The 60,948-nt window shown below is 45.2% G+C and overlaps 1 protein-coding gene and 3 non-coding genes across 4 annotated transcripts; all 4 read left to right on the top strand.

Annotated features, from left to right (window-relative positions):
• Positions 1-11,470: 11,470 nt before the first annotated feature.
• Positions 11,471-11,542, top strand: trnae-uuc (transfer RNA glutamic acid (anticodon UUC)). The gene has a single exon. It is a non-coding gene; the product is annotated as a tRNA-Glu (tRNA).
• Positions 11,543-17,311: 5,769 nt separating this feature from the next.
• trnaf-aaa (transfer RNA phenylalanine (anticodon AAA)) lies at positions 17,312-17,394 on the top strand. The gene has a single exon. It is a non-coding gene; the product is annotated as a tRNA-Phe (tRNA).
• A 6,097-nt stretch (positions 17,395-23,491) lies between these two features.
• trnav-uac (transfer RNA valine (anticodon UAC)) lies at positions 23,492-23,564 on the top strand. Its single transcript has one exon. It is a non-coding gene; the product is annotated as a tRNA-Val (tRNA).
• An 8,815-nt stretch (positions 23,565-32,379) lies between these two features.
• LOC144698014 (uncharacterized) lies at positions 32,380-60,595 on the top strand. Its single transcript, XM_078569958.1, is given in 4 exon segments — positions 32,380-32,537; positions 32,955-33,329; positions 59,131-60,153; positions 60,238-60,595. Coding segments are annotated over 4 exon segments (1,914 nt in total).
• Positions 60,596-60,948: the final 353 nt, after the last annotated feature.

Raw genomic sequence — 60,948 nt, forward strand, 5'->3', positions numbered from 1 at the left:
AAGACAAAGGCTGCCCGCCAATACAGATATTCTGTTCTACGGATATGGTTAATCAATTGAACCAAGTCATAGATCGTTTAGTTTTAAGATGAGGTGTCATGTTAATCTAAAGCTGCTGAATTCACCTTTTTTGTTTATCTGACAAAAAATGAAACTGACAAAGAATCCCTCAATTGCACAATTCAAATAAAACAAATATAATTCATCGAACCTAGGCTTCTCGGTACCTTAAAGTAATTAAGGCAATAACACCGGTTCCTGCTCCCAGCCTAAAATCTATATAGCCTCAGTAGCAGAAACTCAAACTGAGCTGTAATGATAACATAAATATTATTTCATTTCAACATAAAACCCTATAATATTCCATTCGTTCTTACTGGTCTTGTACTGTAAAGGATTAATTCATCTCCTGCTACCCTCTGTCTGCTCCCCGTAGGCAAGATGTTTCCCTCCTTTTCATATCATTATCCAATTCCATTTTGAATGACTGGATTATCAGGGCCCCCACCACATCCTCTGGCAGTACATTCAAGGTCCTATCCACTCGCTGCATGAGCAAAAGTGTTTCCTCGTGACGCTAATGCTTATTTTCCCAATTACCTTAAATCTGTGCCCCTTGGTTCTCGATCCTTCCACCAATTGGACCGTTTTCTACTTTCTACTCTGCCCAGACACATCAAGATTTTGAATACATCTATAAATTCTGCCTCAACCTTTTCTTCTCTATGGAAAACACTCCCAATTCCTCTAATCTACCAGTTTAACTGAAGGTCCCCATCCCTGGAACCATTCTCGTGAATCTTTCCTGCTCTCTCACTGATACGTTCACACTTTTCCTAAAGTGTGGTGCCCAGAACTGGACGCAAATGTTCATGTTGAGACTTTAACAGTGTTCGAAAATCTCTTTGCTTTTCAACACTGTGCCCCAATTTATAAAGCCTCAGATACCATACGCTTTATTAACCAGCCTGTCAGCACTAACAACAGAGACAGGGCATCGTGTTATATAAACAGAACATGGGCTTGTGCAGCATTAACTGTAACCTCCTCTAGCTTCAACTCAAGTAATAACTGAGGGAAAGCCTCGTGTAATGCAAACAGGCACATGTTCAAGTTTAGTACAAAGGGAGACATTGTACAAGGCATTAACAATTGGGACATGAAGTTTTGTCATATAAGCTGTGACATGGTTCCGTGCAGTAATAACTGACAGTGTCTCACAGAACAGAAAGAGGGCCTTGGTTGAGTATGCTATCAGCAGAGATTGGGCCGAAAACAGAAATAAGTGAGACATAGCCTCCTCTAATATAATCAATGACACCACCTACTGTTATTTAAACGGGGTCTAGTTTGATATGAGTGGAGACAGGGCCGATGCAGCAACCATTGAGAAATGCCTGCCTCACGCAATTTGAGCAATCACGGTTTCGGTTCCATCTGCTGGACAAACCTTGCTATTGCAGATGCTGTGAAAATGCTGATTTAATTTACTGTTTCTGATATCAATCTTAGAATTGAAGAATTCTTACAGAAAAAAAGGAGGCCATTTGTCTGGCCCGTGCTAACCCTCTAAAGGAGAAATTGACCTAGTTCCACTCTTTCCCCCCTGGTCCAGCATTTTTTCCCTTTTCCGAAAATGATGCAATTTATTTTTGAAAGCATCAATTGAATCTGCCTCCACCCCACACTCAGCCTGTCCACTCCAAATCCTAACCACTCACTGCGCGAAAAAAGTTTATTTTTAAATGTCGCCGTTGCTTCTTTTCCTGATTATCTTAAATCTGTGCCCTCTTGGTCTCGAACCTTCCACCATCGGGAACACTTTCTCCTTGCCTACTCTGTCCGGACCGTCATGATTCAGGATACCTTTAACAAATCTCCTTTCAAATAAGGAATGGCAAGAGAAGAGAACGCTAATATATTTGTGTTGTGGATACAAAATAATAACATATATGGTGTGTGAAAATGAGATCCAGTGAGGGCATCACAACTGATGCTAGGCGGTCTGTAATTGCGGTAAATATGTACTTTTGTTTCATCTTCTATGAAAGAGGGAACAGTTAATATGTACATTTGATCCGCAAATGAGACCATAGGACTTTCAGTGGTAAATTGCTACATTTATTACATTAGCACCAGCATGGTTGATGAAGAGCTGTGGAAATTCAGCTGGATCAATCCACGGCCCAGATATGATGCATCCGAGAATTTTTATGGAAATAAGCTAGAAACCAGCAGGTTCTCAGTCATAAAGCTATGAAAAATAATTGAATTCCGCAAAGATGCCTGGCGAGCAGATAAAATAAATGCATCGTTTATTGTACTCTGGTAAAATGTTCGCAAAAGTGAGTCAGGAAACTACAGACCATGAGTTACCCCTCGTAAACCCATATGAACGGAAAGCTTATGGGGCTTGTGGAGAGAAGGAGAACCTTTCATTGTAGCCAGTAAGTGTCCATGAAGGAAAGGACTTGCTTATCTAGCTGACTGGTCACTTTGAACGTGAGCAAACCGAGCTTCATAGGGGCAAGAGAGAAAGTGGATGCGATGCATTTGGATTCCTGTCGGCTTTCTAAACAGTTCCTCTGGAAAGGATGGGATTCTGGAAGAAATATCGCCACAATAAGAGGGGGAAATGCAAGGGAATAGGAATTAGTCGATTGATAGATTCCAGATTGTAATGATACATGGATTGTATTCGGACAGGAAGAATATTAACGGTGAAATCCCACGTTGTTCTGTTTCATTCCTCATTAGTTTAAGATGATAATAAATGAAGCCAGAAGATCAATGCTAACAACTGCAGTGGGGGGAAAGGCCTACAAAGATCATAGGTGCACATCTGATCAGGGTAAGCTATGGGCGGATTTAAATACTTGAAAAATAAGCAGAAAGGCAATGGATAGCATTGCTCGGAGAGGAATTCAAAATTTGTCACATGCAGATAAGGAATGAGGGCAGGAAATATCTCATATGGAAAAAAATAACCTGTATGGAAAAAGAAGAAAAAAAACTGTGGATTCTGACTGACAAGAAAAGCAAATGAGGCCCTGGGACGGACACAGATTCCCTCTCTCCACGTTTCCTGACGCCTTCCCCGGCATAGTGCCAGCATTGCCTGCTTCCAGCCTGCCTCTAATGGACCTGGAAAGCTCAGGTTAATATTCCACTGGGTGTTCGATCTATGGAGCAGACTCTCGAAAGCAGGGAAGCCGTTAACATTGATTCTTACAGGAACACAAGAATAGGAGCAGCAGTAGGCGGAATGGCCCGTCAGGCTGCTCTGTCATTCAGAACTTGGGCTTCAACTCCATGTTTCCGCCCTTTGCCCATATCCCTTAAGTACCCGAGACACTGTAACTCTGCCTATCCCGAACTAAAGTGGATGGAGAATCCAGAGCTCTCTGGGAGAGAGAATGCCAAACGTTCACAACCCTTTGAGTGAAGTAATTTCTCCTCATCTCAGACCAAAATGTTCGGCCCCTTATTCTGAGACCGTTCCCCGTGTTTTAGGTTCTCTGACCAGGCTGTAAAGATGTGAAAATAAATTCTCTCCCATATATTGTTTGTGTTTGGTATGTATAATTTCCCCCCTAGGACAAAGAATATGAGAAATGGAGAACATTGTCTTCGAGACATAAGTGGTAAAAAAGCATTAACGAGATCCAATGTGTCGGGTTGAACATTGACAATGTATTGCAGAGGAATTACAGAGCACAGCAAAGTTTAACTACTCCCATTCTGAAAGAGATTAGAGTCTGATAACGGTATCAAATGTGCACATTGTAGTCTGAAATAACTCCCAAAAACCAGCTCCAGCCAATAACTCCAATGGGGAATGATGAGAGAGTTCATGTACAGGGTCAGGTGTTAAAAGAGCGAACCCTACTGCAAACTTCAATCCGATACAGTATTGTTCCATATTCACAATTCATCAATATGTTTTGAAATGCAGCCATGCAGTAACTGAACTTCTCTGAGACTAGCAAACAGCACCGTCTGTAGTGGCGGTGAGGTGCCAGCAGAGGGTAGGGTTGTATCACTATAATCACAAAACAATGAAACGGGTTTGAGACGAGGCTTTCACCCTTTTAATTCATTCATGCAGTACTCTTTGCCACTGAATAAATTCAATAATCTAAAATTCTTCAGCTGGAATACTTGCATCATGTATCATAAATGCATCGTCAGCATCCTGGAGGTTACCATTGACCAGAAACTAAACTGGGCTAGCCATACAAATACTGTGGCCACAAGTGCAGGTCAGAGAGGCTGGGAATTGTGCGATGAGTAACTCACCTCCTAACTCCCCAAAGTCTAAACCATCTAAAGGCACAAGTCAGGATTGTGATGGTACTCTCCTCTTGCCTGGATTTGTGCAGCTCCTAAACACAAACTCAAGAAGATTGACACCAAAGCATCCCACTTGATTGGCACCCCATCCACAAACATTCACTCCCTCCACCACCGACGCACAGTAGCAGCAGTGTGTACCATCTACAAGGTGCACTGCAGGAATTCATCAAGTCTCCTTCGACAGCACCTTCCAAACCCATTACCACTACCATCTAGAAGGACAAGGGCAGCAGACACATGGGAGCACCACCACCTGGAAGTACCCCTCCAAGTCACTCACCATCCTGACTTGGAAATATATTGCCGTTCCTTCACATGCTTCCTCCACTTTCTCGCTTTATTAGAAATGAATATTCATAAATCCATTTGTGTGGGAAGTTACTGAATATCAGCAGAAATAGCAAAGTTTGGGCAAGATTTCCTTGTAGCCAAAGGGCACAAAGCAGAACCATGTCAGTGATATAAGTAGACGCAGGAGGAGAGGGAGTCTAAGTTGTCTTAAACCATCAAACCTTCAGTTGGAAGCTAATTTCGTTCAAAACGTATGCTATAGAAACACCCTAGTCGTTCAGATTCGGTGCTTGCACCGCCTGGGTTCCATTCCCTGTCTCGATGTTGTGCAAAATGCCATAACCAGCACCCAAATCATGGTTTGGAAAAGAGTCATATTAAGCTTGAAACCGTCACTCTGTTTCTCCCTTCACATTTGCTGTCAGGCCTGCTGAGAACTTCCAGCGCTTTCTGTTTTTATTATAACATGAATTATTGTCTTTATCATACACATGATCACAAGAAATAGGAGCAGGAGAAGGCCACACGGCTCAGCGATCTTGTTCCATCATTCAATTCAATCATGGCTGATCTTGGGCTTCAACTCCATTATCCGGCCCGTTACCCATATCCCTTAATTCCCCGAGAGAGCAGAAACCTGTCCATCCCAGCCTTAAATGTATTCAATGATGGAGCATCCACAACCCTCTGGGTGGAGAATTCAAAGATCCACAACCCTTTGGGTGAAGTAATTTCTCCTCATTTCAGCCCTAAATTATTGGCCCTTTATCCTGAGACTGTACCCACAGTGTTTTAGACTCCCTGACCAGCGGAAACAGTCCCTGTGTCCACCCTATCAAGCCCCCTCAGAATTTTGTCGGTTTCAAAGAGGTTGCCTTTCATTCTTCTAAACTCCAGAGAATAGAAGCCCAATTTATTCAGCCTCTCATCATAGGACAACCACTGCATCCCAGAGACCAATTTAGTGAACATTCTCTGTATCGTCTCCACTGCCAGTATATGGAGACGATAACAGCACACGGAATTCTCGATACCGTCTCACCGAAACAGACTTATTTATCCTTGCTTTATGACAATCCCCTTGCCATCGGTCTTCCTAATTGTTTGTTGTACCTGCATGCTCACTTTCTCCGTTGCTTGCACAAGTCTCTCTGAACATCAGCACTTACACATTTCAAAAGTATTCTGCTGTTCTAATTTTTACGACCAAGTGAACCTGTCTACATTGCAATCTATCTGAAATCGTGTTGGCCACTCACATAACCTTCTGATACCCTTTTACAGTGCTCTCCTCAAAGGTGACCTTCCCACCAAATTTCATACATTTTATTCCCAGGCCCCAGTGAGAGTTGAACTCACGACTCCTGGTTTACTAGACCAGTGCTCTAACCACACAGCTACGGAGCCACTTGCTATAACTTAATCATAGTAATTCTCCTAGTGGAACGGGGAACAGGGCAACGTTCCGCATCGATGATATTAGATAGACCTGGAAATGTCTGAGATGGGGAACAGATAATTAAAAGATGCGACATGAAAACGGCAGAATTTGATGTGCTTTCAGTGATGAATGTCTGCCGTGGTTATGTGAGAGATTTTACTGCTGCCTGTTTACACTGACACAAATATCACTCCTGACCAATCAATCTCTTTGAAAGCAGCGCGCCAGGCCGAATGGCCTCTTTCTTTGCTGGAACTGTCTATAATGTTATTTTTCCCAGCATCATTTCCCAGTCATTCCGACATTTTATTAAACGCTTGGGGGAATATACTTTCTTACGTTCTCGCTTTTGAAGTCAAGACACTGAGCAATTTCAAAATTTTTCATTAATTCCAGCACAGGGTTTGGAACCAGACCAGTTGAACGACACTTTATTGGTGCCAACCCTTCACTGCAGCTCACCCCTTAAAAACAGTGGCTGTCATTGCCCGAAGATGTCATTTATGATAAATTCTGTAGGAGAAACTTATCTCTGGTGAAAGTATCCGAAAAAGGGCAAATGCGGCGGAGATAAAGCACGTTTCAAGGGTTGGAAACAGCTTTCCTCGTGATGTCGAGGTGAGGATTCGGCCCTTTCACCGCTGTGGCCCGGACTCGATTCCCGGCCAGGCAATGAAGGTTTATTGATCTGGTACAAACAGTTAAAACAGGCCTGATTTACTTATTGATTGTAAACCGAAACGCACAACAGCTCCACCCGAATCAGTGGAGTGAGAGTTGAAGTTTCACATCAGAGCTACAAATAACACACGTGGAATAGTTTCGAGAAGAAATACAGTTCCTAATGTCCGAGGGGTATCAGTTTGGAGTATTTGTATTCACACATTCATTCTCTCGATGTGTTAATTGCCTTAACCACTCGACCACAAGGACTCGGTGTCTGTCTATTTAAATCAAAAACAGAATTACCTGGAAAAACTCAGCAGGTCTGGCAGCATCGGCGGAGAAGAAATCAGTTAACGTTTCGAGCCTTCATGGCCCTTCGGCAGAACTGAGTATAGTTAGAAGAAGGGAGAAATATAAATTGGTTTAAGGTGGGTGTGGGGTGGGGGGTGGTGGTGGTGGGAGAGAGAGACATTGAGGGTGTGGTGATTGTGGAGATGAGCAGATAATCAAAAGATGTCACAGACAAAAGGGTCAAAGAGGTGTTATGTCTGAGAAAAGTGCTAAATAAGAATGGAAGACAGGATATTCAAAGTACAGCTCTAGTGGGGGTGGGGTGGAAAGGTTAACAAGGTTTTAGTTTTAGATTTAAAAATAATGGAAATAGGTGGGGAAAGAAGAATCTATATAAATATTGAAAAAAAAAAGCGGGGGGGGGGGGGGGTGGGAGGAAGAAACGGGGTGGGGATGGGGGGAGGGGGAGTTTAATATCTAAAGTTGTTGAATTCAATATTCAGTCCGGAAGGCTGTAAAGTGCCTAGTCGGAAGATGAGGTGCTGTTCCTCCAGTTTGCGTTGGGCTTCACTGGAACAATGCAGCAAGCCAAGGACAGACATGTGGGCAAGAGAACAGGGTGGAGTGTTAAAATGGCAAGCGACGGGGAGGTTTGGGTCTTTCTTGCGGACAGACCGCAGGTGTTCCGCAAAACGGTCGCCCAGTTTGCGTTTGGTCTCTCCAATGTAGAGGAGACCGCATTGGGAGCAACGAATGCAGTAGACTAAGTTAGGGGAAATGCAAGTGAAATGCAGCTTCACTTGAAAGGAGTGTTTGGGCCCTTGGACGGTGAGGAGAGAGGAAGTGAAGGGGCAGGTGTTGCATCTTCTGCGTGGGCATGGGGAGGTGCCATAAGTGGGGGTTGAGGAGTAGGGGGTGATGGAGGAGTGGACCAGGGTATCCCGGAGGGAACGATCCCTACGGAATGCCATCAGGGGTGGTGAAGGGAAGATGTGTTTGGTGGTGGTGGTGGCATCATGCTGGAGTTGGCGGAAATGGCGGAGGATGATCCTTTGAATGAGGAGGCTGGTGGGGTGATAAGTGAGGACAAGGGGGACCCTATCATGTTTCTGGGAAGGAGGAGAAGGCGTGAGGGAGGATGCACGGGATATGGGCCGGACACCGTTGAGGGCCCTGTCAACGACCGTGGACGGAAAACCTCGGTTAAGGAAGAAGGAGGACATGTCAGAGGAGCTGTTTTTGAAGGTAGCGTCATCAGAACAGATGCGACGGAGGCGAAGGAACTGAGAGAATGGGATGGAGTCCTTACAGGAAGCGGGGTGTGAGGAGCTGTAGTCGAGGTAGCTGTGGGAGTCGGTAGGCTTGTAATGGATATTGGTGGACAGTCTATCATCAGAAATTGAGACAGAGAGGTCAAGGAAGGGAAGAGAAGTGTCAGAGATGGACCATGTGAAAATGATGGAGGGGTGGAGATTGGAAGCAAAATTAATAAATCTTTCCAGGTCCCGACAAGAGCATGAAGCAGCACCGAAGTAATCATCGATGTACTGGAGAAAGAGTTGTGGGAGGGGGCCGGAGTAGGACTGGAACAAGGAATGTTCCACATACCCCATAAAGAGACAGGCATAGCTGGGGCCCATGCGGGTACCCATAGCCACACCTTTTATTTTTAAATGTTGCTCAGTGAAAATTTCAATCGCCCTCCGCTTTCTAACATACGGACACTTAGTAACTGAACAGTCTCCACTCAGAAATACATAAAGAAAATTCCTCCTGAACCTTTTAAACCTGTTTTTCTTTTCTCTCTACGATTTTAATATGAAGCCACACAACTAAGGTGAATAAAGTGTGGATCGGTAAAAATGAGGAGCTGAAGCTGATTGACACACACAGCGGGACACTCACAGACAAATACACGGAGAGTGACAGAGGGCTAAGGAGAGACAAACACCCAGAAAGAAAGCATGTCACCAAACCGGCTCAGTTTTGTTCCATTTACATATGCAGATTTTGCAAATCATTGCAGAAGAAAGCGCGGGAGCTTTTGTTTGATTCCATTTATCCGATAACTAATCCTGTTGGCACCTGGTTAAAATCGGGAATAACGAGAACCGCAGTCAGCAAACCAATATTGGGGAAACCCCGATGGATGTCAGAAACCATCGCCCTCAACATTCGTCCGCGACTAACAGCACTTCCTGAGGGAAAACATGTTCATATCAAATCAGAGATGACTATGAAGTAAGTCGTACGGCCCGTCGTGTCTGTGCTGGCTCTCAGGAAGAGCAACTAAACCAATTCCACTCACACGCCTTTCTCCCACAGCAATTTCTATTGACATTGTCTCTCCTCGTTCACCCTGTCAAGATAAAGGACCCCTACCCCCACCTCCCGTATTAAACTGGAATTGTCTTTTGCTCACCCAAAGGGAATTCCTAACGTGCCCGAAAGTGGGAAGCAACTGAAAATTTGGGAGCGGTGGGATTCGGACCCACTCTTCCAGAGACTGGAACCTGAATCCAGCTCTCCCGTTTGTAGAGCAAATGGAATTAGATTGTAGATATCAGCTCAGAAATAATAATGACCTGCTTGATCAGGGTAAAGTTCTTTTGCAATTCGATATGAAATCAATTGCATAAATAAATAATGATTGTATCAAAAACTGTATAAGGAATCCTAGTCCAACTCTTCATGTCATTGGGTCAGGGAAACTTTGTTAACTAAGGCAAACTGTGCATGGATTCTGCAGAAATTCCTTCTTCAAGCGAGAAATGGACAATGATTGAAAGGGGGAAAACTCAGGTTTAAGTAAAGAGAGAAGGAATTTGGGACTAATTGGTTAGCTCTTTAAAAATAGCTGGCACAGATACGATGGGGTGAAGGGCTTTACGTTGTAGTAAAAACAGGAAATGCTGGAAAAACTCAACAGGTCTGACAACACCTGTGGAGAGAGAAGCAGAGTTAATGCTTCGAGTTGGCCTGAATCTGAAGAAGAGACATACGGACTCGGAACGTTAACTCAGCTTCTCTCTCCACAGATGTTGCCAGACCTGCTGAGATTTTCCCAGCACTTTCTGTTTTTATTTCATATTTCGAGCATCTACAGTATTTTGCTTCCATCTTAGGTCCTCTTACTGCGCTGTGCCATTTGATGATAACATTGTTGATCAGTCTGTCTCCAGCATTCCTAATGACAACAGCCGAATTCCATTTCTTCAAAACAAAGACCCAAAGTGCTGCTGCATGACGTCACCGCTTAACATTCCAGACAGCTCCGTTGGGATCTTTACAGCGCAGGGTTTGTGCAGGGCAGTGGGGGTCATGATCATTTCACATGTGGCAGAGCAACGGTATGAAACTGGGGAAAAACATTATCCAAGCTTATTCAGTTAAGTGTGAGTGAATGTTCAATAATTTACATTTGTTGTTAATAATGAACACAAGTGTTCCAATCCTGCCGTCTAAGGACATATCATTTAAAAAGGAGAAAACACGTACAAACATATCCGTATTTTCTTATTCAGTGGTCAGCATTGGCGCAGTGGTATTGTCGCTGGGCTAGGAATCCAGGGATAAAAGCAAAATAATATAGATGCTGGAAATCTGAACAAAAAAAACACAAAACGCCGGAAAAAATTTCAGCATATCTGGCCACATCTCTGGAGAAAGGAACAGAGTTAATATTTCGATTCCATATAACTCTTCAGAGTTCTTTAAAAGCAGCACACAGGGCCGAATGGCCTCTTTCTTTGCTTCTCTATAATTTGATATTTCCCAACACCACTTCTTTCACACTCATTCTGCCATTTTATAATCCACTCTTGCGAGTGGGTTCAAATCTCAACTACTTGCACAAGACTGGAAGGAGCCTGCGACTGTGGATAATCGGCACTGTGCACATTCCTGTAATCCGTATCTGGGAGAATCAGGAAGATGAGATCCCAGATTATCTTTACCATGTAATCTGCAAACGCATTCTTTCTAAAAATCCTTGGGTCCCACATTCTCTGTCCCTGCTTTCCAGGGAATGCTTGGGTTCATGAACTGACTGTGTCTGCATCAAGCAGCTAAATGACCTGGGAGCTGGACGGGCAGAGGGAGCTGGAGGCGAGGCAGGGACAGAAGCAGAAACAGATGCGACATGAAAGTGTTTTGAATTGGATGTGTCTCCGTTACTTTCAGTCATGAATGTCTGCTGTGTGTTCCCTTGTCAGTTTCACAGGAGCCGCAGTGATGAGGTTGGAGGGTTTTGGAAATTGACAGTTATACATGAGCAGCTTGTGGGGCTATTTCACTTCACTGTCAATTTCATGTCCCAGTTCACAGAAACCGTTGTTATCATTGACTGAAGAATTCATTCCATTTAAAATAGAAACATGGATAAAAGCAGCGTCAATAATCCAAACTGAAAGGAGCTTATCAGCTTCCCTGGTGGTATAGTGGTCAGGATTCGGCGCTTTCACCGCCATGGCCCGGGTTCGATTCCCGGTCAGGGAATGCGAATTTATTGATCTTGTGAAATTGTCAAAATGAGTACTAATTACTTATTGATTGAAAACATTTAGCAGCTCTACCAGAATCAGTTGAAGTTTCGCCTCAGAGCTGGAAATTTCCACACTTGGAACATATCGGGAGCAAAGACAGAAGCGGAGTGAAAGAAGGACAAGAGAAGGGCTGTTTGAAAAGCTCTGACCATCGGGTTGGTGGTGCCAAGAAAAATATGGGTGGGAGAAGGGCAAATTTTGGTCCCTGCTGTTTGCATTGACAAAAATATCACTCCTGATGGATCAACCAATCACAACTACTCTTTAAAAGCAGCACATCAGCTCATCGAGGCTGAATGGCCTCTTTCTATGCTGTAACTTTGTATAATTTTATGTTTCCCAACAGCACGGGTGCTTCTTTCACAGTCATTCTGCCATTTCATAACCCACTCTAGCGAGATGTACTTTCTTACCTTGTATTCGGCTCTTTTGAAACCAAAACACGGAGCAAATTCAGCGAGTTGTCATTTATAGCACGAGATTTGTCACGAGACTAAATGAACGACACATTAATGGTGCCAATCCTTCACTGGAGCTCACCGCGACCAAACAGCACTGTTATCATCAGCCTGTTATGTAACTTCTTGCAGTACATCTGCTGAACAATATAAGCTTATCACAGCTCTGCTTTCTTCACAATGAAATCCAGTGCGAAAATACGAGAAATTTCAAAGCTGAACAACGTAGACAAGACTGGAAGGAGCGTGTGACTGTGGATAATCGGCACTGGGCACATTCCTGTAGTCAGTACCTGGGGGAATCAGGAAGATCCTGGTGTCTCTTTAGCCTGTTATCTGTAAACCGATCACGTTGTGTATTACGTTCGCACTAACTGACTGTGTGTGTCAAACAGCTCCTGGAAGGGCGGAGAGAGCTGGAGGTGAGACAGAAAGAGATGTGACATGGAAGTGCTTTGAATGAGTGGTGAATATCCGTCGTGTGCCAGTTTCAAAGGAAAATAGGTTGGTGGTTATTTGTTTGAAAGATGCTGCACTCAATATGCGCCGAGCCCACGACCCTGAGATTAAGAGCCTTTGATCTACCAGTTGAACTAGCCGGGCACACATGACAAATGTATCCCATATCCCAACATTCATGGAGACAACTGTTGCTTTCCACCTGGAGCCTCAGCTTGTCCCGAATTTCAAAGTGTAGAAGGTATCGAACTACACAAGCCCCAAAGTTGCAACACATTGCTCTCAATCATCAATAACATCATTCACATCTTCCACTTCTTAGCTGCACCTCCTTCCAAACATTTCAAACTCCTCTTGCATCTTTCATCCTGATATTTTTCTCTGTAACATTTTCATCTGAAGCTGCACAACTAATGTGAATAAAGTTTGTGATGGTAAAAATGTGTTCACCTCCTCGGGAAACTGAATCACTTTGACACACACAGAGGAACCCACACAGGGATATACACCGAGAGTTACAGAGGGCAAGGGTTTGTCTCTAAGGAGAGACAAACTCCCAGAAAGCAAGCATGACACCAAGTTTTGCTTCATTTCCACGGTAGGTTTCGTTAACGAACAGAAAGAGGAAAACGCCCACTTGTTTTGTAGGATTTTATTCAATGTAACCGTTAATTAACTCTGTAGACACAGAGTTAAAAACAGGAATAATGAGAAGCAGGAAACCCAAATGGATTTGGACTCCATCGCCTAAACCAATCGGCTACGATGGCTGCCCCTATCCACAGGGTAATTTTGTTGGTATAAAATTATAGGCGGCCACAGCAGAGAAGGAGTACATTCGGCTCATTGTGTCCGTGCCAGCTCATGGAAGAGGAATTCAGCTCATTCAACAATCCCGCCTTTTCTCTGCAGCCATTTATATTTTTATTGTCTCTCCTCAGTGTTACTGTTAAAGTGAAAGACCGCACACACCTGCTTTAACTGTGAGCTGGTACTTTTTCGACTGATAGGGCAATTTTAACAGCAGTGGGATTTGAAACCACGCCTCAATAAAGAATGAGATATTAAACCATTGACAATCACTACAGCTGCGATACCAAGCTCACGATACTCTTCCACTTCACTTTGACTGGATCTGGACTCCATTGCCTGAACCACTCGGCCACGATGACTGGTCCTATGGATAGGTTAGTGTTGTTCGTATAAAATTATAGATGTCTACAGCAGAGGAGGAGGAAATTCGGCCCAGTCTGTCCATGCCAGCATATGGAAGAGGAATTTAGCTAATTCGACAACCCCACATTTTCTCCACAGCCATTTATATTTTTATTGTGTCTCCTCGTTTTTCCTGTTAAAGTGATACACCGCAAACACCTGCTCTAACTGTGAGCTGGCACCTTTTCGACCAGTAGGACAATTTAGCAGCAGTGGGATTAGGAACCACGCCTCAATAAATAGTGAAACCTTAAACCAACACCTACAACAACTCAGCTGAATTACCGAGCTCAGGATGCTACTGCCCATTGCTTTGTCTGATATTGCTCCTGAAACAGAACAGAATCAAAGCAGCAACAATACGTCATAAGGCCCCACAAGCCTCCTCCGTCACTTAATAAGATCATGGCAGATCCCCAACCTCAACACCAATTTCCCACCCGATCCCGAAAGCCCTTCATTCCCTTAGAGTCCAAAAATAAGGAGAATTTTTGGTTGTTGTTACTTCCATTGATCCGGCAGTTATGTGGACACCTGGTTGAAATCAGCAATAATAAGAAGAACATTCGGTAAGGTTTGAATTTACCTGCGGAGACTCCATTGGATTTTAGAACCATCGATTTAACCACTCAGCTACGATGATTGACCAAGGATCCAATGCTTTTCACTCATTCATCAATAACACCATTCACAGCTTCCGCTTCTCAGCTGCACCTCCTTCCAAACATTGGGATCCATTTTCCTCAGGATTTGTTTCTGGATTTAATGTTTAGCTGCTTTGTGACCTCATTTTGAAATCAGATTCGCTTCAATATCCAAAACAATTTGAATTGCAAACCCGGCGGATAAACAATGGAAAAATGTCACTCAGTAACACAAATCCCATGGTCTTCATTTTCAGATTCACAACAGTTAACTTTTCAATAAAATGAAGGAATTTTCCAATGAAACGATTTAGAAAGTTGATGTGACTTTTATTTGTGACTCACTAACTCGGGTATTGTGTAAATGCTGCTCGGAGGTTTAGTGACCGGGATATAATCTACCTGTGTTTTCCTGAGCCTGTGCTCGGTGTATTGGGAGGTTTGGCCCGGGTTGGAGTATCTTGTGTCCCAGGGATGGGCAGTAACCCGCTGATTGAAGCTGCAGTCGCCGCTTTCTGCTGGCAGCGGGTGATTGGAGAGTGCAGGGCCGGAATATTGCTGCTTTTCTGCTTTTCCCTGTCTCACTCATGGTGGAACTGAGGAAGAGAGAATAATTGATGGGTTTGTTTCAATCCAATAACTTGATAAATTTCCAATGGGTTAGATATCGGTACATGGTAGGTCTAATTGCTTTCTCATTATATTTGAAATTAATATTCGACAATAGCCACTTACCTGGGAGCTCACTGGATAACAGTGGAACTGACAACATTTTGGGGGTCTTCTGTTTCAGCGCTAGTACCCAATGACAGCCCGGAACTGTGTGATAATCAATGCTGATGGGGAGAAAACAGTGAAAGCTTCGACCCACCAACCTTTCGGTTAACAGCCGAACGCGCTGACCAGTTGCGCCACAGAGACTGTGGCAGCCTCTAACCAGGGTATCAGTGAGTTAAAGCTTCAGATTGCTGCTACCGGAATGACAATTGTCTCTATCAGTTCTACCCTTCCAAAATAAAGGGTGGGTCATTCATTGTGGATACATGGAAACAGTCTGATCCCATCCACTGCTGACACATCCATGTCACCGGGAACCAGCTCTCCTACAACCGGTGCCGTCTCCCTTCGAGCCTTTGCGTGTCTTGTCTGTTACCAAGTATTCTGATTGTCCCGAAGCCGATATTAGGTTTGAATTCCTGATGTGCAGTAACGAGAATCCTTTCAATGTCTCAGATCAGTTAATTTCATTGATAACATCAGAGACAATGTTCCAGCGTCGTAAAGAAGGGAAGGGTGCCTTGACTGTCTCTGGTCAATCATTTCACCTTTCATTCTCCTCTGATTCCGGTTCCCAAAGAGTTTTTAAAGATTCACAAAGCTGGAGTCTGGGTTTTCTGTTTTGGTTCCTTCTCCATTTTCCCTCCTGCCAACTGACAATATTTTCCAAAATCTCATCTCAATCCCCCATCTTGCATCATGTCCAGGGATGAGGAAATTCAGTTTTGTGGAGAGATTATAGAGACCGGGTTTGTTCTGTTTAGAGCAAAGAAGTTTAAGTGGAGATTTCATGGAGCTGTTCGAAATAATGCGGGTGGGGGCAGTGGGGACGGGCGGCTTGATGGTGCAGATAGGGAGAAACTGTTTCCACTGACGGGGGTCAGTAACCACAGGATTGGGATTTAAAGAAAGTTAAGGAAAGACAGACTTGCATTTATCCAGCGCTTTTCCTGACCAGCGGATGTCTGAAACCACTTTCAAGCCAATTAAGCACTTTTTGAAATTAAAACAGGAAATACTGGAGAAACTCAGCAGGTTTTGCTTTCCACAGACACTCTCAGACCTGCTGAATTCTACCTGCATTTAATGTTTTTATTCCAGATTTCCAGTATTTTGCTTTTATTGAAGTACTTTCTGAAGGAGAGTCATTGTTTTCATGCAGGGAGCAAGGCAGCCAATCACTGCTCAACAAACACACAAAGCCAGGGACTTGACAATGCGCAGATCTTGTCATCTTGGTTGAAGGATAAACAGTGACCAGGACACATGACCACATTCTGCTGTCTTCTACAAACTTCAATCTGCAAGTTTTGATGATGGTTCTGGCCAGTTTCGAACGAAGTAACTCCTCATATATGAGGTAAACATGATAACCACTGCCCTGCAGAAACAGGGGACAGGAAAGAAGCTCAATGGGCCTCATTAAAATGTTATGCAGTGACGTCATGCAGCAGCACTGAGTCTTTATTTTGAACAAATTGAATTCAGCTGCTCTGTTTGGGGATGCTGGAGACAGACTGATCCAATAATGTCATCATCAAAAGGCACAGCTCTACAAAAGGCCCATAGTATCGATGTCAGATTTCCACAAAGAGCTTTCGACTTAATCTCAATTTCTTCGTGTCTTTCCATAACTCTGATTTTTTTCTCCCTTTCAAGTCATTGTCCATTTCCCTTTTGAAAACTCTGAGTTAAAAGAAGCAATATTGAAAGAGGCGCAGGAGCTTCTGCCTTGTCCATGCTCAGTGTGTGACAATTAACAAGGATTCCCTGACTCATTGAGATGAAGGGTTGGACTCTGAATTCTTTTACAATTATTCAAATTTTAAAAATAGTTGATTTCAAATCGAATTTTCAGAAAACAAATGTCTATTCTGACCAATCATCTCCTCATTTTCCTCAGTCGATACCTTTTACATCATTTCCTTGAGCAAACACGCACAGTCACCACAGGAAAAAAACAAATCATTTGAAACATTGAAATAGTGAAACATTGAAATAATGAAGCTAATAGTGGAGATGATTTCTGTATGTTACAAAGTGCAGGATGATCTGATTAACTGGCGGAGCTGGTTCGAGTTTCCCAGCGACCTATTCCTGCTCCTTTGCTTCTGTTCTATTTCGATGATAATACCAGTGAAGGGAATTAGGAGCAGCCAATGGTAAGGTGGTAGTGTGGCTGAGCGGCCTAAGCCGCTGGATTAAAGCTCCAGTCTCTATAGAGGCGTGGGTTCGAATCCCACTCACTGCCAATCGTTCCAGTGATGTCCCTTTTGGGATCTGCAGCAGCCCCTTTCAAACCAACAGATCGACAGATACCAGCACACACTAGCGGAGTGTGCGGTATTTTATTTTGATAGGAAGAACGAGGAGAGAAAATATAAATATCAGTTGCTGTGGGGAAAAGGCGGGGTGTGGAATTACAGTAGTTGAGTTGCTCTTCCAGAGAGTCGGCATGTAAATGACATGCTGAATGACCGTCTGATGTAGCCGTCTATGATTTTATACAAACATCATTAATGCAAATCTGGGGCTTGGATTTGTGACTGAGTGGTTAAACTGACGGGTTTTGAATGCATTGGGATCTCCACAGGTAGGCTGGAATCCTACTAATTACGCTTCTTATCATTCCTGAATTTTACAGTGTACCTGCACAATTAATTGTCCGAATAAGTTGCATAAAAACCATCTAAAACCTCCAGCGTTCTCTAATTTCTATTCGTCTGTAAGCATTCACAAAAGTTGCAGCGAGAAATGAAACAAAAACGGAACCAGGTTGGTGTCAGGCTTGATTTCTGGGTGTTTGTCTCTCCTTCAAGACAATCCCATGCCCTCTGTCACTCTTGGTGTATATGTCTGTGTGTGTTCCTCTGTGCGTGTCAATGTGGTTCAGTTCCCCAAGGGCATGAACATATTTTTACCATCACAAACTTTATTCACATTCGTTTCAAATTTCACAGAGAAAAATATCAGGATGGAAGATGCGGGAGGAGTTTGCAATGTTTGGAAGGAGGTGCAGCTAAAAAGTGGAGGATTCAGGGAGAATCTTCCTTCTCACTTAACACGAGATATGGAACCAGATCTGGGAGGTATTTGTGTCAGTGTAAACAGTAAAGCCTCCTTTATTTCCGCTATATTTTGCCTTGCACAAACATCTCTCTGGTTAAGGCTTTGCCACCTATCACAGCCCTTCTCTCATTCCCTATCTTCACCTCGATATTTGTTCTCGACCTGTTGCACGGGTGACATTTCCAGCTCTGAGGTAGAACTACAGCTCTCACTCCACTGATTCTGGCAATGATGAGCGTCTTCTGTTTTTCATCAAGAAACAACTCAGACACATTTTAACAGTTTGCACGAGTAAATCTCCATTCCCTGACCAGGAATCAAACCCGAACCACAGCAGTGAACGCGCTGAATCCTGACCACTAGACCACCAAGAAAGCTGCTCATAAGCCTCACCACTTGGCTTATCTATGCTACTTGTGCCTTTATTTTTGCTTCAGACTTCTTTCAGCAGAGACACGTTTCATAAGAACATAAGAACATTAGAAATAGGAGCAGGAGTCGGTCATTCGGCCCCTCAAGCCTGCCCCGCTATTCAATAAGATCATGGCTAATCTGCCCTTGGACTCAACTCCTCTTTCGTGCCAGCTCCTCATAGCCCTCAATCCCCGATATTTCAAAAATCTATTTACCTCCTCTTTAAATACTCTCAGTGAGCTACCCTCCACAACTCTCTTGGGTAGAGAATTCCAAACATTCACTACCCTCTGGGAGAAGAAATTCCTTCGCATCTCAGTTTTAAATGAGTGCCCCCTGATTCTGTGACTATGTCCCCTAGTTGTAGGTTCCCCCATTAGTGGAAACATCGTCTCAACATCTACCCTGTCAACCTCCTCAGAATCTTGCACGTTTCAATAAGATCACCCCTCAGTGTTCTAAACTCTAATGAATAAAGTCTTCACCTGCTTCACAGTTCTTGATAAGTCAACCCCTTCATCCCAGGAATCAGCCTAGTGAATCTCTTTTGAACTGCCTGCAATGCCAATATATGCTTCCTTAAACCTGGGGACCAAAACTGTACACAGGACTCCAGGTGCGGCCTCACCAACACCCTGTACAGCTGTAACAAGACTTCCCGATTTTTAAACTCCAACCACGAGCAAAACAGGCTAAAATTCCATTCGCCTTCTTAATTACTTGCTGCATCTGCTTGCCATTTTTGTGTTTCATGCATAGGAAGAACCAAATCCCTCTGTGGTGCACTTTTTTGGAGTCTCCCTCCATTAAAATAATATTCTGCCTTTTGATTCTTCCTATCAATGTGTATGATCTCAAACTTCCCTACATTAAACTCCATCTGCCAACTTTCGCCCACTCACTGAACCTATCTATAACCCTTTGAAGATTCCTCAAGTCCTCATCACAACTTGACCCCCACCTATTTTGTATCGTCAGAAAATTTGGATACATTACACTCTGTCCCCTCCTCCGTGTCATTAATATAGATAGTAAATAATTGAGTCCCTGGGACTGATCCTTGTGGCACTCCACTAGTTACGGCTTTCTAATCTGAAAATTCCCGGCTCTCTGCCTTCTATGTGTTAAATTGGGCTCTTTACATTGCGGGGTTTGTGTAGGGTAATAGGGATCACGGTCTCTCACACACGGAAAGTTTCCCCGCTACATTGCAGGGTTTGTGTAGGGTAATAGGGATCACGGTCTCTCACACACGGAAAGTTTCCCCGCTACATTGCAGGGTTTGTGTAGGGTAATAGGGATCACGGTCTCTCACACACGGAAAGTTTCCCCGCTACATTGCAGGGTTTGTGTAGGGTAATAGGGATCACGGTCTCTCACACACGGAAAGTTTCCCCGCTACATTGCAGGGTTTGTGTAGGGTAATAGGGATCACAGTCTCTCACACACGGAAAGTTTCCCCGCTACATTGCAGGGTTTGTGTAGGGTAATAGGGATCACGGTCTCTCACACACGGAAAGTTTCCCCGCTCGAAAAGGGGTAGAAGCATTAACAGAATTAAGTGTGAGGAAAGGTTGCATCATTCCCGTTTGTTGTTAAATAGTAACTGGATGCATCATCTCAAAACCATGTGACATTTATACTTCTCCAGGTTTCAAATGATATTCTGAAAAATGCATGGCTTGGAAGAAAGAGAGAAAGATTGGGACGGATTTGTTGTCAGGCCGTTCGCACCTGTGTGAGATGTTGAATGAGCTGCTGATGTGCTGTGTCATCTCATGATTCTAATGTTACATCAATTTCTCTGCCGCATGGCTAAGGTTTTCAGCCAAATTGTACTTCCACAAAACAAGGTTCTGAAGTGCTATAAGACAGCACAGTTTGACATTCTAGGTCGTTCTGCAAGTAGCTGCGTGTTGTTTTTGTAGTCGAGTGGTTATCACATTTGCTTTACACGCCGAAAGTTTCCTGAATCGAAACTCATTGAAGAACAGTGGAACTGGCAACATTTGTGGAAAATGTTCTTACCGCCATTGACAATCTGGATCTGTGAGACACTGTATGTTGATGGGGGAAAAATGTTAACGGCTTCGCCTCTGAACCACCAAACTTTACAGTTAACAGCCGAACGCGCTGACCAATTGTTCTGCAGAGACTGATGCAACTTTCTGTGTTCTTTGTACAGGCACAGCCAAGTCTCTTTGAACATCAGCACAACTTTCTCACCTCTTCAAACATGTTCTGCTTTGTTGTTTTTTTTAAACTATTTTTACGACCAAGTGAGTAACTTCAGACTTTGCTACATTTTTCTCCATCTGTCATCTTGTTAGCCAATCACCTCTTACATAGTATAAAAACAGAAAATGCTGGCAAAACTCAGCAGGTCTGACATCATCTGTGGAGAGGGAAACCGAGTTAACGTTTCGAGTCCGTATGACTCTCCTTCAGACCTGAAAAGAAATAGAAAGTGATGGAATTTATGCTATTCAAGCTGGGCGGGGAGGGGGGGGGGGGGTAGGGGGGCGGTGTAGGGAGGGTAGAGCAGGCGAGATTGGTCAGTGATAGGTGGGGGCGGAGGAGAGATTGACAAAGGTGTCATGGACACAAGACAAAGGGAGTGTTAATGGCAGTGGTCAGGGCTGAAGAAGGTGCGGATAGTGGCATAAAAGTAAGGAAGCAGAATGTGTTAATAGCAGAACAAGGGTCAGCACTTTGTGAAAGAGCAACATGGAACAAGTAACAGATGGCTCTATTTTGGGCTGGGGTGGGGGCAAGTGCGGTGGTTGGGGGAAAAAAGGATAGAAAAGGGGATATAAGGGGGGATGAAATAATGAATAAATTAATGAAAATAAGTAAACAAAAAAAATACATTTTTATAGCGAGATTTTAAAAAGGGTGAAATTAGAGGAGAGAATTCACGGTCTGAAGCTATTGAACTCAATATTCAGTCCGGAAGGCTGTAAAGTGCCTAATCGGAAGATGTAGTGTTGTTCCTCCAGTTTGTGTTGAGCTTCACTGGAACATTGCAGCAGCCCAAGGAAGGACATGTGAGCTTGAGAGCAGGGTGGGGTGTTGAAATGGTAAATGACAGGAAGGTCTGGGTCATACTTGCGGACAGACCGAAGGTGTTCCACAAAGTGGTCACCCAGTCTGCATTTGGTTTCTCCATTGGAGAGGAGACCACATTGGGAACAGCGAATGCAGTGGACCAAATTGAAGGGGGTGTAAGTGAAGCGCTGCTTCACCTGAAAGGAGTGTTTTGGCCCTTGGAAAGTGAGGAGGAATTCCCCTAAAGGGCCAACTGTCAGTTGTTCTTTCACAGAGTGCTGAACCTTGTTCTGCTATTCACACATTCTGCTTTCTTGCCTTTATGCCACAATCAGTATCTTTATTCGCCCTTACCACTATCATTAACACTGCCTTTGTCTTGTGTCCCTGACTCCTTTGTCAACCCTTCCTGAGCCCCCACCTATCGCTGACCTTCCCACCTGCTCCACCCAACCCCTCGTATAACAATATAAACTCCATCACATTTCTGCTTCTCTTTCGATCTGAAGAGTCACAAGGACTCGAGACATTGACTCTGTTTCTCTCTTCACAGATGCTGTCAGATGGTGAGTTTTTACAGCATTTTCTGTTTTTAATACAGATTTCCAACATCCGCAATGTTTTAACTTATTAAATTGCTTCTTCTATATTGTTCTGCAGTCTCTCAGCTTTCCACATAATTTTGCCATCTCTGCTGAAGGTTACGCATAGGTTCAGGAAAGGATGGAACTCGCACCCCCTGACATACGAGATGAGTGCTATAACCACTGAGCTATGGAGCCACCTAATAACCTAAGCTAACGGAAAATCGACCATGTTCAGTAAAACGAGGCAGATGCTGAAGTTCCAGGTGGATGACATTTGATAGACCTGGAAATGTCTGAGAGGGAGAACAGGAAGTTAAAAGATGCGACATGAAAGCGGCAGAATTTGATGTGTGTCAGTTACTTTCAGTGGTGAATTTCTGCCGTGTGCCGCCTTGTCAGTTTCACAGGAGCCGCAGGGATGAGGCTGGTGGCATCTGGTTAAAATTAGGAATAATGAGAACTGTAGTCAGCAGGATTCAAACCTACAGGGGGAGAGACCAATGGATTTGAAATCCATCACCTTAAACATTCAGCCACGACTAACAGCAGCTTCCGAGCTCAAATGTGTTCTTGTCAAATCAGAGATGGCTGCAAAATAAGTCACTCGGCCCGTCGTGTCTGTGCTGGCTCTCTGGAAGAACAACTCAACCAATACCACACACCCTCCTTTCCCCCACAACAATTTATATTTGTATTGCCTCTCCGTGTTTTTCCAAACAAAATAAAGGACCAAAACCAGCCCTATATTAAACTAGAATCTCCTCTTGTTCTCCGAAAGGGAATTCCTAAAGTTCCCCAAAGTGGGAATGTGACTTAAACTGTGGCAGTGCTGGGATTCGGATCCACTCCTCCAGGGACTTGAAGAAACCCAAGTCCAAATCTTCACGTTACTGGGTCGGGAAAACTTTGTTAATTAAGGGAAACAGTGCATGGATTCTGCAGAAACTCCTTCTTCAAAAGTGAATTAGACAGTTACTTGAAATAGAGAAAAATTAGGCTTATGGAGAGAGAGAAATATATTGAGACGAAATGGTTCCTCTTTAAAAAGGAAGCTGGCACAGAAGAGATGATCTAATGACCATCCAACCTGCTGTACCATTTGATGATGACATTGTTGATCAGTCTGTCTCCAGCATTCCTAATGAGAACAGCCGAATTCCATTTCTTCAAAACAAAGACTCAAAAATGCTGTTGCGGAACTGCATTGTAGTCAGATGCACTTACCAATGGAGTTTCTGTAGTGTAGTGGTTATCACGTTCGCTTTACACGCGAAAGGTCCCCGGTTCGAAACCGGGCAGAAACTTTACCGCAACTTACACATTTAAGTAACAGGAAAAGCTGCGTTGCTCCTTCTTGTTGTTAAATATTAGCTGAATGCAGTGTCTCACAGCCGTATTGCACTTGCTCTTCGCCTTATCTGTTGGAACTCGCCGGGTAACAGGAGAGTTGGCGATTTCTGTCTTTTTTTGTTGTCTAATGATCCAATGACAATCTGGGACTGTGAGACAATGAATACTGCTCCAGCTAACAGCAATCGCTGTTGTCATTGGCTGAAGAAGTCGGTTGTGTTCTAGAGAAACGTGTCATTTTGTCAGAGAAAAGTGTCTCTGTTGAAAGAAGTTTGAAATGAAAATAAAAGGCACAGAAAGCATGGATAAGCCGGGCTGTAAAGCTGCAAATCTGGGGGTCTAGTGGTTAGGGTTCGGCGCTTATAAATGTCATGAGAATGATTAATATAAATATGCATTACTTCTTGATTGAAAACTGAAAACGCATACCAGTTCCACCTGAATCAGTGGATTGAGAGCTGGAGTATTGCATCAGCGCCTGAAATGTCACCCGTTCAACAGGTCGCGAACAAATTCAGAGGTGAAGATAAGGAATGAGAGAAGGGCATGGCAGGCTGCAAATCACTGACTATAGAGACGGTGGTTCACGGCAAAATATAGCGGTAATAGGGGAGATTTCACTGTTTACACCGACACAAACCTCTCCCAGGTCTGGTTCCGAATCTTGTGCCAAATGACAAAAAAATTCTCACTGAATTTACTCAGTCCCATGACGTCAGAGGAGCTGAACACAAGGGAAGAAGGTGGATTTTGCTGGAATGGGTTGAAGATGATGGAATGACTGTGAAGGCAGCAGCAGTGGGGATGGAAATGAAACAATTATAGAAAGTTACTTTGAAACGGTAGTTGTGATTGGTTGATCAAGAGTGATATTTTTGCCAGTTTGAACAGCAGGAAGATAAATCTGTCCCATTCCCACCCACATTTTGCACCATCATCCCTTTCGTCAGTTTCTGTCTCATGCCTTGTAACCTATCACAGTCCTTCCGTTTTGTCCTTTCACTCCCCTTCGCCTCCGGACTTGTTTTCCATCTGTTACATCTGTGACTTTTCCAACTCTGATGAAAGATCATCCAGCTGGAAGATTAACTCTGTTTCTCACTCCACAGACGCTGCCAAACCTGGTTTCATTTAATCAGGAATTTCTGTTCATTGTGACAGTTCACACAGTGGTAAGGAAAAGGTTTTCCTTGACCGGGAATTGCCAGTGAAAGCACCATATCCTCAGCACTGAACAGTCACAACTTCCAGTGAAGTAGAGGGCAATTTTAATGCAGAAACAACCAAATCGATTTTTCACAAAGTGGGAAGGAGAAAGACTCAGTTTGAGCGGTGATACTGCTGGAGCAATGGAGAGCTGGGAAGCTGCAAAGTTTTCAGGAATAATGGCGCCTAGCGTGGGGCTCAAATACATGGCCCCGGAGTTTAGAGTTTCATGCTCTATCGATTGAGCTAACCGGACCAGCATTTAAAGCCGTTCATATTCCAAAATACATCATTAAAAATCCTGATTTCCAGTTGGTGTCTCAGCTTGTTCTGAGTTTAACTCATGTGAATAAAGCTTGTGATGATAAAAATGTGTTCATCCCCTTGGGGAACTGAAGCACATTGACACAAACAGAGGATGACAGATAGACGTTTACACCGAGGGTGACAGAGGCCGAAGAAGAGGCAAACACCAAGAAAGCAAGGGCGACACCAACTTGGCCAATTATTGTTCCTTTCCAGACTCCAAATTGAGTAAATGTTTGCAGATGAATGGAAATGAATAAACGCGGAAGGGAAGCAGGTAAAGTACACGGGAATGTTGGAAGGTTTTTATTCAATTTAACCAATAACTAACCCTGGAGGCATCTAAAGGAAGATGTGCAGTTAGCCAGACTCAAACCTGCTTCGGGAGACCCCAATGGATTTCAAGCCCATTACTTTAAACACTTGGCCCCAACTACAGGCCTTACGGTGATTTTAATGTTGTTCATATAACATCCCCGAACGGTTCTAGCAGCGATAGAGAGCATTCGGCTCCACATCTTCCCGGTCACCCTGCAATTTACACTGACTCTCCTTGTTCTTCCTACCAAAATGAACATCTTAAAAGGACACCGACTTCGAGCCCATTCTGAGATGATGTGACTGAAAGGGCAGCACACACAGGAGACTGGAGTCTAAACCCAACCCCCTGAGACCGCTCGGCCATGCTATCTCCACTCAATGCACACTAACCATTGCCTTGAGTGGTGTTTGCACTGAATTACAACATAACCAACATAACCAAGATAGTCCATTTTACCTCCCGAGCCCCTCATAGTATCAGGTTCAAAGTTACCCCACAGATAGAGGCCATTCAGCCCGTGTCATAGCAACATTGGGCTCAGGAACAGGAGCAGGAATAGGCCATTCAGCCCTTTGAGTCTGTTCTGCTGTTCAATAAGGTCATGGCTGATTTGGTTGTGGGCTCAACTCCAATTTCCTGTCAGCCCGCCATAACCCTTGACTCCCTTGTCTATCAAAAATCTGTCTAAGTCTTCCTTGAATAAATTCAATGACTCAGCCTCCAATGCTTTCTGGGAAAAATAATTCCACAGACTAACAACCCCCGAGAGAGAAAAAGAAACTTCTCATCTCCGTCTGAAAAGGGAGACCTCTTACTCTTCTAGAAACTAACTCGCCTGGTCCCACTCCCTCGCCTTTTCCCCGGAGACCTGGATTTTCTGTCCAATCCACTCTTGAAATCCACGATTGAACCTGCCTCCCCTACACTCTCAGGTAGTGCATTCCAGATCCTAACCACTCGCTGTGTAACAGAGAAACCCCTTTAGAATTATTGGCTTCGGGACAATCAGAATATTTGGTAACAGATAAAACTTAAAGTTTCAAAGGGAGATAGCAACTGTTGTAGGAGAGCTGGTTCCCGGTGACATGGATGTGTCTGCAGTGGGTGGGATCAGGCAGTTTCCATGTATCCACAATGAATGTCCCAAATTTAATTTTGGGAGAATGAAACTGATAGAGAACAATTGTCATTCTGGTAGCAGCAATCTGAAGCTTTAACTCACTGACCCCCTGCTTTAGGGGATCTCGAAGAGTCAACTTTCATCAGTTTCTGTTGCACAATTGATCAGTGCATTCAGCTGAGAACTGAAAAAAATCGGTGGTTTGAGGCCACCCAGGGGCGAATCCGTCGTCGTTTTCTCCCCATCAACATTCATTCCCACACAGGTCTGGCTGGCTCTGTGGCTCTGAAACCACAGGAAAATATCGCCCAACGTTGCAAGCTCGACTTTTACCCTCTGAGTTCCCACATCAATCTTCATTTCTGAACTTTCATTTCAAAGAATATTCTGAATATTCATTTTAAAGAAAATAAACGATCATGTACCTCCATCTAGCCCAATAGAAATCGATGAAGTTATTGGATCAAACAACCGCATCAATTTTTCTCTCTTCCTCAGCTCCACAGTAAGTGAAACAGGGAAATGCAGCAATTATCCAGCCCAACACTCTCCAATCAGCCGCTGCCAGAAGAAACATTTTTTTAAAACTATTATTATTTTGCTGAATTTTATTTTGAGAAAGAATGAAGACTCAGGGAGGTGGTGGCTTAGTGGTATTGTCACTGGGCTAGTAATCCAGAGACACAGGGTAATCCTTTGGGGGCCAGGGTTGGAATCCCACCTGGAATTGAAAGTCTAATGGTGACCATGGAACGATTGTCATAAGAACTCATCTGGTTCACTAATGTCCTTTAGGGAAGCAAGAATGACACCAACCTGTTTCTGTTTTTGTTCTATTTTCCAGTGCTAGTTTCATGACTGTTTTCGTGAATGAACGGAAATATGAAAACTCTCGAATGTTTGGTTGGAGTAGATTCAATTTAGCTGATAATTAACTCTGCAGACAGAGAGTTAAAACCAGGGAAGATGGGAAGCGGAAAACCCCAATGGATTTGGACTCCAACGCCTTAACCACTCGGCCTCGACGACTGGTCCTCTGCACAGTTTAATGTTGTTGGTATAAAATCATAAATGCCTACAGCAGAAAAGGAGTAAATTCGGCCCATTGTGTCCGTGTCGGCTCTCTGGAAGAGCAAGTTAACTAATTTCATAATCCCACCTTTTTCCCACAGCAATTTATATCGATCCTGTCCCTCCTGTAAAAATGAAACACCGCATACATACCCCTAAATAAAATTTGAGCTGGCACGTGTTCGACCTGCTGTTCGAACAGCTCATGTACAACTTGCAATTTCCAAAACCCACCAACCTCATCACTGTGGCTCCTGTGAAACTGACAATGGATCACACGGCTGACATTCATCACTGAAAGTAACTGACACACGTCAAATTCTAAACGCTTCCATGTTGCAGCTGTTTCTGCTTCTGTCCCTGCCTCGCCTCCAACTCCCTGTGCCCGTTAAGCTCCCAGATCAATTAGCTGCTTGATGCAGGCAATGTCAGTTCACGAACCCAATTTTTCCCTGGAAAGCAGGGAATGTAAGACACGAAGCTTTGAGTCGGGATGGGTTGACAGGAGCTCATTTTCCTGATTGTCCGAGATACTGATTACACGAATATGCACAGTGTCAATTATCCACAGCCAGACTCTCCTTCCAATCTTGTGCACCTTGTTAAGCTTTGAAACTGTTAATATTTTCACACTGGATTTCAATTGAAGAAAGCGGAGCTGGGATGAGTTTATGTTCAGTCGATGTACTGCAAGAAGGTACACAACAGGCTCATGATATAAGTGCCTATTTTGAAAGGGTTGCTCCATCTCCATATCATTATGTTTATGCAGAAGCCCTGTAAAAGGTGCAAGAAAGGTTTACTGGAGTGATGCCAGAACTGAAAAGTTATAATATTCAAGAACGATTGAACAGGTTAAACAGGTTTTCTCTGGAAAGCAGGGTGAGGGATGACTTGATCGAAGCTGTTAATATTAGAAAAGTGTTTGGAAGATGTTTCCTCTTGCGGATAGACAAGAATGAATATAACTTAGTCACCAATAAATCCAACGTCCATTTCAGAAGCAAAGTCTTTGACCAGAGATAAAGGCTGAAAATGATAGAAATATTCGGAATATCTGGGAATTTCTGTGGATTGAGAGTCAGAGTTATGTTTTAAATTCTGTGCACTGACTCAGTACAACCCTGCTGAAAAGTCACACACCTGAGAGGAAAAATATGTCTCTCTCCACTGACGTTACCAGTCCTGTTTCGAATTCCAAAATGTCCTGTTTTTATTTCAGATTTACAGCATCGCTTTTCTCTTTTCCTTGGATGAAAATGTAGAACACATTTCCAGAAGGATTTGAAATCCAAGTCGGAGTTGCACACTCCTGGGTAAAGTCACACGTTGAAAACATTATTCACCAGCTGAATGTGGAAATGATTCACTTGATCATCTGATGAGTTGACACAGCAGCAGTCACATCTGATGGAGAAAATTCTGGTAGTTCATGTGTGCAAAGTTTGGTCACCAGTCACCAGAGGCTTTAAAAGTTCAAAAGATTTAAGCCGCAATAGGCACATTCTTACTGGCAAGACGGAGTTTAAATGTTCAGTGTGTGGAAAGAAAAATAACTTCTTCACCTCACCTGCTAAGAATCCAGTGAATTGACATCTAGCTGTAAGGGTTTGTTCTGTTGTTAATTACACCCAGGACAGAAGTGTGGTAGAGGCATGTGCACTTTGTTACCTCAATTGATATAATAATTTTATATTTTGACCCTAAATCTCCAGTCATTATCGGATCATGAAACAGTATCGGCTTCTAATGGCGGACCTGTCACCCAGCATTCACAGCGGGAAAGAATATGCCTGATACAGAGTCCAGAGTTCGGCGCATGCGCATTGCGTAATGTGATTGTCACATGCGCATTGCTGTCTCCAACCTGCGAATGCGTGCTTCTGTCTTGTGACCAGAGCAGCAGAGAGCGGGAAAGCAAATGGCGAGGGCAGCAGAGTAACAGAGTTAGTGGGTGGAAGGGAGGAATGGAGCCAGCGGAGTGGTCAGGGAGGTTTCATAAACACTTGGTGCAGGCCGCAGAGCCTTAATCAGAAACTACCGGCCCCATGTTTGCAGTGAACATACCGGAAATGGCTGGGTCTCTCCCTCTGCTCGGCTCGGAGGAGCGGCTGTGCAGCAGGGCGCATGCGCGGTCATCCTGGTCCAGGTAGCAGGAGGAGCGAATGTTGTGCATTTCTATCCTGAACTCTCAGGGATGGATTTTGGAAAATCCTTTTACAGGGGGTTAGAAGGGGAGAATTTACACACCGCAAACTCAAACCAAGAGGAATTTTTGTCTCTTGTAATTTCTATCTTCCACTGACAGTGATGGATTTTTTTTTATAATCTCCTTTTTACAGGATGTAAAATGGGAAGGATTTACATTTGGGAAACTCAAACCAAACATCACATCAAGATCTAACAGAGTCACCCGATTCATCAGGATCTGAATATTATCAGCCTCTGACTGTGAGCATTGAGTTCCAGCTCACTCAATCACTCACTGTGTAATTTTTTTTTCCCTCACACCTCACCCCCACCCCCCCACCTCCCCCCCCCCCCCCCCGCCCACCCTGCAGATCTTGCCTCAAATCTTAAATCTGTGTCTGTAATCCTTTTATGATCCACTAATGTGAACATCTTTATCTACCTTATCTCAACCTATCATAAACTTATACACCTCCATAAGAACTCCCCTCAACCTACTTTGCTCCAAGGAGAACAACACCAGTTTCTCCAAACGAATCTTACAACTAAAATCCCTCATCCCTCGACCCATTCTGGTAAATCTCCTCCGTACCCACTCAAGGACCCTCCCATCCTTCGTAAAGTGAGGTGATCACTGGTTTGCACAGACCCAGATGTTCTGTGCCCATGTGTGTGACACCATCACACATTGACAATTACATGGTGACATCATCCCGCTCCCTGGGTATTTCCTAAGCTGGAAGATTTTTCTCTGATTCCAGTGCTTCTGATATCTTTCCAGCTGCAGGATCCAGCAGGAAATTTTAAATTTAAAAACTGTATTGTTTCAGAGTTGAGTATTTTTGACTATTTATCTGCAGTTTAGAGCTTTTAGTGCTGTGCTCTGTTATCTGTTTCATGGCTCTAGGGCTGGTGTGGTTCCTTAACTGTGGATCTGAATCCATGTCCATCTATTGCTCTTTTTCATCCTCTGCCCTCCCTGATCACCTCTCTGCCATTTTCTAACTTTCTCTGTCACTAATTACGAGTGTATTTTAACTATGTTTAGGATTTTACTGTTCCTTCTGCCAACTGTGTCTAAATGAGGTTTCCACTGCTGCCCATCCCCTGACCATGTGCTGCTGGCTCACGAGCTTTATCTTCCCGCAGTATCTTTCAGGAATTGTTTTTCCTGCACTACAGTCCATTTCTCTTCCACTTTAGCGCCTGTGTTGACCATCAAATTCTTCCCACCCTGAAATGGTAATTCATTCATTCTATTGTGTAATGGAACGTACCAAGGTGTTTCACAGGAGTGTTAGAAAGCAACATTTGACACTGAGCCACATGAAGAGATATCAGGGCAGATGGACAAAGGTTTACTGAAAGAGGAAGGTTTTATGGATTATCTTAAAGGAGGAAAGTGAGGTGGAGAGGTTTAGGGAGGAAGTCCTAGAGGTTGTGGCCTTGGCAGCTGTTGGGGGAGACATGAAAAGTGGAGCAGTTAAAATCAGGAATGCTGAGCAGGTCGGAATTAGAGAAGTGTAGATATCTCGGAGGGTTGTGAGGCTGGAGGAGATTACAGAGGTAGGGAGCGAGAGACCATGGAGGGATTTGAAAACGAGGATGAGAAATTTAAAATTGAGGTTCTCCTTAACCCAGAGGCTTTGTAAGTCAGTGGATACAGGGGTGATGGGTGAACAAGACTTGGTGCGAGTAAGCAGAGTTTTGTATTACAGGGAGGTTGAATGTGGGAGGCCGGCCGGGAGTCTCTTAGGATAGTTACGTCTAGAGGGAACAAAGGAATGGATGACAGGTTGAGCAATTACATACAGGGCTATGCGGCTAGTGTGGGAAAATGACTTTGATCGGATTGAATGGCAGAGCAGGCTCGACGGGCTGAAGGGCCTACTCCTGCTCCCATGTCCCTATGAATGTCTGGTTCAGCCTCACACTGTTGTTAGGGAGAGGGATGGAGCCGGTGGTCAGGGAGTGGAGTTTGTAGCGGGGACTGAAGACAATGGCTTCAGTCTTCCCAATATTGGAATGGAGGAAATTTCTGTTGATCCAGACAAGTCAGGATGACGTGTGACTAGGAAGGGATCTTGGAGATGATGGTGTTCACATACACCTGCTACCCTGTTCTTTTAGGTGGTGGAGGTTGAGGTTTCTGGAGACTTTGTCAAAGTTCTTGTAGTGTTGTAGGTATCCCTTGACACCCTGCCTCTCCCACTTCTGTCTCCCTCTCCTCCCTTGTAGGCCAGAGTCTTGTGTTGGTCCAGACCGGGTGGCAGGTTCCCTTCCCTGAAGGACATTAGTGAACCAGTTGGGTTTTTATGACAATCCAGCAGTTTTCATGGTCACTTTTTCCTCGTGCCAGCTCCACAAATTCCCAGATTCGTTCAGCTCAATTTCACAACCTGCCTTTGTGTTTTTGTGGGTTCTCTTTCACTCCCTTTTTTCTGTTTTAAATCAATTTCACAGGGTATTAGAAGGGGAGGATTTGCAGTCAGGAAACTGAAACCAAACATCACATCAGGATCTATCGAAACCTAAATATCTTCGGATTTTGAACATGGAAGGAAAAGGCACCGTTCACAATAGGGAGATACCGTGGAAATGTGGGGATTGTGGGAAGGGATTCAGATACCCGTCTAAGCTGGAAACTCATCGCCGCACTCACACTGGGGAGAGGCCATTCACCTGCTCCCAGTGTGGGAAGGGATTCAGACAGTCATCCAGCCTGAAGACCCACCAGCGAGTTCACATTGATCAGAGGCCTTTTAAATGTTCAGACTGTGGGAAGTGCTGGAAAGGGTCTGAGGAACTGATGCGTCATCAGCGTGTTCACACTGATGAGAGACCGTTCAGGTGCTCTCACTGTGGGACTGGATTCAGATGTTCACCTCATCTCACATGACACCAGCGAACTCACTCAGGGGAGAGGCCGTTCACCTGCTCTGAGTGTGGGAAGGGATTCATTACCTCATCCAGCCTGCTGAGACACCAGTGAGTTCACACTGATGAGAGGCCCTTTCAATGTCCAGACTGCGGGAAATGCTATAAAAGCTCTGGGGCGCTGATGTGTCATCAACGCATTCACACTGATGAGAGACTGTTCAGGTGCTCTCACTGTGGGACTGGGTTCAGGCGATCATCTCAACTCACTGTACACCAGAGAGTTCACACTAGGGAGAGACCGTTCACCTGCTCTGAGTGTGGGAAGGGATTCACTCAGTCATCCAGCCTGCTGACACACCAGCGGGTTCACACTGGGGAGAGGCCGTTCATCTGCTCCGAGTGTGGGAAGGGATTCACTCAGTCATCCCATCTGCTGACACACCAGCGAGTTCACACTGGGGAGTGGCCGTTCAACTGTTCCGGGTGTGGGAAGGGATTCACTTGCTTATCCCATCTGCTGAGACACCAGCGAGTTCACACTGGGGAGAGGCCATTCACCTCTTCCGGGTGTGGGAAGGGATTCACTCACTTATACCATTTACAGAGACACCAGCGAGTTCACAAGTAACTACACTGATTAGATGTTGTTGTGAAATCACATCCAGGACTGAACCATGTTCATGGGGGTCTCTTTCTGCTGATGTTAATAAACTCCAGGTCAGTTATAGGGTGTAATATCCTGGATAAAAGTCAAATAAATCAGCTTTGTGTTAAACTCACCATGTGTCAAGTGTTTTTAATCTCTCAGACACAAGTTAGTTACTTTTGAAGGGGTCTTCCTCACCCCCGTCTCCTTCCTCACCTCCAACAACAAGTGTGAGGAGCTCATGGGGCAGGAAATTACGCTCGGTGGGCGAGTGTCCCGACGTCATCGCGCAGTCCCGCAATATTTCACCAACAATTAAGAAGCCTGTAAGGCCACTAAGAAGTTAATTAAATTCAAATTTACGCTGCCCATCGTACCTAATGGTTGGCAGGCGGGCGAAAAGACCAAGCGGCCTTTACCTTTATCAGGAAACCTCATCCACGGGCGGGACGAGGTCACCTGAAGCAAATCAAATTTTACACTTGAATTAAAAACATGAAACAAAAAGAGAAAATGCTGGAAAAACTTAGCATGTCTGACAGCATCTCTGGAGAGACAGAGTTTTGTTTTTTTGCAAAAAGTATTTTGCAGTATTTCGCTTTTATCTTATTTAGTACACTTCTCTTCCAGGAATGCCTGTCTTGAAGAAGTACGGCCCTGCAGTATTTTGCTTTTATCTTATTAACTAAAAACATCTCCCTGATCATGTGACAGAGTGATATGAGGGGACATGTTTCATAACCTGTATAAAATTTATAATTTCTTTTTCAAATCAATCCATCTCTCGGAGACAGCTCTCTGCCTCAGGGAGATTATGTAGCTCGCTCTCGCGTGCATGCACAAAGGTCACACTCGCCCAGCTCGCACTCCTCCCCCCGCCCGCACAGGCAGCGCTGAGCACTGCTGCTCACGTTTCACGCAGCGCAGGCCTTAATTGGCCCCCAGCATGAAATTGCCTTCCGGGCCTGATTGCAGGCAGCGGGCGGCTTCCTGACTGCCCCACTCGCCCCCGCCAAGCCTGCACGCCAAGGGCAAAATTCTACCCATGGAGCTTCCTTGTCACTGAGATTGAGAAAATCCAATCAGCTGCCTCTGCTGCTTCCCTCCCTTCCACTAGCCCACCAGGACAAATTGAACCCTGAACTCACATTTTCTCCAGTTTCTCTCCCATCTCCCCTCATGTCCTCTCAGTGCTCATCTTGTCCACGAGACCCACTTTCTGCTGTACTGACCCCACTCTCACCGATCTACTGATCACCCAACTTCTCCATGTTAGCTGATATTATTCACAGTTTTGTCTCACTCTCTTCTGGTACTGTCCCTCTCACCTTTTAATCCACCATCCTGACCCATCCTAAAAACAGGATGTCTCTTTGCCCCCTCCTATTTCCCATCTCCATGCTACCACTAGGTGACGTCATCCAAAAGCACCGTGTTACTTTACACATGTACACTGACAACGCCCAGCTCTACCTCACCACCATCCCTCTCCATTCCTCCACTGTTACTAAATTATCAAACTGCTTATCCCACATCCAGTACTGGATGAGCAGAAATTTCCTCCAATTAAAAATTGAAGACAAAAGCCATTGTCTTCAATCACCACTACAAATTCCATCCCATAACTACTGTGACCATCCCGATGATTTATCATAAGGGTACGCTGTCCTATGTTTATCAACCCAGGAATCTTTCTTCCTATACAAGGAAGAGAGAGAGAGAGAGAACTATTTCTGTAATGTTCATTAAATTTCTGAAGATTTTATAAGGTTAATTAGACAGTTATTTCTCACAGATCTCTCCACCTTGAAAAGGGAATGTCCTTACTGACTTCTCACAACTGATTTCTGACTAACCTCACTATTTCTAAGCTACGAGGTTGTTTTCCTAATTTCTTGATGACAAACTGTAGATAACATACTAAACCTACTTGAATGATCAGAATCAGCAACACAAACACTTGAGCTGCCACCAAGAATAAATGTCAAAACTTTTCCGCTAAAATGTGATAACTATCGACTTAGATTCATCCTCCCCATCTGCTGGTCATCCCACACAATTCTAAATTATTGACATATTGTAATTACATCTGGTTCAAACAAAAGTTTATGCACAGACTTTAAAGATTCTTCAGCTCTCTGTTAACCTACATCCTCTTCGTGGATATTTTCTAAATCCAGATTCTATTTCCTTCTTCAAATTAATTTGACTCACTTTGATATGTTCAAGGTGTTTAATTCTTTCCTGAATGTTTGAGAGACAATTTTTATCTGGAATAGGTCTTACTGTATTGATAATTTAAAACATTGTTTCATTCTACTGGCCACAATAATCACTCATGCCCTGTTTATTCTTCTTCATTCATGGGATATGGGCTTCGCTGGCTGGGCCAGCATTTATTGCCCAACGCTAGTTCTGCTTGAGAAGGTGGTGATGAGCTGCCTTCTTGAACCACTGCAGTCCATGTGGTGTAGCTACACCCACAATGCTGTTAGGAAGGGACTTCTAGGATTTTCAACCAATGACAGTGAAGGAATGGCAATATATTTCCCTTTCAGGATGGTGAGTGACTTGGAGGGGAATTTCCAGGTGGTTGTGTTCCCATCTATCTGCTGCCCTGATCCTTCTAGATGTTATTGATCATGGGTTTGGATGGTGCTGTCGAAGGAACCTTGGTGAATTCCTGCAGTGGTCATCATCAAAGCCCATCTACTCTCATCCATTTTCCACCACTTGGCCCGTAGCCCTGTAAGCTGTGGTGTTTCAAGTGTTCATCTAAATACTTCTTAACACTTGTGCGGGTTCCTGCCTCTACCACTCCCTCAGGCACTGAGTCCCACATTTCACCTGGGCCTGGGGATTTATCCACTTTTAAGGCCGCCATTAGAGACTGAGTCTCAGTTAATCATTGTCTGAATCTGGGGATGGGAGGGGCAGATTCTGTTAGTAAATGGATTGAAAAATAAAAAAGACCAAGTTCCAGCTCATACCATTTGCACCTTATGATAACATAGTTATGGGTAATCTTGAGGATGGATAGAGTCGTATTAGAAGCATTTCAGGGAAGGTTCACTCAGTTGATTTCTGGGATGAAAGCGTTGTCTTTCTTTTAAAATTCATTCATGGGATGTAGGCTTCACCGGCAGGTTCCAGATAGACCCCACCGTCTGGGTGAAAAGAAAATCCTCAAATCCCCTCTAAACCTTCTGCCCCTTAACTTAAATCTATGCCCCCCTGAGTATTGACCCCTCCACTAAAGAGAAAAATGTCTTCCTATCCGCCCTATCTATGCCCCTCATAATTTTGTACACCTCTATCAGTTAATCCCTCAGCCTTCTCTGCTCCAAGGAAAACAACCCCAGCCTATCTAGTCTCTCTTCATAGCTGAAACTCTCCAGCCCAGGCAACATCCTGGTGAATCTCCTCTGCACCCTCTCCAGTGCAATCACATCCTTCCTATAGTGCGGCAAACAGAACTGCACAGAGTACATCAAATGTGGCCTAACTAATTCTTTATACAGCTCCATCATAACGTCCTTGCTCTTGCATTCAATGCCTCGACTAATATGTCGACAATGTTTGACACAAAGCTGATTGATTTAACCTTTATCCAGGATATTAAACTCCAGCCCAGTGACAGGGATTATTAACATCAGCAGAAACAAACCCCAACTGTCGGAATGAGCATGGTTCAGTCCTGGATGTGATTTGCAGCAACAATAACAGCAGAATCCAACCCCGGGATTCACTTGTGAATACATTGTTCTGTCTGCAGGGTGGATAAATGAATCCCTTCCCACACACGAAGCAGGTGAATGGCCTTTCTCCAGTGTGAACTCGCTGGTGTGTCAGCTGGAGAGATGGATGAATGAATCCCTTCCCACACATGGAGCAAGTGAAATGCCTCTCTCCAGTGTGAACTCGCTGACGTGTCAGCAAACCCATTTTGCTTTTATAGCTTTTCACACAGTCAGCACGTTTAAAAAGTTTCTTTTCAGAGTGAACACGTTGATGTGATGTGAACCGGGTTAGTTGAGTGAATTTCTTCCCACACTTGGAGCAGTTGAATGGTTTCTGCCCAGTGTGAACTTGCTGGTGTGTCAGCAGAATCTTTTTGCTTTTGAAGCACTTTTCACAGTCAGAACATTTAAAAGGCCTCTTGTCAGAGTGAACAAGTTGATGTGAAGTGAGGGTACTTATCTGAGTGAATCCCTTCCCACAGTTAGAGCAGGTGAATGGCCTTTTCCCAGTGTGAACTCGCTGGTGTATCAGCTGATTCCTTTTGCTTTTAAAGCTCTTCTCATAGTCGCAACATTCAAAAGGTCTCATGTCAGAGTGAACAAGTTGATGTGAAGTGAGGTGGGTTAGTAGAGTAAATCCCTTCCCACACTCGGAGCAGATGAAAGGCCTCTCCCCAGTGTGAGTGCGCTGATGAGTTTCCAGCACAGATGGGGATCTGAATCCTAACCCACAGTCCCCACATTTCCACGGTCTCTCCATGGTGTCAGTGTCCCCATGTCTCTCCATGTTGGATGATCAGTTGAATCCTTGTCCACACACAGAACACTTGCACAGTTTCTCCCCGCTGTGAATGGTGAGATGTTTTTTTCAGATAGTGTAACAGGTTAAAGCTCTTTCCACAGTCAGTTCACTGGAGCACTCTCACTCGGGCATGTCTGTCTCGGTGCTTTGCCAGTCACACTGACATTTGAAATCTTTTCCCACAGACAGAAAAGACAAATATTTCTCCTTCCACAGTCAAAGATCAATGATATTCAGGTCCAATGTCTAGAGTTATAGACCAGTCAGCCTGACGTCAGTTGTGCGGAAAATTCTAGAGTCCATTACAAAAGATGTAATAGCTGAGCACTTGGAAAAATAAAGTGGCAGAATGGGACAGAGTCAGCGTGGATTTATGAAAGGGAAATCATGCATGACAAATTTACTGGACTGTTTCGAGGATGAAAGTACTGGAGTTGATGAGGGGGAACCAGTGGATGTGGTTTACTTGGACTTTCAGAAGGCTTTCGAAAAAGTCCCACGTAAGAGATCAGCGTGTAAAATTAGAGCACATAGGATTGGAGGTAGTGTATTGAGAGGTATAGAAAACTGGTTGGCAGACAGGAAACAAAGAGTAGGAATAAATGGGTGTTTTTCCAAATGGCAGGCAGGCAGTGACTAGTTGGGTAGCGCAGGGATAGGTACTGGGACCCTAGTTTTTCACAATATATATCAATGATTTAGATGAGGGAATTAAATGTAATGTCTCCAAATTTGCAGATGACACAAAGCCGGGTGGGAGGGTGAGCAGTGAGGAGGATGCAGAGATACTTCAGTGTGATTTGTACAAGCTGAGTGAGTAGGCAAATGCATGGCAGATGCAGTATAATTTGGATAAATGTGAGGTTATCCACTTTGGTAGCAAAAACAAGAAGGAATATTATTATCTGATTGGCTATAAATTGAGAGAGGGAAACGTGCAACGAGACGTGGGTGACCTCGTACACCAGTTGCTGAAGGTAAGCATGCAGGTGCAGCAGGCAGTAAAGAAGGCAAATGGTATGTTGGCCTTCATAGCGAAAGCATTCAAGCACAGGAGCAGGGATGTCTTGCTGCAATTATACGGGGCCTTGGTGAGACCACACCTGGAATATTGTGTGCAGTTTTAGTCTCCTTATCTGAGGTAGGATGTTCTTGCTATAGAGAGAGTGCAGCGAATTTTTACCAGACTGATTCCTGGGATGGCAGGACTGACATATGAGGAGAGATGGAGTTAGTTAGGATTAAATTCGCCGGAGTGCAGGAGAATGAGGCGGGATCTCATAGAAATCTATAAAATTCTCACAGGACCAGGCAGGGGAGATGCAGGAAGGATGTTCCCGATGGTGGGGGAGTCCAGAACCAGGATATGGAGTAGACCATTTAGGACTGAGATGAGGAGAAGTTTCTTCACCCAGAGAGTGGTGAGCCTATGGAACTCGCTACCACAGGAAGTAGTTGAGGCCAAAACCTTGAATGTTTTCAAGACGGAGTTACAAATAGCTCTTGGAGCGAAAGGGATCAAAGGATATGGGGAGAAAGCGGGAGCAGGTTATTGAGTTGGATGATCAGCCATGATCATAATGAATGGTGGAGCAGGCTCGAAGGGCCGAATGGCCTGCTCCTGCTCCTATTTTCTATGTTTCCTGCTGAATCGAGTGACTCTGTCAGACCTTGATGTGATGTTTGGTTTGAGTTTCCTATCAGCAAATTATCTCCCTCTTGTACCCCGTAAAAGGAGTTTACAAAAATATTCAATCTAAGTACAGGATAGAAATTCAAAGCAGAAAATTCGAGTTTCTTTGGTACATTCTTCACCCAAACATGTGGTCCAATCAAACTGAATGAAATTCAGATCAGCAACAAAGTCCCAGCAAAAGCAAAGGGAGCCTTCCTAAATAAACCAGGATGTTGTTTCCAGTGTCTATGAGACACTCTGTACCCTGAGGTACCCACCGGTTGTGGGAGGTATCAAGCGTACCGGTGGATACTGCATGTTCCCTCACCAGGGACACCCAGACACGGACAAGACCATGGAAGAGAGGTCGGCAGCCAATGTGACCAGTCCCATCCTAGAAATCCCTGTGTTAAACAGGCCCATGAACAGTTACAGGAGAAGATTCTCTGATTTAATAACCGCCCCCCCCACCCCACCCCGCCCCCTGCCCGTTACACTGGGCAGCCAGAGATTTGGATTGTGGGGCTGAAGTATCGCCAGAGGTTGAGGATCAGCAACTCTCACCCTGAATATGTAAATGTCCCATGGACTCACTCACTGTTACATCCACAAGAAGGCCGCGCATGCGCCCTGCTCCCTGCTGAAACAGGATGGCGGCCGTTACCCTGGGTCTGGGTCTTGGGGAAAAAAATATATAAAAACTCAATAAAATTAGTGATCAAATTAGAGGGAAACATAAATGTAACAGAACATCCATTATCCACCGGAAAGATGGGGAGTGGGAATTGTCCATCTCAGTATCATCAATAGATACTTAATGAGGGGACATTATTCTCTGTGTCTTTCCCGGACCTGGAGATGGAAAAGGGGCAAATGAATGAACTTTAAACACCTCGTCCACTTGGCACAGAAACTGTCTGAAACTCAGAATAGAAACCACATGGATCAAAACACTGACAAATACTCAACTGTTAGCTAAAAATAAATAAAAATATATATTGGGGGAGATGGTACCACAGTGGGGATGTCACTGGACTAATAATCCAGAAAACCAGCTTGATGCTCTGGGGACAGTGGTTTAAATCCCACCACAGCAGCTGGTGGGATTAAAAATCAATTATTAAATCTGGAATTGAAAGCGAGTCTCAATAAGGGCGACAATTCAGCCATTGTCGATTGTCATAAAAACCCACCTGGTTCACTAATGTCCTTTCAGGAAGGAAATCTGCCGTCCTTACCTGGTCTTACATGTGACTCCAGATCCACACTGAAATGTGGTTACTCTTAATAGCCCTCTGAAATGGTGTGGCAAGCACTTGCTTCAAGAGCAACAAATGCTGTCCCTGCCCACATTCCATGAAAGAAAGTTTTTAACATCACCGCCACTGAATGGCTACAATTTCGGAAGGAAGTGAAGACAGAGGGTCCAGAAAAGATGCAAGAAAACGGTTCCCCTTCCAAGGATAACAAAGCCAACTTCACCGAACCTAATTGAAGTTCTGATCTCTTGTGGATCTTTCCTCCACACTCTCACATTCTTCCTAAAGCTCAGAATTGGACACAATGCTGCAGTTGGGTCCAAACCAGTGTTTTATTCAGGTTTATTCTAACTTGGTTGATTTGTACTTTATTCCCGTATTCATAAACCCAGGATTCCACATGCTTTATTCACTGCTTTCTCAGCCTGCCCTTCCATCTTCAAAAATTTGTGCACATAAAGCCCCAGATGACGCTGCTCCTGCACCTTTTTGCACTTGTATCCTTTATTTTATATTCCCTTTCCTTGTTCTTCCTACCAAAATGAATCACTTCACATCTCTCTGAATGAAATTTTATCTGCCACCTGTCTGCCCATTCCACCATCGTGTCTATGTCCTCTTGAGGTTTATCACAATCCTCCCCACTGTGAACACAACTTGAAAATTTGGTGTCGTTTGCAAATTTTGAAATGCAGCCCTGCACACACAAGTCTAAATCATTAATATATATCAAGAAATCAGTGTTCTGACGACCGACCCCTTGTGATCCCACTATATACTTTTCCTCAATTTGAAAAAGCAACCGTTCACCATGCATGTTGTTGCCTGTCACACAGCCAATGCTGCCTCTGCCCCATGGATTTTAACTCTGCTGACACGCCTGTTACTTGGCACTGTATCAAATGTCGTTTAGCAGTTCATGTGCACATCAATCGTGTTACCCTCATCAACATTCTCTGTTGCCTTATCAAAAACTCAAGAAATTTAGTTCAACACGATTGTCCTGAACAAATTGTACAAGTGACCTAATTTTGACTTGAATTGCCGCTTCTATATGCTTTCCCACACAGAGCTTAAACTGACTGGTCTGTCAATGCTGGGCTGACCCTTCCGTTTAAGATTACTAAGGATTTAATATTAACGCCAGGAAGTGTGGGGAAAACGTGAGGAGTTGTGAAATTGTAACATTTAAAGACACTGATAACTGATAAATAGCTCAATAAATAATCAGTTTTCAAGACATAAAGTACAGATAAATTAATTTATGAATAACTGAATTGAATTATTAATAATGTCAGGTAGAGTGCTTGGAATGGAGAAACGAAAATTACTGCAATGCTTAAAACATGAAATGAAAAGATTAAAAACTGGAAACACTCAGCAGGTCTGGAAGAATCTGTAGAGAGAGAAACAGAATTAACGTTTCAGGTCTGTGAGCCATTGGACGGTGGAAGAGGAACAGAAGGAAAGGTCTATGAAAGGCTGCAGGGCGAGAGAGATTAACTGACAAAAGGCTTCATAATGCAAGGTCAAAGGGAGTAGTAATGGGACTATTAAAAACACAAAAGCTGCTTCTAGATTAGGTGTGAATGGCACGATAACAACAATCTGAATGCAATGTGAAGAAAATGAGAGAAATAAAAAAGGAAAACTAGGACTCAAAGAAATAAGGAACAAATGGGGGCAGAGATAATTACTTGGTTAAACAGGGATCCAGGGACAAAAGCAGAAGGTAGGATTCACTTTGAATGGAGCAGCGGGATAGAGACAAGTCAGAGAATCATAGAATGGTTGCAGCAAAAGAAGGAGGCCATTCAGCCAGTCGTGTCTGTATTAGGCCCCTGAAGGGACAATTTACCTAATGCCACGTCCCTGCCTTTGCCCCATAGCCCTGCAATTAAACAAGATTGAACAATTCTTAAACAAAACTTGTATGAAACAAGATATTTACGCGAAGGGACAGCAGAAAAAAAAGAAAAGCAACTTGTTTACAGAGTGTACCAGGGGCAGGGAGCAGCATAATGTACCTGTGCAGGTCAGTGAGGATCCCCAAGGTCCATCAGCCGTCTGCATGCAGTGTTTAGTGGGCCCTGGAGGAGGGGAGGATGGAACCATTTGGGACACAGCACAGGGCAGGAGGTCACCCCTCCCCCACTGTCCTGGTAACACGAAGGACTCACCTTGGACTGTCCCACACCTGGGCCGGGCGGGGTCAAGGTGCAGGAAGCTGCAAGCTGGTAGGTTGAGCTGTGAACTGGGCGGAGTTTGTCCCCTTCACTGTCAGGGCTGATGGCCTGAAGGTGCTGGGGATATGGTTCGCAGGGACCAGAGCATGCGTTAGAAACTGGAAGGAGCGAGTGTCTATGGTGAAAAGGAAACTGGGCATGTGGGAGCGATGCTCCCTCTCCATTGCGGGTAAGAACCTGGTCATCAGGTGTGAGGCACTCTCGCTGTTGCTGTACGTGGCACAGGTCTGGCCCATTCCATACTCCTGCGTGGTGGCGATCACTCGAGCCATCTTCCGCTTTATCTGGAGGTCAAAAATGGATCGTGTCTGCAGGGACGCGATGTACAAGCCTCTAGATAAAGGGGGAAAAAACGTGCCCAACATCGCCCTCATACTGATGGCCACCTTTGTGTGTGGCTGCATCAAGCGGTGCGTAGACCCTCAGTACGCAAACACCAAGTGTCACCACGTGCTGAGGTTCTACCTGTCCCCGGTGTTGCGAAGGATGGGTCTGGCCACGCTGCCGCGGAACGGTCCAAGTAGTTGGACCGTGCCGTACCACCTGTCCCTGGTGGAAAAATTTATGCAGAAAAACCCCTTTGACCACAAGTCCATCTGGCAGTGGTCAGCACGTAACGTCTTAGAGGCCCTGAGGGAAAAGGAGAGGGTGGATCCTGTGGGATGGTTCCCCGAGCAGACTGTCAAAGTCATTTGGCAGAATGCCTCATCGCCAGAACTTTCCAACAAGCACCAAGACGTGGCTTGGCTGGTGGTGAGAAAGGCCCTCCCCGTCAGATCCTTCCTACACGCCAGGAGTCTCACCCCCTCAGCACGTTGCCCTCGAGGTGGCTGTGGTGGGGAAGAGACCGTTGTTCACCTCCTTGTAGATTGTGCCTTTGCAAAGAAGGTCTGGAGAGAGATGCAGTGGTTGCTGTCGAGGTTCATCCCGAGCAGTTCTGTGACACAGGACTCTGTGCTCTACGGGCTGTTCCGAGGGACACACACTGAAACAAACATCAACTGCAGCTGGAGGATCATCAACTCGGTGAAAGACGCTCTTTGGTCTGCCCGAAACTTGTTGGTCTTCCAGCGCAAAGAGTTGTCACCGACCGAGTGTTGCAGACTGGCACATTCCAAAGTCCAGGACTACGTGCTGAGGGACGCACTAAAGCTTGGGGCAGCCGCTGCAAAGGCGCAATGGGGAAGGGTCGCTGCCTAAGAACTTTCTGCCACAGTGCACCGAGGGACTGGGAACTGTTTAAATCCCCTCGGGCTGTACAGCTCAAAATGAATGTCTGCAAATGATTGTAATATTGTTTGTTCTGATGCACCTGGTGATACACGTTGTAAAAGTTGAACCTGATTGTACCTTTGTAATGGTGTTTTTGAAATGGTTTGGAATGTGGTTGAAGATATTTTATGAATAAAGTATATTTTTGCAAGAAAAAAAAAACCACGACTTTAATAAAGACTTCCTAGACACACCTCTGGGTTCTGAGTGTTCACTCCGTTTTTCCGCGACAGATGGAGACGAGGATGGGATCCGACTGAAGTCCAGTGGCCTCTTAAGTTGGAGAGGTATTTGAAAACCTGGACCATCGGATCTTTGAAAAAGAACCCTCGCGGAGAAAGGGAGAGACTCTCCTAAATTGGTGAGAATAGGAACTGCATCCTCGCTGAAAGGGGGAGTGCAGTTAAATAGCGTCCCAGCTACCTCTTAAGTTGGAGAGGTGGCCTCTTAAGTTGGAGAGGTGAAAGGGGGATGAACAAGCATCCTAGCTGAAAGGGGGAGTGCTTGAAAAAGGGTAGCTACCGACCGAAAAGATTTGAAAGACCCAAGGATTTGGAGGTATTGTTGAGGAATTCTTAAACACCGGTGAGTGCATAGGTAGGCAAAACGCACTGCGCTGTTTAATTGTGTTTCCTTTCCAGATAAAATGGGAAATCGTGGCAGCAGAGAGGCATCTGCCGCATCTCCGGCTCCACGGGAATTCAAAAACAGACCAAAGCCAGAACCCAAATCGGGAACTTTGAAGATGGGCAAGAGAACGGAAAAACGCATGAAAATGGTAACCAGGGCTCGGCAGAAGGTAGGAGATCCACTGGTCCCTCCGGGGTCGCCAGCCGACGTTGTTATAACAGAAACGGGAGATGACAGGTATGCGGTGCCTTTTAGTAGTGACTTGTATGGCTGGACACAAGGGGAATGGCCGTATGGCGGCAGTTTGAAAATACCCCTCATCCAGACCTGGTGGGATGGAGTTGCGAATGGGGCCGGAGATCCTACTTGGGATTTTAATTATATGCTGGGTTGTTTTGAAAAATGGATGGAGGTAGCAAAGCGGCATCAGCCCCCCAAACAAAAGAGTAAACAGGAGGGTTTGGCTTCTGATAATGAGACCCCGACCAACCGAGGGGGTACCCCTGATACCACCCTAAAGGAGAAAACTCCCGCTCCAGAGCCTGAAAACCCCTCTGCCCCTCCGCCTTATCCCACTAACTGCGGACTACTGCGGCCTTATCCCCAGTTCCCTAGACTCATGTCGCCCGTTTCTGACAGCCCTTGTCAGCCTCCTCTACCTGATACCCTGACAGGAGAACTAATAGAGATGGTAGCGGCTTGGAGACAGTGTAATAAAGTAGCGAGACCGGGTGCGGAAGCTGGAGCAGAGGCAGAAGCGGGACTGGGACCATCAAATCCAGTCCCAACTGACGACAAGTGTAAACACCCTTCCCGATTCAGGGGGTCGGAATCTGATAGTGAAAGTAAGAAAGTGACTCAGCTAAATGGAGCCATCACACGAAGCCTCTCTAGACAGATAGCAGCTGACTCTGCCTCTCATGCATTTCAGGCCCCTAAAATAATGATTGGAGACATGGCCGGACTTAAACCTTGGACCCCAGCTGAGGCCCGCGCCATGGTAGCCGAGGCACCCAACCCCATTAAGCGTCCCGCAGCCTTCCTCAATTGGTTGGAGCAAACGTGTGCAATTTATCAACCCCTTCCAGGCGACTTACAAGCCTTATTAAAATTTGCTTATGGCAGCTCCTGGGCCACATTCCGGTGCCACCTGAGGAAAATGGGGATTGGCGGTCCGATGATGATCAAGCTGACACGGGAAATGAAAGTTTAGAGCATTGGTTACGAGGGAGGGGACGTATTGCAATTATGGGGGCAGCACAGAGACATGGGGACCTGGGGGAAGTAACTCGGTGTTTGTAGAGGAAAGATGAGGGCGCCCCTGATTTTATTGCCAGATTCAGTAATACCTGGGAAGAGTGTGCAGGTGTTCCCTTGGAGGGCAACGGGCCCTTGGCTATTCAGACGCTGTTGAACTGTATGCTGCCCCAACAAGCCCAGGCCTTTAAGATGCGAAATCTAAATTGGCAAACTATGCGCTGGTCCGAAATTACCACTACCTTGGTCAACATGGACCGTGAGGGACTGTTTGCTAGCCCCCGGGAGGGCCCCAAACAACAAAAAACCCAATTCTATCGTCAAGAATAGGGCAGATGTAAGGGACAGGCTAGGGGTCTGAGACAGGACAAATCCCAAGACATTTGCTGTAAATGCGGGAAGAAAGGGCATTGGGCCAGGGACTGCCCATCTACTCCCCCCAAGGAGCCTGCTCTGCCACACAGGCAGCCGATAACCGCGGCTCCCTCCTTTACTTATAATAACCCTTTTCCACAAAATTAGCGGGGCCCAGGGGAGGTTATGGTACAGGGAGCGGTTATATCACTTTCCCAAGACTCGGAAACACAACCTATGGTAACCCTTAGAATAGGAGATACACATTTACGAGCCTTGGTGGACACTGGCGCTACCCTGTCCTCTGTACCCCCCTCCCTGGGATTGCCCCTTAGTCAGAACAGGGTAGTGACTGTGGGAGTGTCTGGGGTTCCTTTATCATAGACCCTATCGAAACGGGTTGTTTTATCATTAAAAGACAACCGTGTAGAGGAGACATTGATAGTATCAGCAACCACTCCCTTACCCCTGCTAGGACGCCAGACCCTGTGCAAATTAGGAGCCACTATCTACTGTACCCCTCAGGGCATGTATACGGAGGTACCCTCGCCCCAGACCCATCAGCTAATGTCCCTACTGCTTACCCCCGAAGCTGAGCCCGAACCGACCTTATACTGCTTGCAACTTGAGGGTAACCCTTATGCGGCGAAGATGTGCCGCTTGTGGCAGGAAATTGATAAGCTGCCGTTTTTAACTCCTGTTCGGACTCTGAAAAGCCTGTTACAGGTGGTGCAGTATTACTCTCGCTTACACTGTACTGTGTGGATTACAATGAAAGATCACCCTGAGTATCGCCAAAAGGCCAATGCTCTTGCAGGACAGTTAACCTCCGTCAGCCCCGACCGCTACATTTATTTCGGGGAAGCGGGCATAGGGGTCCCGGTGCACCTAACCACAGAGCAGCAGCCCCTGTTCCGTATGGACCTTAATTCAAGCCCCACTTGACACTCACTATTCGGCCCCCTTCCTGGCAAAGCACATAGATCCCATGATTAAACGGTTACAGTCGGCCTCTACCTCTGAATGCATTGGATCTTTTGAGTGGTTTGGACCTGCTGAGGGTAGAATATACCTCCCTGGTATTTCCTGTCAGTTAATCGACCCTCTTGCTGAATTTCAGCGGCAGCAGCCCCCTGAGCAGCCCAGCCTCATTGGCCCTCCAGCCTTGGACATAATCACTAGCGATTTGTGGGCCCTGCACAGGACTCATGTAGGCCGAGTGCTCACTGCCCCGGACCACCGTGTCATACTACGAAAGGATGTTGTGCTGCCCTGCGTTCGACAGTACCGACTGACCCCTGAAGCTGAGGCAGACATCGCATCAGTCATAGACTCCCTGCTCCAACAAGGGGTTCTCAAGCCTACTGTCAGCATCTGGAACACACCAACACTGCCTATACCTAAAGTTGGACGGCCAGATGAATGGCATTTTGTGCAGGACTTGCGAGCTGTAAATAACATGGTGATTCCCATAGCCCCGGTGGTGCCCGATGTAAATGTGATTCTATCCTCTATCCCATGTGAAGCTGCGCTTTACACTATAGTTGACTTGTGTTCTGCATTCTTTTCCATCCCTCTCCACCCTGATAGCCAGTATTTGTTTGCTTTTACATATAAAGGACGACAATATACCTGGACACGGCTTCCCCAAGCTTATACAGAGAGCCCCACTTTGTATGCAGCTGCTGTGAAATGTGATTTGGAAGAATGCTGTCTGAATGGAAACTCTACCCTGATACAATATGCAGATGACCTTTTAGTGGCCTCACCTACCCTGGTGGACTGTGTAGAGGACTCAGTGACTTTGCTCCAATTCTTAGCTACAAGAGGCCACAGGGTATCGAGGTCTAAACTACAGTTCTGCCAGTCACAAGTCCAGTACCTGGGATTCACCTTGAAGGCTGGAACTCGGCAAATAGGACCTGAGCGAGTGCAGGCTATCCTACGAAAACCCCCTCCGAAGACTAAAAAGGAAGTCCTTTCTTCTCTAGGCATGGTTGGCTATTGTCGACAATGGATACCCGATTATCGCCTGCATGATGCTGTCCTCTGTGCTGCTACTCTGAAAGAAGCACCCGCACTCGTTCAATGGACTCCAGAACGGGAGTCAGCATTCCGAGCCCTCAAGACAGCTGTAACAACAGCCCGGGCTTTGGGGCTACCTAACTATGTGCGCCCTTTTCAGTTGCACGTCTGTGAGAAGGAAGGAATCTCCACGGGAGTGCTTACAAAGTACCATGGACGAGGAAGGAGGTCAGTTGCTTACTACTCTACGGCTCTCCCTGCTGTAGTACTGGGAATGCCTGCCTGTCTCCGTGCCATAGCAGCCACCACTGTCATGGTCGAAAAGTCTTTACCGTTGGTTCTCGACCACCCTTGTCAGGTGCGAATACCCCATGCTGTCATGTTACTTTTAAACTCCGCCGCTACACAACATTTTATTGCCTCACGACGTACAGGATACGGAGTAATTTTGCTATCACACCCCAATTACACCTACTGCCGATCACCTGCAATTAATCCTGCCACCTTTGTGCCGGAGCCCTCAACCGATGCAGAGCATGGCTGCCTCACAGTGGTCGAACAGTCCACTTCCCCCAGGGTGGATCTGCGGATAGACCCCCTGCTCGATCCGGATGTTATCTTTTACACTGACAGCTCTTCTCATCGACCAAGAGACTATTTACTCCTCACCGGTTATGCCATCGTGGACCCGCACTGCACTGTGGAAGCCTATGCATTGCCCCCTGGCACTTCAGCGCAGGCAGCGGAACTTTTTGCCCTCACCCGAGCCTGCATCCTGGCCGGTGATCAGGCAGCCAATATTTACACCGATTCCCGCTATGCCTTTGGTGTTGTGCATGATTTCGGACAGATATGGAAAAATCGGGGTTTTATTACATCAGCGGGAAAGTCCATCAAGCATTCCCAACTTGTATTAAACCTCCTCGAAGCAATTCAATTGCCCAAGCACCTGGCAATTATTAAATGTGAAGCACACACTAATTTAACTGATGATGTCTCCAAAGGAAATGCCCGCGCTGACCAGGCAGCCAAAGGAGTAGCTGCCGCACAAGTACCTCTCCTGCAAGCTCTCCGCGTCTCCAGCCACCCTCCCATCCCTGTTTTAGAGTCTTCTGAACTACAGATAGCGCAACAAAACTCTACTCAACAGGAAAAGCGGACATGGGAACGGGCACAATGCAGTACTAAGGAAGGATTTTGGTTTCATCCGGATGGACGGGTGGTCCGTCCCCGAAGTCTGTTTTTGCCCCTGTATTGCCTAGTGCATGCACAGGCACACATGGGCAAAGGAGGGATGCAACATGCGATTAACCAACAATGGTTTGCGCCAGGCATAACCCCAACCATACAAAAAATCACTCGCTCTTGTTCAATTTGCCAGCAGAATAACAAAGGGCCAGCAGCCAAGTATGATCACCTCCCGATGCTCAAGATACCCTTCGAAAATTTACAGATTGATTTTGTACATATGCCCCCGGCCTTGGGATATAAGTATATGCTAGTGATAGTAGACATGTTCACCCGATGGGTAGAAGCTTATCCCACACGAAAAGATGATGCTCGAATGGTAGTGAAAATATTGTGGAAAGAAATAATACCTAGATACGGAATACCTATGGGAATAAATAGTGACCGAGGGACTCACTTTACCGGAGAGATAGTAAAAGACTTAGCGCAGGTTATGGGATTTCAGTGGGAATTGCATATTCCCTACCAGCCAAAGTCCTCAGGGATGGTAGAAAGGGTAAATGGGGAATTTAAAAACGCCCTGTCTAAAGTTTGTCAGGATAATAAACTTTCGTGGCCAGAAGCACTCCCAGTAGTGCTTTATGCTATGCGAAATAGAAACAATAGAGCCACTGGAATAACGCCCCATGAAGCTCTTATGGGACATCCTATGACTACTGGAGCCCAGCCCCCTGTATGTGCCGAAAAATTAGCCTTAGTTTGGAACGATGAACAGACTTTGGCTTACGCCCAAGCACTATGCAAAACTGCAGCTGAATTGCATGAGAGAGTAAGGTGGGCTCAGGTGACCGCAGAAGATACTCCTATACACAACTTCCAGCCAGGTGATCAAGTGTATGTAAAAAATCTAAATAAAGACTCTCTTTCTCCTAGGTGGAAAGGACCCGACCTCGTGTTGCTAACAGCTCGGTCAGCTTTGAAGGGAAGGAAGACTGGATCCATGTCACCCGCCGTAAAAAACATTGTCCCCTGTCAGTATAGCAACTGTTACTAAGTGATTTAACTTGCATTATGTATAGGATATTGTTATTTGTTATATTCCGCAGAGTATGCCCAAGGGACCCTCACCCAAACACCTTTTTGTTTCTATGCCGCACCTATGCTAGAGAAGTAGGTCAGGGTGCCTGTAGGATATGTGCCCAGACTCCCCAACATGGGAGAGAGATGGGTAATTGGTGTGCTGTTCCTCTAAATGACGCTGAGTATGCTGACGTTCGAACTTTGGATATTGTAACACCGCAGCACAATATGTTTCGGGGTTGGTTCCGTCGCTCTCCACCTGCCAATGGGTGGAACTACACAGAACATGGGATTAGAATTAGACCCCCGTTAGAGCCGGTAAACGCCACCTGCTGGTGTTCCAGCCTTACACTGAGCACTTATGATCTGGGATGAAGCTCCTGTCATACTACAGTATCATACATCTTTGACCTATCTGTCCGAAAGCCCGCCGGTGCTGAACATCCACCAGACCCTCTTAATGGTACATATTGGCTTTGTGGAGATAAAGCTTACCCCTGGTTGCCTGGGATGCCTCAGCTGTCCTTTTTCTCTAACATGTCTGTAGGAAATTCGGAAAAGAACAAAACCACTCCCACCTGGAGTGGCTGTTGCTACCTAGCATACTTAAATCCCTATCTTCGCCATATAGGTAAATCAGATATGCACCCACATTGGCGCCTACATCGCCGTGGCATCTCGGAATCTGAACGATTCTGGATGATTGCTTTGCCCCCTTATGGATCAGCTCGTAATTTACGTGAAATTATCAACCTGGCAGCTGCGCTTGAAAAAGTCGCTAATTCAACGGCTGATGCTCTGATTAAAACACAGAAGCAGATCTCAGCCAGCACCACTGAAATGATAGCATTACGCCTAACCATATTACAAAACAGGATGGCCCTTGACTTCCTTCTAGCTGAAAAAGGTGGCACTTGTGCTATGATAGGCTCAGAGTGCTGCACTTCAGTCCCCGATGTCTCTGAAAATATCACTGACTTGGGAAAGCATGTCATGGACAAGGTACAAGAAATAAAGAAGGCTGGGGAAAGTTCGAGCGATTTTTATAAAAAAGATTCTCAGTGGTCTACAATACTAGGTTGGTTTTCTGGTTGAGGAAGTTGGTTGCTATACTTTTTAATTGGGATAGTCGTAGCATGTATCATAGGGTGCTGTGCGTGTGTTACTTTACGGATTTGCTGCTCCCAGATTATCAATAGTGTCTCCACTGGATTAGGGGGTGCCCCAATCATTCCCCAAATGATGCGCACTGGCCCCAGCGAAGCCCACTGGTGGGGAGAGAAAGTTTACCCCGCCAGGGACCGGCCTTTTCCTCATGGTTATGAACCCCCGTATGATGATGAAGATATTATTCCTCACTGGTGTTAATCTAAAAGAAAAGATTAACAAGGAGGGACAGTGGAGGAATAAAATATGTGTGTAATTGGGGATGAAATAAAATACACATATAATTGTGAATGAAATAAAATACACGTATAATTGTGAATGAAATAAAATACACATACAATTGTGAATGAAACAAAATACACGTACAATTGTGAATGAAATAAAATACACGTATAATTGTGAATGAAATAAAATACACATAAAATTGTGCATGAAATAAAATACACCTATATTTGTGAGAGAAATAAACTTAAAATACATGTATAATGTAATTTACTGTAGACTGTCCCCAAACAGTCACGCAGCCAGCACATAAATTAGCAAATCAAAGGGCCAGTGCTACCTTCCCAGACTAAGGGGCTCCGGATGTCAGATACGGTGGCAAAATCTAAGAGAAAAAAACTATTGTGAGTGTGCATTGCCCAGGATATGTAACCAATTATCACTGTCTATTTGCTAAACCATTGACATTGTCCTGTCTATTTGCTAAACCATTGACATTGTCCTGTCTATTTGCTAAACCATTGACATTGTCCTGTCCATTTGCTAAACCATTGACATTGTCCTGTCCATTTGCTAAACTATTGACATTGTCCTGTCTATTTGCTAAACCATTGACATTGTCCTGTCTAATCGTGAAACCATTAACACTGATTGCTATTTTTTGAAACCATTTGAAACTATTGTAATTGCCCAAGTTTCTGTCACGAATCTTTTGCTTTATCTATGTGTGTAAAGAGGTGCTAGGCCTGCTGAGTTTTTCCAGGTAATTCTGTTTTTGTTAGGCAGAGACTGGTTCGCTCCGTTGTATGCAACTAGGCTCTCCGTGATATCACGACTTTAATAAAGACTTCCTAGACAAACCTCCAGGTTCTGAGTGTTCACTCCGTTTTTCTGCGACAGATTCTGTGGTGACAAGTGGTCCTCGTGTTTTTATCTGAGACAGGCCTCAGCCCAGTCATTTGCCCCGAGTGTTGATGTGATGGTTCAAGCGAAGAGATGCCGGGTACCGGGAGCAGCAGGAACAATAAATAAAACGAAGGTGTCAGTAAATACTGATATAGTTTATTTGTATCTAGTTCCATTTTTATAAATTCTGCTGAATGTGGCCCTCACCCAGTGTCAGGATATTGGATCAGAGCCACCATGGAAAATGAATTTGACACTGGTGAGATAGACAATGTCAACCGGATCCTCAGTATCTCTAACCTCCTCCAGCCCCACAACCCTTCCTGTAAATACAAGGTGTTGTTCTTGGATTACACCCTGAGATAGACAATGTAATTATATTTTAACCTTTATTCTTCAAGTAAAGTATCTCTCGTCGGGCTGTTCTCAAGGTTGCGCAAGATGAAACCAAACAGTGATTTATTTGTACTTCTTGCAGTTTAGTTACTGTATTCACTGCTCATGATGTGGTCTGCTCTACATTGGGAAGACCAAACACAGATTGGGTGATCACTTTGTGGAACAACCTCCGTTCAGTCTGTGAGCTTGACCCTGAGCTTCCGGTCACTTGTCATTTTAATTCTCCGCCCCACTCCCACTCTGACCTCTCTGTCCTTGGCCTCCTGCGGTGTTCCAATGAAGCTCAATGGGGACTCGAGGAACAGCAGCTCATCTTTCAATTCGGCACTTTACAACCTTCCACACTCAACATCGAGTTCAGCAGTTTCTGCACCAACAGTGAGTTGTCAGGATCTGGAACATTCTACCTGGAAAGGTGCTGGAACCTGATTCTATCAGGAATTTTAAAAGGGAGTTGACAGGGATTTGGGATTGAGGAACTTACAGGGTTACAAATAGAAAGTGGGTGTGTGGGACGAATACAACTGCTCTTTCAAAGAGACAGCACAAGCACAAAGGGTTGAATGGCCTCCTGTGCTCTAAGTTTCGATGATTCTAGGAGTTGGCCATTTAGCCCCTCGAGTCTGTCCCACTATGCAATCAGATCACGGCTGATCTGTGACCCTTTGTCTCCTGTCCCTTGATTTATACCTTGTGTTAGGAAGGATCTATCAATGCCAGATTGAAACTGAACATTGATCAAGCATGAACTGCTAATTCAGGAAGAGAATTCCAAACTTATCCCAACTTTTTCTGAAGAAGATTTTCCTAATCTCATCCCTGAAAGTTCTGGCTCTAAGTTTTAGACTATGTTCCTCAGTCCTGGATTCCCCAACCAATGGAAATTGTTCCCTTCTATCTACCACACCATGTCCAATTTATATCATGAAAACTTCGTGAAAATCCTCCCCAAACTTCTAAATTCCAGGGAATACAAACCTCGCCGTGAGATGATGAATATTGGCAGAATGAATAGGGTACTCAATGGTACAGTCCTAAAGGGTGTGTAGGGACTGGGGGACCTGGGGTTGATGTGCATACACATTTGAAGGCGAAAGGACATATTGAGAGAGCAGTACGCAAAATATATGAGATCGTGGGCTTCATAAGCAGATTTAATGTGTATAAACACAGGGAAAATAAGCTGACCCGTCATAAAGCTCTGGTTAGGTCACAACAGGAGTATTGCATCCAGTTCTGGTCTCCACACTTTAGGAAAGGGGTGTGGGTCCTTGAGAGGATGCGGAGGAGATTTACCAGAATGGTTCCAGGAAGAAGGGAATTCGGTTACAAAGTGAGATTGGAGAAGCTGAAGTTGTTCTTCTTGGAGTTACAGAGTTGAGGGGAGATTGGATAGAGGTGAACAAGATTGTGACAGGTTAAGATAAGGTGGACAAAGAAAATGTTGTTTCCATCTGGTGATGGTACAAAGATTAGGGGGACACAGATTCAAGGTTATGGGCAAAAGATACAGGGCAAATGCAGGGAGGAATATTTTACACAACATGTGGTAATAACCCAGAACTCACTGCCTACGAGCAGGCTGGAAGCAGACATGATAAATGCTTTAAAATTAAATTGGACCAGCATTTAAGAGAAATAAACATGCAGGGGGTTGAAGACACAGCGGGGCAATGAGACAGACTGGACTGCTCTACAGAGAGCTGGCATTGACTCAGTGGGCTGAATGGCCTCTATCTGTGCTGTAATTACTCTGATGCATTTGTTTGACCACTCCTCATAATTTAACCCTTGGAGTTCAGTTGTTATTCAGGTACATCTGCACTGCTCTCCCACTAAGGCCAATATGGTCTATCCTTCCTAAAGTGTGATGCCCAGAACTGAACACAGTATTCCTGTCCTGATGAAATTTCATGTTGACTCGAAACATTAACTCTGTTTCTCTCCACAGATGCTGCCAGGCCTGCTGAGTACTTCCAGCATTATTTATTTTTATTACAGTGGTTCAGGTGCAGTCTAACCAGGATTTTGAAAATGTCGGTGCTTTTCCCACAAACAGAACAAACCTTTTTCCTTCCACAGTCAAAGTCCGATGATATTCAGGACCTGAGGAATCGAGTGACTCTGTTAGATCTTGATGTGAAGTTTGGTTTGAGTTTCCCATCTGCAAATCCGTCCCATTGAAAATCCTGTACAAAGGACATTATAAAAATCCATCCCTGTCAGTCCAGGATAGAAATTAAGAGACAAACATTTCTCTGGGTTGGAGTTTTCTGTGTGTAAATCCTCCCCTTCTAACCCCCTGTAAAAGGAGTTTCCAAACACTCGGTGTAAACTGGGCTCCGGGAGTTTGTAATCCGGGTTTGGAGTCCTACACCGGGTGTTTGTGAACCCTCCCAGTCCACCCTCCGGCTCCATTCCTCTCCTGCACTCGGCCCTTTCTCACCCGCTGGACTTTCAACCCGACCGCCTTGATCCCGATCCCCACCAGCGCTGCGCATGCTCCAATTCAAGCCCGGCCACGCCCCTCATTCACTCCGATTGGCCGGAGGAACAGCCGCTCCCGCTGGTCCTCCAGGCCCGCCCCCTGTCCTTATTGGTCCGGAGCTACTGTCAATCATTGTGAGCTGGGGCATGTGTAGCGCGTGAAATCAGGCGTGAGGAGAACTGGAGCGAGCGGATTTAAAATGCGGGATTTACAAAGAGCGAGTGCGGACTGAGAGCTGGAAAAAAAGCCCGTGAGCATAGATAGGGCTGGCGGGTGAGTTGGGAGGCTTTATGAATTCACGGTCTCTGTCCTAAACCCTCAATAAGGAACCATCCTTCCAAACACAGATTAGGCCATTTCTCCGGAAGTAGGCCCGAGTTAACGGCCGCCAACTTTATAGGGGGCAAGGAGCAGCAGAGCGCATGTGCGGTCACCATCTTTATAGAGGGCAAGGCGCAGCAGAGCGCATGTACGGTCACCATCTTTATAGGGGGTAAGGAGCAGCAGAGCGTATGTGCGGTCACCATCTTTATAGAGGGCAAGGAGCAGCAGAGCGCATGTGCGGTCACCATCTTTATAGGGGGCAGGAAGCAGCAGAGCGCATGTGCGGTCACCATCTTTATAGGGGCAAGGAGCAGCAGAGCGCATGTGCTGTCACCATCTTTATAGGGGGCAAGGAGCAGCAGAGCGCATGTGCGCTCAGCATCTTCATTGGGGGCAAGGAGCTTCAGCGCGCATGAGCGGTTACCATCTTTATAGGGGGCAAGAAGCAGCAGAGCGCATGTGTGGTCACCATCTTTATAGCGGGCAATGTCCAACAGGGAGCATGCGTGGGCGCCATCTTTACAGAGGCTGCAGGCCCGGATGAATGACCCGCAGGAGGGACAATAAATCAGAGATAGAGTTTGGTGTGAAATCAATGGGTTGTTGTAAAACAGGAGATCAGGGGAACAGTCACAAACAACAACAACTTCTATTAACATCATAAATCATCCCAGTGAGCTTCACAGGGAAATTATAAAATAAAGTATAACATTCAGACACAGAAGGAGGTGACCAAAATACTTAAATAGTCACTTGTTTGTACGGAATTTGATTATTACTGAAAGAAGAGACAAGCTGTCAAAGCTTTTCCTGTTGCACTCACCAGGACAGACGCAAGAATCCCAAATTTCAAAGGGAACCACAATTTATACTGCACGAGAAAAGGGTGCTGATTGGTTGGACCGTCGGCTCTGATTGGTTGTTGCCATGGACAATACAGCCAGGAGCTGTCATCCCCTCTGCTTTTGTTTAACTCCACAAAAGACCCCGTGCCTGGACTTGTTCCTTCTGCCTGCAGAGGCCAGGTCCCTGTGGATGAACATATGTAGCTTCTAGCAAGTGTAAGTGAGACACATTACAAGCCTGACTGATAATTTTTGAAATTTGGTATTCTTCCCTCTATCCTGATGAGTACAAGATAAAATGTTTTGACAGAATGTCTTTTTTTATTAATACTAAGTTGTCTTAAAGGGGGAAAGTGTGGTAGACAGAGGGAGAGAATCTCAGAGCTTGGGGTCGAGGGAACTGAAGGCACGGACACGAATGGTGGAGCAATTAAAACAAGGAATGCTAGAATTAGAGCAGTGCAGATATCATAGAGGGTTGTGGGTCTGCAGGAGCCACAGAGAGGAGGCCATTGGGGGATTTGAAAACAAGGATGAGATTTTTAAAATCGAGTTGCTCCTTGAACGGGAGCCAAGGAAGGTCAGGGAATGGGCCTAGCTGTGAGTGAAGACACAGACAGCAAAAATATGGATGTCTTCAAGGTTACGGAGGGCAGAATGTGGGAGACCAGCCAGGAGTGTGTTGGAATGGTCAAGTCTGGAGGTAAAAATGGCTGTGATAAGGGTTTCAGCAGCAGATGAGACACTCCTGAGACAGGGGTGAGGTCGGGTGATATTACGGAGGTGGAAACAGGCGATCTTAGTAATGGCACAGACATGAGGTCAGCAGCTCATTTCGAGATCAAATGTGACACCGAGGTTGTGAACAGACTGGTTTAATCTCAGACCGTTCCCAGGGAAAGGGATGGAGTTGGTATCTGGGAAATGGAGATTGGAACAGGGACTGAAAACAGTGTCTTCAGTCTTCTCAGTGTTTAACTGGAGTTAATTAGTCATCAGGAAGAGAAGCAGGAACCAGAATGGGCCATGAGACTGATCCCAGGTTTAACTCAGTTAGAGAGGGAGAGAAGGAAGGAAGGAAACTCTGGGACATTGGGAGAAACCACCTTCATAATCGCTCATTAAATCTCCACACAGTTAGTTTTGAACACAAGGTTAACATCTGCTATTCTGTCTGGTCGGTCAGGGGGTTTCAGATTAATGTTTTGTCACGAGTAATCACTGAGGTGAATGATCAGACATATTGTCAACTCCAATTATAGAAATTTGTTAAAAATATACAGAAAGAATTGTCCAAAACTCTGTTTGGATTTCAGCACAGGGAGGAGGGAGAGTGTGTGGGATGGGGATTTGCAGCTTTGGGGGAACAAGAGAGGAAAAAATGTTCCATAGAATTGTCTGTTCTGAATTTCTATCCTGTTCTTACAGTGATGGATCTTGTAAACTCCTTTTACAGATAATTAGAAGGGGAGGATTTTCAGGCAGGAAACTCAAACCAAACATCACATCAAGATCTGACACAGTCACTCGATTCATCAGGACCTGAATATCATCACCTTTGAATGTGGACGGAGAAATGTTTGTCTGTTCTGTCTGTGGGAAAAGATTTCAAACATCAGTATGACTGGAAAAGCACCGAGACACACACACACACCCGAGTGAGAGTATCCCAGTGAACTGACTGTGGAAAGAGCTTTAACCAGTTACACAGCCTGAAATAACATCACACCATTCACAGCAGGGAGAAACTGTACACGTGTTCTCTGTGTGGACGAGGCTTCAACTGATCATCAAACTTAGAGAGACACAGGGACACCTGGACCATGGAGAAACCGTGGAAATGTAAGGACTGTGAGAAAGGATTCAATCGTCCATCCGAACTGGAAACCCATCGACGCAGTCACACTGGGGAGAGGCCGTTCACCTGCTCTGAGTGTGGGAAGGGATTCAAGCGGTTATCCCACCTGCTGACACACCAGCGAGTTCACACTGGGGAGAGACCGTTCACCTGCTCCCAGTGTGGGAAGGAATTCACTCAGTCATCAAACCTGCGCACACACCAGCGAATTCACACAGGGGAAAGACCATTCACCTGCTCCGTGTGTGGGAAGGGATTCACTCGGTCATCAAGCCTGCTGACACACCAGCGAGTTAACACTGGAGAGAGACCATTCAAATGCACGGTATGTGGGAAAGGATTCACTGGGTCCTCTAACCTGCTGAAGCACCAGCGAATTCACACTGAGCAGAGGCCATTCAGTTGTACTTCCTGTGGAAAGAGATTCAAGACTTCATCGAGCCTCAAAGTACACCAGCAAGTTCACACTGGAGAGAGGCCTTTCACCTGCTCCGAGTGTGGGAAGGGATTCACTCAGTCATCCCACCTATTGACACACCAGCGAGTTCACACTGGAGAGAGACCATTCACCTGCTCTGAGTGTGGGAAGAAATTCACTCTATTATCCCACCTGCTGAGACACCTTCGAGTTCACACTGGAGAGAGACCATTCACCTGCTCCCAGTGTGGGAAGGGATTCACTCGGTCATCATACCTGCTGACTCACCAGCTAGTTCACACTGGAGAGAGACCATTCACCTGCACGGTATGTGGGAAAGGATTCACTGAGTCCTCTCACCTACTGAAGCACCAGCGAATTCACACTGAGGAGAGGCCATTCAGTTGTACTTCCTGTGGAAAGAGATTCAGGACTTCATGGAACCTCAAAGTACACCAGCGAATTCACACTGGAGAAAGGCCTTTCACCTGCTCCGAGTGTGGGAAGGGATTCACTCGGTCATCCCACCTGCTGAGACACCAGCGAAGTCACACTGGAGATAGGCCATTCACCTGCTTTGAGTGTGGGAAGAAATTCACTCTGTTATCCCACCTGCTGACACACCAGCGAGTTCACACTGAGGAGAGGCCATTCAGTTGAACTTCCTGTGAAAAGAGATTCAGGACTTCATGGAACCTCAAAGTACACCAGCGAATTCACACTGGAGAGAGGCCTTTCACCTGCTCCGAGTGTGGGAAGGGATTCACTCAGTCATCCCACCTGCTGACACACCAGCGAATTCACACTGCAGAGAGACCATTCACCTGCTCCCAGTGTGGGAAGGGATTCACTCAGTCATCCACCCTGCTGAAACACCAGCGAATTCACACAAGGAGAGGCCATTCCGCTGCACTTCCTGTGTAAAGAGATTCAGCCTTCATTCCACCTCAGTGTACGCCAGTGAATTCACATGGGAGACAGGCTGTTCACCTGCTCGGAGTGTGGAAAGGGATTCACTCATTTATCCAACCTGTTGAGGCACTAGCGAGTTCACAATGGGGAGATGCTGTTCACCTTCTCCGAATGTAGGAAGGGATTCACTTAGTCATCCCACCTGCTCAGACAGCAGTGAGTTCACAAGTGTCTGCAGAGGTTGGATTCTGCTGTTATTGCTGCTGTTAATCACATCCGGAACTGAACTGTGTTCATTCTGACAGTTTTGGTTTGTTTCTATTGCTGTTCATAATCCCTGTAACTGGGCTGAAGTTTAATATCTTGAAGTCTGTTAAATAAATCAGTTTTGTTTCATACTCTCAGAATGTCGAGTCCTTGATTTCTCCAGGATAAGAGAAGACTGATTGATGTCCTGTTCCTAATGGCTCCATTTTTGGATCTTTTCTCCTCTCTTAACTCTAGATTCTTTCAGTTCTCAGACCTTTGGT

The sequence above is a fragment of the Cetorhinus maximus genome, chromosome 23 (assembly GCF_964194155.1).
Source record: "Cetorhinus maximus chromosome 23, sCetMax3.hap1.1, whole genome shotgun sequence".
Classification (NCBI taxonomy): domain Eukaryota; kingdom Metazoa; phylum Chordata; class Chondrichthyes; order Lamniformes; family Cetorhinidae; genus Cetorhinus; species Cetorhinus maximus.